This window comes from Trachurus trachurus, assembly GCF_905171665.1.
Source record: "Trachurus trachurus genome assembly, chromosome: 10".
NCBI lineage: Eukaryota > Metazoa > Chordata > Actinopteri > Carangiformes > Carangidae > Trachurus > Trachurus trachurus.
In genome coordinates, this window is record NC_139894.1 from 11685605 (window position 1) to 11757693 (window position 72089).

General features: G+C 40.4%; 1 protein-coding gene and 1 long non-coding RNA gene across 2 annotated transcripts; both read left to right on the forward strand.

Moving 5' to 3' along the window:
- Positions 1 to 17194: 17194 nt before the first annotated feature.
- Positions 17195 to 27715, forward strand: LOC310992705 (vesicular integral-membrane protein VIP36-like). The gene is made up of 8 exons (XM_083980853.1): positions 17195 to 17399; positions 19363 to 19481; positions 20351 to 20468; positions 21807 to 21889; positions 22926 to 23087; positions 23201 to 23315; positions 24267 to 24386; positions 25715 to 27715. Exons 1-8 carry the CDS (start codon positions 17264 to 17266, stop codon positions 25873 to 25875), a joined length of 1014 nt encoding a protein of 337 aa, XP_083836979.1. The 5' UTR covers positions 17195 to 17263; the 3' UTR covers positions 25876 to 27715.
- Positions 27716 to 46579: 18864 nt separating this feature from the next.
- On the forward strand, positions 46580 to 47647 carry LOC310992732. Its single transcript, XR_014595715.1, has 2 exons — positions 46580 to 46656; positions 47156 to 47647. It is a non-coding gene; the product is annotated as an uncharacterized lncRNA (long non-coding RNA).
- The last annotated feature ends 24442 nt before the right edge of the window (positions 47648 to 72089 follow it).

Below are 72089 nucleotides of genomic sequence, written 5' to 3' on the forward strand. Positions count from 1 at the left end.
AACTGTAAGAGCTGGAGAGGAGGGATGATTAGTGCAGCTGAGAGCACTCAGAGTGTGTGTGGACGTGTGCAGGTGGTGAGTGTGCATGGAGCTGAAGTAAAATTAAAATGAAGACTCCAACCGAGCTCTGAAACCACGTTGTTGATGAAGAATAGAAAAATTCTCATAGTCAGATCTGAATGAGACTGCAAGGCCGCAAACTTCAGTGACAACATGTAAGTGATCAGTTTTTATGAACTGGTGCTGCCTCTGAAAAACTCACATCAATAATCAAGTGTCTGCTGTTTTTCACTCTTAACTACTTCATTATTTTGTATTTTTTATATTTATTTATTTATTGAGAAGCAATTAGGCAAAAATAGTTATGTTATAATTTTTGCTTGGCTGCGAAGAAGATTGAATCAATCCACAGTGATGATGACAACACACACTCAAAATATGAAAATATTAGGAAAAACGATTAGTCACTGGGTCCATGCAGGTGGAGGAGAAATTGAAACGATGGTCCCTGCCTTATCATAGGTGGAGTTAAAGTAACATTGCGGAGTTTTTCGGCCTTAAAATAATGTTTCCAGACTCATTGCAATGGTAGAAAAATGGTTAATAGGATGAATGGTGCTGCCGCTGCAGCCTGAGCCGGGTCGCGTCGGCTGAAACTGCACTATGTAACTTCCCTGCACGGGTACAAAACACCGCCCCCCCTCCTCCCCCCTCCCCTCTGCGTCGAGGGAGGGACGTGGTGGGTAAAAGCGAAACTTACGGTTCCCCTCCGGTCGTCATCGCCGTCGCTTTAATTATGAAAAAAACTGAAATTTATTTTGAGTAAAACAAAAACAAAACACAATTCACTTCAAAAATCTGGATTAAAATCATGATCAAAACTAAACTGTAATCCAGTTATTTGGTTCTTAATTACTTTGAGACAATAAGAAGATTATTTAGCTCTGTGGTAAACTGCAGTGAACAGTGTTTGTGCTCAGGGGGAAAAATCTATTAAAAAACAACCAGATGCTATTTGAAGTTATAGATTTAAGACAATTAATAAAGAAACAGAGGCTGTATAATGTTTTGGCTGTTTGCAATGTGTTTGTTTCTTTATTTGTTACACTCTGATGCTCACTAAGATAAATGCTCAGCAGCAAAGTATTTTCTTCTGCGTTATATACTGACATCTTTGAAAAAGAGATTGTTAAATCTCAATGGATCCTTCCTGGATAAATAAAAAAATAATAATAATATGGTGTGTGTGTGTGTGTGTGTTACATCCTATTTCTTTATTCTACCAGATAAAATGCAGGTTTTCATATTTTCCACAAAGTGACCTACGACCTTCAGTGCTTCATCTGCTTTCAACACTCTGCACGTTGAACATATTCTTCTAAATACATAAAATGCATAAAATGAATTCCTCTCCAGTGCCTTTATTATCATTATTCAGCTGTAAACATGAAGAGTATTCAATCATAAAAGCAATGTAAAACATCTCCGCCGCCACATTAAAGCATTTCTTTCTTTCTTCCTTTTCTTTTAAACAACCTTTAAAAACAACGGCCTTCACACTCACACCAATTCTTATCTGCCATTGCCATAAAAGTGAAAGGATGACATGTGGGTTGTCATGGCGCTGTCTGGATGGATGATAGGAACATTACATTGGGGGTTGAGGAAGGTCACAGTGTTGTTGGAGACATGAGTGATGTTCTTCCCTGCTCACTCTAACCAGGACCTGTCCAACTTGTCCTGCAGAACCAGAACCAGAACCAGAACCATGGAGCAGCCAGAGGAACCGCTGGTGCCACGATCCAGACCTGAAGCTCTCAGGATGGAAGCGCCTGGTTATTGTACGACTATAGGTGTTTGTGCAGCCAGGTGGTAAATGTATTCATAGAAAAAATCTCCACTTAGTTGATTGAATGTTAATTTGTGTGTTATTTTCATGTGAAATTGTTTTGTTGCTTAAAATAAAGAAGGCTGAAAGGGTTTCACTTCCTGTTGACTTCACCAGCACAGAGGTTCCATCATGTGAAGATGTAAAGGTGGAAGACGGAACTTATTATATGCACAAGCAAAAATAATTTTAATGCCAAAGGAAAGAAAATTTATTGCACACATTGTTTTTGTTTTTTGTCACTGGGGCGACAGATTTAATCCTGGTTTAAAGAGTAATGCAGGATTTGTATCTTAAAGGATCCATCACCTGAAAATCACTTTTTTTCAGGTTATTGCATGTATAACTCGATCTTCTCTGTCACTGACAATAGCTGACATGTTTTCCGGGCAAAAAACTTCACTCTCGCCTCCTCCCCCCTAAATTCACCGGCAGTTGAAAAAAACGCGATTTTTGATTGGTCTTCTCGTTGACGTCACCGAGAAGCCGAGGATCAGGAGAGGGAGGGGGGACTATCCCCCCGCACGCCGTACGCAGCAGCCGGCAGCGGTAGTGGTAGTAGCTGTGAAACAGGCTAAAAGCTGTTTTATTTCCTGCTGTAGCGCTGTTATTACGTCACTTTATTAAGTTTTAATATTTTTTGATGCGAGAAAGTAACCGTCTCGATCCAAATAACGGCTGTTTAGAAGTTCGCTCTGATGTTTTTCGGAGAGAGTGAAACTCCACCTGTGGAGCAACGACCGGGACATCACAGAGGCAGCAGCCGGTCTGCTGACGTGCTCGGCCGGCCACAACTACGTCGACACCGCGGCGGACAACACGTTCGTTAATTAACTTACCCGCAGGCTTTTAGAGGTTTACCATCGGCTGGTTAACTTCTTTTTGGGATGTAAATGCTTGTCTCATTGATGAAATCTAACAATTGTGGCAGTTTGTTTGAATGAAAAGTGAAGCTTCCTGTGTGTACTGGACAGAGGAGTGGCGCTGCCTGGGGGCTCTGTATGTACAGAAATCACCACATTAACGTCAATAAATACATGTTTTACAATGAACCGATCAGCCTGCATTACATTTTATTTATTTATATATCCACCTTTTTCTGAACGTCAAAAACGTAAGCCGGTTTTGCTCTTCCGGTGGAATTTTATATTTACGTTTCCATGGTTTCAGTAGTCGCGGTAAATGCATGGAATTTTTTTTTTTTCAATGACAATCTGTAGAACAAGATCGCGTGTTTTTCTCGCGAGAGCAAAATTGGGTACACAAATACGGATAAATAAAGGTGAATGTTGCATATTATTTCTCAAAAATGTGCATTTAAGACCCTTTCAACACCTAAAACCAATATAAACACCAGGTGATGGATCCTTTAACTATGCTACATTTGTACCTTAATTAAACATCTTTGGAGTAATTGTGATAGTTTACTAAATGGCTTGACTTGTTCCAGGGAGAATGGAGGCTCAGAGTCTGTCTGAAATTTCCTGTGGTGTTTGCATCATTATGGAAACACTTTACACTCCAGGTTTATGGTTGTGAATTTATATTTTTATTTTATGTGTTTTTGTTAATAAATAAAAACTAAATGCTGTATTTTGCCATTGTCATTTATCATCATTTGTAAAACACATTTAATTGTGTCAGCGGATATTCAGCATTTTTAATATTTTGCTCACTCCATTCATACAGTATCAATAAGAAAAATTACAATATATATATATGTAATTTGTTATATTAAAGTAATTATGTATATTTTAGTGTAAGTATTATACAGCCATAAATACTGTATTAATTTTCTAAAAGTTTCTAAAACAGTTCCAAAAACTTTTTTGTGGAGGAAAAAAAAAGAATGATGAAGAACAAAAAGAGGATGAGACACGTTTAAGTCTCTCATTCAGAATCACACACGTCACATTTTAACCCTCGTACTTTTTAAACGTCTGCAGTTTCCAACACTGATTTTCAGTCTGAAGCCCAGAGACATAAAATCTACTGATTACTCTGGATTCATTATCCTCCTCCTCACATCACATCACATCGACCTTCTCGGCCTCCAGAACTCCACAGAACCAGAAGCTTCAGCTGTGAAGGTTTAATGAGCCGGACTCAGAACAAAACGAAAAGAGAGGAAACCACCCGCTGTAATCTCTCCATACTCGAAACCCGTGATCATTCATCCCTGTGGGAAAAAAAGAGAGCTGGAGGTGTCGGTAGGCTGTGTGGTCTGATTGCAGAAGCGGGATGTGAAATCTCTAATCACGACAAAGGCAATAGCTGTTAAATTAATCCGATGGATTAATTTCACCCATGGTGAGTCTGATCTCTGATACTGAAGTCAGATTTAATTAAAAAAACACAACTTGGAGAAGGAAAAAAGTTGTTTCAGGAAACAAGATGATGTATTAAGCTGAAAATCAAGGTGCATTGTGTGTGTATGTGTTGTCACTGCAGAGGACAGTGAGTCTGACAGATGTGAATCTTTTCGATGAATCCCCTGAAGACGCCGATTAAACTCCCAATAACGAAGTCAAGGTTACAGATGAGTCATGAGGTTCTGCTGAGTCAGGTAAAAACAGACACACTACAGGTGTCCCAGATCAACCAATCAGCTGCAAGGGAGAGTGATGAGTCAGCAAAATGATCAGAATCTGAAAGATAAATGATCTGAACCCACCCCCCAGATAAACTCATGTTGTTTGTATAATGTCTCAAATATGATAATTAAAGCAGAAGTAAGTGGAATTTTTGTGTTAATATAAGTCTTAAATAGTTATATCTTCCGACGGCAATCACTTACATAGAGTGTTTGGTCTGAAACACGGGTCTCTCAGTCACTCTGCTCTGCTCTGAGCCCAGGAGAAAACATTTCCTGTATCCTACAAGTTTTATCCAAAGAGGAGAGAGAACGGCATGAAGGGCTATATGTGCAGCCAAGGGATGCGCGTGAATGTGGTGACTTATAGGGACGAGGACCAATAGATCCATGACGAGGGCGGGGGCTGCTAACTCCATCGGCTGACAAGAAGTTATGGTGCGTTCAAGGCAGCCCGTAACTCGTGTTTGTCCGACCTGTGAAGTCGTACCAGTTCGATCTGGTACGACTTCACGGGTCAGAAGTTACGAGTGGCCGTTATAGTGCACTTTCACAGGTAAAACAGGTCGGAAAAACACGAGTTACGGGTTGCCTGGAACGCTACAAAGTTGTAAGTCGTGACTTGAAGCTGTTACTTACGGTTTCAAAAGCCTGCCTGGAACGCAGCATTAGCCAAAACGACCGGATCGCTTACTTCTGCTTTACTTTTTTTGGTTCACAAATTCCTGGCGACTCATCAATCAAGATGCGCCAGCTCAGATATTTTCAAATGCTGCATTTTATTTGAACTTGATTTATATTCGAGAAAGTGAAAGTAAAGAATACAGTTTTTTAAGATTGTGTGTGGTGTTTTTAATTATGATTTTAAAAAGAATAATAATAAGTTTTTAAAAAAAAAGTTTTTATCAGTACTTTTTTTTAGTCCCAGGTGCATCTCTGTGTTGTCTGCTGTGTTGTCTGCTGCTCCACTGTGTTGGAGATGTTTTATGCAGCTCCACCTCCACTGTGTCGTCCTCAAATCTTACTCTGACGGTGGAGCAGTCGGAGGCTGTGTGGTCGTGCTCTGAATGAATCCGTCCCCTGTGGATGCAACAAGACAAACTAGACACACACATCACAGACTGCAGATGATCTGAAGCTGTCGTGCTCCTGTGCACATGAAACAGGATCAAACATCTCTGCTCTTGTCTGTCTGAAGAGTCGTGTTGTGGTGTTTGTGTCCACAGCACTAGGGGACATAGAGCTTGATGATTTTGTCGATGACTTCTCTTCTCCTTCTCCTCCACCTCCTCCTCCTCCTCCTCCTCCTCCTCCTCAGCTCCGTCTTTGTCTCCACCCAGAGCTCCGTCCGTCTGTCCAGCTTTGATAACATTTCTTTGTCTTTTGGCCTCGGTGAGGGGATTCGAACCTCTGTCACCTTTACACACACACACACACTGAAGCGAAAGCCAGCTGCGTGCTGTGTAGCCAGGTCTCTGCTGCAGGGAGATAGTCCTCAGTGTTTATAGCTGTCGGCCTCTGATGGATGACGGCGAACATGTAAAGTGGAGCTTGAACCAGAAAAGGTCAAATACCAGGACGCCGTCGTAAACTGAGCTTCAACTGTCATGTATGTGTGTGTGTAGTGTGTGTGTGTGTGTGTGTGTGTGTCTGACTCATCTCATGGCCTTTGTTTTCTAGTGTCAGTGAGGATGCGTGTGTGTTCATTGTTGTTGTTTGCACACACAGTGGAGGACGTTTCCGTTTCAGATTCATTTTCTGTTTCATTTTTTCAGCTGCAATTTAATTCTGCTCATTCAGCAGGACGTGGAGATCTCACCGTCTGTCACATTCAAACCTGTCCCCCTGCAAACAACAGCAGGTGGGAACCAGAGAGGTTGTACATGACACAGCCTGTGTGTTGGAGTCTGGATGTTCAGGTCCAAACTTCCACTTACTGTATCATCTGCAAAATAAATATTGCACCCACACCTTTTCTATATTAAATAATTAAATACTGCAACTGACAATTAAATTATATAATAGAGACAAAGAAGTAGTATAAACTCCAATAATATTGCACCACTCAAACTTGTAATTAAAATAATAGAAATGTGCAATAATCAAGGTTATAATTATAAATGAGCAATTATTATTGCTCTTATTGTTCATATTTTATTATAATTAAATATCAACCTGTCATCAGCTAAACTGAATCCCCACTGAGCCCTGAGGCTGAGGACTGTTTTAACTGTGCAGGAGGTGAATTAATGAACAAAAACAATTCATGACGTTAATTTTTGAAAACATTGCTGCACTTTAACCCGTTGAGTCCCGAGGCCTCTGAAGCCTCAGAGGAAACCTGATGTTCACTAAGACCTTTATTTCTCAACTCTCAACTCAGACGGAAGCATGAAAAAAAACTAATTTGAGAGTGAAGCCTTTGACTGGTTTTGCTGTAGATATGATCTTAAAAATCTTTTCTTTAGTGCAGTTATTTTTGTCAGATGAAAACAACACGTCCATATTCAAAGACGTCCAGCGGCTGAGAAACGGATGAGTGACATTTACTGTCCTGAGACTGAAGGTATAAATACAAAGTTGAATGAATCAGCTTTAACCTTTAGAAAACAGAGACACTTCCTCTCTGTCTGTGGTGAGAGCATTTCCATTTATATAGAGATATCATCACCTGCCCTCATTATTAACTAAGACCCAGCTCCATGTTTCTTTTAACAGCTGCAGACACAAAGACAAAGAGCTCTGAAAACATTCGACATGAGGCCCGGAGCAGATCACAGGCGACTCCTCAGACTCTGAAGTCAAAAGTGATCCTCCCTCTTTCCTCTCCGACGTGTGAACCTTAAGTGTTCGACTGATGAGGCTTCACTCTGTGGAATCTGTCTCCGGCGTCTCGCCCTCTTCCTTATTAACCTGCTGCTTTGTGCACGTTCAACGTCAAAGGACGGCTCATCCTGTCTCCCTGCAGACGGGATAAACCCTCTAATCTTCCAGCTCCTTCTCTCCACCTCTCCTCTTACATTTACGAAGATTTGTGCCATGAAAACACCCCATGCAGATCCAATTTAAAGTAGGAACTCTTCACTTTTTCTTTTTTATTCTTTTATTTGCAAAAGTGGTGTAAAACATTTGAAGGGATAGTTCAACATTTTGGCAAATTGGCCCATTGCCATAATCCCTATAGTCATAGCAGTAGGTTTGTTACCTTTAATTGTTGGTGCAAGCTGTTATTAGAATGGTGGAGCAGAGCCGCGAGCTGCTCAGAGCTACGCTACGGAGGCTAATGGGATTTCTTGGTTTCCCTCATCAAAATCATCAAATACACAATCCAACAACTCCAAAACGCTCTAGTGGACAAGTTGTGACCTGCACATTCACCACGCTATGAGATAATAACAGAACGTTACGAGACAGAGTTGTTTTAGAAGTAAATACAGAGACTGCTTGCTGAAAAACTGTCCCTGAAGGCAATGCGCATCAGCAGTTTTGCATGAATTTACCTCTAAAACCACATAACGTTCTGTTATTATCTCATAGCATGATGAATGTGCAGGTCACAACTTGTCCACCAGAGCGTTTTGGAGTTGTTGTTTAAAGGTAACAAACCTACTGCTATGACTATAGGGATTATGGCAATGGGCCAATTTGCCAAAAAATGTTGAACTATCCCTTTAAAGGATGAATAAAACATGAGACATTTGCAGAAAAAGCAGAGTAATAAAAACAGCACATTAAAGCAAAGTAGAAAACTGTTTCAATTTTAATCAGCCTCATAATTGAAGTCATTTAAAGCAGAAGTGAGTGATCCGGTCGTTTTCGCTAATGCTGCGTTCCAGGCAGGCTTTTGAAATCGTAAATTACAGCTTCAAGTCACAACTTACGACTTTGTAGCGTTTCAGGCAACCCACTCGTGTTTCTCCGACCTGTTTTACCGGTGAAAGTCACTATAACGGCCACTCGTAACTTCCGACCGGTGAACTCGTACCAGATCGAACTGGTACCACTTCACGGTCGGAAAAATACGAGTTTCATTGAACGCACCATAACAGTCCTCGTCGCTACGTCACCACATTCACGGCGTTCCTTGGCTGCACACACAGCCCTGCATGCCGTTCTCTCTCCTCATTGGATAAAAACTGTAGGATACGATAAATGTTTTCTCCTCGGCTCAGAGCAGAGCAGAGGGACTGAGAGACCCGGGTTTCAGTCCAAACACTCTATGTAAGTGATTGCTGTCGGAAGATATAACTATTTAAGACTTATATTAACACAAATATATCACTCACTTCTGCTTTAAGAGTCAAATCTGCTGATACAGTTTTTTCGTTAATGGGGTTCTTTTTTTCAAAATCTTGTGAAAATATCTGAGTCTGTGGGCCCTAGTTTCTTGGCTCAGCGCAGGTGGCGCACGGTAACGCAGCTGGTTTAATGCAAGTTTCGACCAGCGCAGCCTAGCGCAAAGTCAGATTGGAAGATTGGCAGATCGCGCTGCGCTGAGATAGGCGTGGCCGCGCAGCAGGGGGAGGCGTCACAGATTCAGCTTGGTGCAGTGGAAGTTTTGTGCGAAAATGTCCCGCCGAGGTTGCGCTGAAAGCTCGCCACCTCAAACCAGGTCTACTCTCAGCGCAGGGCGAAGCGCAGCAGGTGCAGTGGAAGTTTGACTGACTGACCTGCAGTGCACACACGTCACCAAGACCTCACAGGCAGATCTCCACAGTTCCAGGCACATTTCAATGCAATAAATATCCACAATAACCACTATTTAATGCAACTAATGGAATCAACACGTGAATTTATATCTATATAGATTGTCCCGTCACATCTGACTTCAGATCAAAGCAGAGATCAAAGGCTGTCGGTGCGTAATGGAAACTCCACCTGAATTAACACAGCAGGGACGAACTGGCACTGAAAAGCAGCTGTGGATGTCCCAAGCAGGACTGAGGGTGGATGACTGCATGTCGCGGCCGTGTTGAGATACCACTCTGCCCTTGTGATGATCGCTTTATTTATTTATTTACTTATTAATTCATTAGCGCGAGTGACCGCATCACGCAGCCGTAATGAAAAACAAAACACAAATCTTCATCTCTCTTAGTCCACCACAACAGCCTCGGTATCAGATAGTCAGTATATAGCCTACTACAGTATACTCAGTGTGACAGTTGAGGTTCCTGTCACTATGCCTCCAATTGATCATGTGCCCTGGCTACTTGGCTGGCAAGCGCGCGTGACTCTTACCCGGGAGGTGTGGGTTCAATCCCCGCCCGGGCCCTCTTCACCTTGCCACATTCTGGCGTTGTTGGCAGGATCCATGTAGCACTAGGGGTGGGTCCATGGATTCCTAATGTGTGGCAGCCTGCGCGGAAGCACGAGGACGTGCTTGTGAAAAGAGGGGGAGAGATTGTGATTACACCTCTCATCTTGCTTACACAGGGTTTGAATAAATGTGAGTTTCTTTATTAGTTTATTAGTTGTTGTTTCTTACACTGGGCAGCCGTTCTCAGTATATCAGATCAAACCTGATTAAGGATATTAGTAAACTCATTATTGGTCACTCTGAGCTCGGACCTCCGGACCAAAACAGCTGTTTCCTCCTGGGAGAGGTTCGGCCTCTGGCGTCGCTGTCTCCTCCGTCCATGTCCAAGTATAAAATGACAAACTTGCAGCGCGCATCACCCGCCGTGCAGTTAAAGGTGAGGAGAGGAGCTCATTTGATTGGTGAAGATCTGACTCGGCTGTGACAAACCCACTCCACGCCTTTCTCTCCTCCTCCTGTCTCCCTCCCGCCCTGTCTCCTCCCTCTTCACCGTTTGCGCCGGTAGGAGGGACGAGGGGAGGGCTTGCGCTGGTCTAAGTCTGACTGCGCGGCCCACCAGACTTGCGAAATGGACCTGGGCCACACCCCGTTGACGTGGCGAAGCTGCGCTGAGGTTAGACTTCACCTGGTCAAAGAAACTAGGGCCCTGAGTCTTAAAAACAAAGTGTTTTCTTGGTTATTAAACAATGAGATGATGATTTGGCATCATGAATACACTAGTGTGGTAGAAGATGGTACAAGGTGTGCATTTTCAGGCGTGTCTTGCATCTTTAGTTCAGTTTACACTTGTGAAAGTGAGACCGAAATTGGGTCTCACTTATGAACATTATTGATCACTTGTTCAGACTCAGTATAATAACAGGCTTAATCACTCAGTTAAGAAAAGGTCATGACTTGGGTTTAAGTCCTTCCTTCTCAACACGCTGCTGCTGCTGCTGCTGCTGATGATGATGATGATGACCATTGCTGTCATTGTCACAACAATATTAACGTAGCCTAGTTATATCTCCTCACAGGTGTGAAGTCTCCGCCATTTCAGCCAATCAAATGCCATCAATCGCCTTGGATTCGCAGCCTGTGGGAGGTCACATTTGAGAAGTAAAAAAAAAAAAAAATGATTTGACTCTTTAAAAAGCTCCAAATACTAAACTGGGAGGACATATTGTTGTTATTGTTCTCAGTCATTATTATCAATCTGCTTGTCTGTGTCTGTTTTAATCATCAGTCTATTTTACAGGGTGGCATCATGTGAGTCATTTCCTAAAAAAGCCCAAACAGGGACAAGCTCTGCTAATTAGCCCCCTGACTGTGGAGCTGTATACACTGCATCAGTTAAACTCTATAATTAGACGTGACGGTGCCGACATTGTATTGTCCCTGATAAATAAACTCATAAATAAACAATAATGAGACTTCACTCCAAACATAATGAGAATATGTTCATTGGAGTATCAGGAGAGACAACTCTGTCCTCTTCTAAAGGGACGTGTCTCTTTTGTCTGAACACAAACCTGCCACTTGAACCCTCAGGTGTGTGGGGAGGACAGTGTTGTATGAACGTCACCTGGCTCCAGACATGAGGGACGCCGGCAGCAGCAGGAGGGAGGGAGGGAGGCTGCTTTATTGCCTCACCTTCGTCTGTCATCATCCTCTCATCACCTCAGTCAGATGCAATGACCTGGGAATGCTCCAGGGTGCTGCCGAAAATACCACAACCCCTTTTAACTTCACTTTTTGAGTCTTTGCTCCTTTTTTTCTGTATTTTTTTATTTATTTATTAGCATTTGTCATGTTACTTTTCACTTTGCTCCATTTCCTTCTTATTTTCCTTTGTGCTCTTATACTAATAGTGCTGTCTTTGATCCTTTCATCTCTGCTTTGTGATCCACTCCAGTTTTTCCTGCTCTTTACGTTTCCTGACGTTTTTCTGTGCAAATGTTCATCAAAGCTCTTTTGGCCGGTCGCTCCCTCTGCACCTGGAAACATCACAACATTGTTAGTGCTTTTCGATCAGTTCATTGATTTGCACGCCTAAATAAAAATACAACAGTGTTTCCTTCTAGGACTGAGAGGACAGCATCAACATTAACAGTATTAATGAAAGATAAGATAATCCTGTGTTCATCCAACAATGGAGGAAATTTACAGTGCTGCAGCAGACAACTGTTGATAAATAAAAAGAACAATTATTCCTAAGAAAGATGAGTCACAAATTTCTGCAAAATGTTACGACTGTCGGGTAAATGATAACGTCACTCGCTCCAGCCATTTTCTCTCGAATAATATGACTCTATACATTTCCAGGATTTAACAGGGAACAGCTGACAGCCTGCAGTAGTCATCGCCATCCATTGGTCTTCTCTTTAAACCTTTCACTCAGGGGAACTATACCACTGGTTTCTCAGGGGGTGGGTGTGGTAGTGACAGCGTGTCCTCTTCCCACATGTGGTATTTCGTGGCATCCACATTTTTTCATTTTTCCCAGTGAACTTGTCCCAGGGGGGTGAGGGTGGGGGACCCAGCTGTTGATAAATGACCCTAATATGTTGTTGAGGTTTTGTGACTTGGACAGTTTTACATCTGTGTAGATGGCATCAAACATGTGGATCGGATGGGGCCAGATGGTTTTGTGGTTCAGTGAGTTAGGGTGCTTCAACAGCGTGGCCATGTAGAGGGAGTTCAGGACAAACAGCAGGCGAAACACTAAACAGTTAGCGTGTATTTCATATAACCAATTTTCCCACAGCGGTTTCTGTAGAAATACGGGAGATGTGGGAGTGATTTCAAAGAGTGAAAGAACAAAGTATCACACGTGAATCAGAGAAAATCAAGAAGAGGACAAAACCAAGAACTCACAAGAAGCAGGAAAGGAGGGGAACAGCACAGGGAGGAAGACGAGCAAGATGAGGTGATAGACTGGAGGGGTGTATATATGTATACATTGACACTGGGGAGCCAGTGAGACAGGTACAACACATTAGGGCGGGGCAGGTGTTGCTGAAAGCAGAAAAAAACACTCAACCTTTTTGAAGTGAATTTGACTGACAGTATTGTTTAAGACACAACTTATTTTGTCTTTAGGCAACGTGACTCATTTAGTACTGCTTACCACAAAAACCAGACAAGATACACTGCCATTTATACAACTTAACCTACATCTTGTTGGTCATAACATGGGATCCAGACTGTGTGACATTTGCATCATAACTATTAAAGGGATATTCTGGTGCAAGTTTAACCCCTGGACTAACGCACCATGAGACCGAGGAGAGCCCCCCTTGGAGAGATCAAAGTTTGCCGACTGCAAACTTCTTTAATCGTAGCGATTTCAGCACAGACAGCCAGATAGCAAAACACTGCTGTCTATTTCTCCACCAGCCAACCGTGATCGAAAGAGCCACTCATAGCCACATAATGCTCAGTGCAGCACCAAACTTTGTACAAAAAAAAAGATGTCACTGCAGCTGTGGTCTTGACTGGTCTTGACAAGAAATCTGGAGTCCAGCTTCGAGACTGAGACCAAGACCTTGATAATGCGGTGCACAACGATATGTTGCAGAAATAACAGCAAAGTGTTTGCACTGTGCACTCAGCACCAGACACCAAAACGCTGCCCACTTACATGAGCACATGGTGTATCGCCTGTACATGTTATGTGTACAACACCAGTCATTTGTCTGATGTGTGCTGCTGTTGCATAACAATGAAATATTGATGGGAAATGATGTTTTGTAGCTCACAGTGAAGCTGTGGTGCTCTAATGCATAACGTGTCACTGAACTCCCACGTCTCTCTCATGTAGCAGATCTGTCCTCCACATCTGCTCCAGCCCAATAAAATCAGCAGAGTTCACTGTTAAATGCCTGGTTTATTGTTGTGTTTCTTTTTTTTTTTCCTGCAGACTGGTGAGTCATGGCGCTGGCAGAGGAGCAGCAATGACATTTATGTCGTGAATCAGGTGGAGAGAGCCAGACAGAAAAATCTAAAGTTGGACTTCTCACTTAATTGAATTGAGTCTCCTATGTGGAGACGGGGATGATGCAGATGTAGAAGGATTTGTTTCAGTTCCTGTTTGTCACATGTGTGTGTTTTGTACATATTTATTTATTCTGGATGCCTAGCTGTACAGCTTTGCTGGTGTGAATGTGCTGTGTGTGTGTGCTCCTCCTGCCTTGTTTACTTGTGTGTGTACAGGCATCTTGCTGCGTGCACATGACTGTCAGTTTGCTGGCACTGCAAGAACATGTCATGTGTGTCGAGTAAATCAGAGTAATTCAGCTGCCTGATTCACTTAACACACATCAGTCAGTAGGTTGTGTTGTCATCCATGAGAGGAGGAAAGGGAAGGGAAGGGAAGGGGACGCCGGCAGTGTGTGACAGTTACACAACCTTTGAGACGACTCGTTGGCATCTCTGAAAACAAGACTGGCTGATTCAGATCTGAATAAAAGGTTTTCTGTCTTCATTGTCAAAGGACTACTCCATTGATTAAGAGTGCAAGTAGCTCCAAACCATCTAATATAAAGCACATGCATCATGTTTCCATCAATCATGTGAGTGTTACAGGTCAGAAATAAACAGTGAAGATGTGAGACTGCTGGTTTCTTGTCCTCTGCCACATTTAATTAACATTGGGTTAATAAAGCATTTTGTAGATATACTGCTAAATGTCAACAACATATGCAGGTTTAGAAAATAACATAACTAAGCCAACAATGCCTTTTTGTAGGATAAACATTATGAGAACTGCATGACTGCATTTCTGGTTCCAAAGCCTACTAAAGTGTAGCAATGAGACTTCATGACAGGGGTGTGTCTGTGTGTGTTTTTTACATGTAGCCTACAATATTTTCCATTCACATTTTTTCCAATTTGTTGTATTAGGCTAACTCAATTTAACACTTTGTCTTTCAGCCAACATTTGTGTTTTGTTCTTCCTGAATTACTTTGAACTCATAAACTCCTGGGATGAGGTAAATGGGAGTTTAAAGGTGTACAGAAATGGCCGTTTGTCCTGTTTGTCGCGCCGAGTTGTCACGAGCTGCAACACGAGTTTACCCGAGTAAGGAAAACGAATTTGATTGGTCGTTATCGAGCGGGCGGGATATTCAAAGCTTGGGGCGAGCCCGAGCTCCGTGTGTGTGTGCGTGTCTCAGACGTTGAATGACGGATTACGGATCCAATATCAGTGGCTGGTGAATCGTGTACAGGCTGACGTATAATCCGTGCGCCTGCATTATCCAATGCGAAAAAAAAAATACACACTTTCATCCCGGATTTACTCAAAAATAGAATTTTGCACAAAGTTTGGCCTACAACGTCTGAAAGATGAGTTATTACATTAATTTTATCACCCAAAGTGGGCTCAAATTCAATTTTCTTTTCTGTACACCTTTAAGCACATGGGCGCTTTATCTTAATAAACAAATAAACAAATAAACACACATACCTGATGCTGACTGCTAGTCATACATTCTGGCTTGGATGTAGTCTACATACGTCTGTGGTCAACTCACATCATGATGACCGGATGTGTGATGTAGGCTATATCAACGGGAAGAAAACAGAGACATTTTTTAAATAGCAGAAACATGGGATCATTTCTGGACAGTACAAAGGAAACCAAATGACGTTTTCTCAAAAATCTGGACAAATTGTGTCTTGGGAGATTTTTTTCCTCAGGACAGCCAATGAAAAAAAGAACAATTCTGGGAAAAACGGGACGGGTGGCAACTCTAGTCAGGGCTGCATCATGCACATCATCACATAGGCCTAAATACAGTGTAAAAAAAAATCCATTATTACAAAAAAAAACAAAAAAAAAAAACAACCTGCACAAAGGATTAATTTTCTGTGTGAACATGAATGGCAAATGGATGCTGAGAGGACAAATGAGTAGAAGAAACACTGGTCAGATAATAGGCTAACCAACCATATCCAGCTGCTGAGACACAGCAGAGCACATCTGGAACCTGCTGGCCCTGATGTTGAGATTCCCACATGCAGCAAATGTTCCTGTTGCCGGTAAAAGGGAGGGAACGGCTGGTTTTCTAAAGCAGCTTTGTAATTTGAGACATTTTGTGAGAGCTTCAGACAGTTCTACACCTGCATTAAAGATCGACACAAACTCTCAGTAGCCTACCTCAGATGACACTTTAGTTTTTCTAAATTCTTGACCATTTGTGCATGATTTAGACCCCTGAATGTTGCCTGTGAATGCAGCACAGGCAACTTGTTTAGGGTGTTGTTGGCATTCAGCATTTGTTAATAGAGGATGATAAGGGTTAAATTTATATAAACTGTAGAATAGCGTTGATTGATATATTGTAACTAACTTAGTATATGGTATAGAGGGTAAAGATTTAGTTATGGAGATAGCTTATATATTTATATTTATATTAATGATGATATGTATGTAGTATGTATTTATTTTGGTTATATAGATATTTATATAGAATATATTTTTGTAATTATATACTTATATGGATAATGATGTAGTATATATTTAATTTTGTAATTATATATTTATATAGATATTTATTAAGGTTACACATGGTATATACTTATATAGGTCTATTATGTACTGTAGTTAGGATGTATAGTTGCAAACCAAAGAGCAGATAAAAGGGGTGGGAAATTAAAATAAGTATTGTACTTCTTCCCACTTCCTTTTTCGAACAATGTGCGGTGTTTTGTTATGTCTTAGCTCTTTATTTTAATATTTTGTTTGGTTTTTTCTCTTTTTTTCTATCTATTGTATGTACAATAGTTACATACAATTTCTTTTATTTTTATTTTTATACATGTTCGAAAATAAAATACATTAATTCATTCATTCATTCATTCATATTCACACATCAGTTTTTTTTTTTTTTTTACCTGAGATTTCCTGGGTCTTTATAGTATCTATTTTGTGTATAAAACAATATTTCTTATGCTATGAAACAATACTTTTTCACTGTGGTATTGTTATTATTTATAAGGCTATTTTAAATTGTCTTCATTCATTAACGCTCAAACTGGTAAGGCGCTCAGTCCTGTTTTCATTTTCTGCCTTCTGTCGCCATCCTGTGGAAAAAGCGCCCAAAAGCAGGTCCCTCCTGATTGGCTCAATTTGCGATGTGCTCGTCTCTGATTGGCCAGTTGAAATTCCGCCTTCCAGAAAAATCTCCCGTGTGGAAACGTTGACAACTCAACCTTTCCTCATTATAAAAATAAGTAAAATCGCTTCAAGTTTACAACATTTTTGTACGGCGTAAATTATTATATTTATACGCGTATTATTTTGCGAAACGCGCTGGAGAGAAATACGTCCCCCTAGTTTAGAAAATGTGGCGATGAACCTCGACGTGTTATGGTTTCCACCCGGAAGACAATAGAGGAGGGACAGGGCTCGATTTATGGAGTTTCGAAGAGGAAATTTGTTGTGAGAGTTTCTCTCCGAAGCAGTTTGGACCCCAAAATGAGGAGCTTCGTGACATTTCTGAGCTCGACAGTCGCCTTCCTGCTGCTCCAGCTCTGCCCGGTGAGTTGTGACATAACGGACGGAAACGCGGAGCATCTGAAGAGGGAGCACTCGCTGATGAAACCGTACCAAGGTGAGGAGCTGCAGCTAGCACGTTAGCTAACCTGGGCTCTGCTGTCTGTGCACTCTCCCACCTGTCGCTGCCTTTAGGAAAACAGTCAGCAACATTTTTTAATATCCCAGATTACTAATCTAATTGACCGTTGTGTTATTCGTCACCTAAATTATAAGAACCAGTGTGGTAACAGTCGACCACACGCGTGTTAAAATGTAATGTAATCGCTCAGGGATGTGATCAAAAAAAGTTGGGAACTCGGACATTTAATGAAAACACAGGTGTTTTAAAACATTTTCTAGATGTCAGTTTTATGATCCACCCAGGAAACTTGTCAGCTAATATATTGCACACATTATAGCTGCACAATCAACAACCTAATCCCAATCCTTAATAATAATAACAGCAACATATACGCAAAATAAATGTACAACTACTATAATAACAAATGTAGTCAGATTTAATCCATGTGTCCCATTTTAACAAACAGACTCTAACAAGCAGACTTAACAATCTGCTTGATGAAACCACATCCTCTGTCTCAAGAGAGAGCAAACAAAAGATTGAAACAATGTATTTCTCTACCATGAAGTAGATCTCACACTTGGGGACAAAATAGAATAATTTAGTGTATTCGCAGTGTGAACAAACAGAGTGGCACTATTACAGACTGAAGTGAATCATGTGGGAAGACGGCAAACAGCAAACAGCTGCCACCAACAGGATGGACTGAGTCACAGAGCCTGTTCTCCAACATTAAATAATTGCTCTGTGCTGTTCTTGTTATTTATTGAGCAAAAATGTTAGAGTCTCTGACAGAAGAGAGACAGTTTTGATTGCTTTATTTGTGAAATAACATATTTAATTGAATATGATTTTACATTTGGGTTGTTGGGTGGAGAAAACCAGGCATTTGAAAATGTGTTTATTCACCAATGTTTGTCATTTATTGGAGGAAGCACCAATAAAATTAATTGGGGGCAACTTTTAATCATACATTCTGCAGACATGTTTTATTAGTATTGTTATTTTGGATCACTTGGATTATTTAGCAGGTTTTTGTTTATGTCAATGTAGACTTATACATATTATGACAATATAACACAATTAAAAGAAGCTTCAAGAGTCTGCTAATAGATTTTCATTGACCAAAGTGATCAGAAAACACTGGATGTTTGTCACAAATTGTGCTAAATGTTTGGTGAAAGAAGCTCTGAACAAAAACCCTCTCTACATGAAGCTGATGTTCTTCCTGAAAGTTGTGGAGGAAGTTGAACAGAGTGTTGAACACAGGTGCCTGGAGCTGTTATAGTAAAGGTTAAGGAGGAGTGCACCGCTCACAGCAGGAACCTCATTAGCATATGAGTCATGTATTAAGGAAATGTGTTATTTGCCTTCAACCCGCCCTCAGGACCTGAAGTGTTTGTTTGAGCCTGTTCAAAAAAGTGCAGATGGAAGAAAAACACCAGATTGTTCCCTGTGTTCAGCCTCGCCTTCATGTGGGAATCACAAACACAGTATGACTAAATGATTTGTGTGTCAATGTCAACATTAGCCACAGAGGTATGCAAATCAGCTTTGTCACTGAAAGCCATCAATTATTTTGTAGAGATCGTCATAGATCATAGATCTACAGAAAGATTTACATCAGTCAACTAGACTGAGATGTGAGTAAATATCTGTCTAAAAAACAAGCAATAAACACCACATAGTTCTCATAAGCTCAGTATAGACCGTGTTTAAGAACAATAAAAGACTGTCGTAAGTAGAACACAAAAAGCTTCATATTTGTTCATATACAGCCACAAGAAATATAAAGTGAAGTGACCAAATGTTTACACAAGGAGAGACTGTGTGGAAAACTGAAAGTGGACCGTCTGGCTCAGATCTGGTCAACAGCAAAATAACAAGGTCAATGAAAAGTCTAATTTCTCTTCTCTCTGTCTCATTCTCTGTTGGTGTGGTGGTGTGTGTGTTGCAGGTGTTGGCAGCAGCCCGAGCAGCCAGTGGGACTTCTGGGGGAGCACGTTGGTGACCGGCTCGTATGTCCGACTCACTCCGGACGAGAGGAGCAAGCAGGGATCCATCTGGAACACTGTGGTGAGGATAGATTACGCACACAACCTGACTCAGACCCGTCACCACAGGCCTGACATATTTCATTCAGCTCCGTGTATCAAGCTCATGTTCTCCATCAGGGTCATAAATATAAAGCCATGCAAGACACACAGTCTTAGCTTTTGATGTTTGTCTTTGTCTGTGTAGGTGAGAATATATCACCTGTACGATATATAAATGCTCATTAAAGCCCCAGTATGTAACTTATTTGGCTTTTTATGAGCAAAAATCAAATATTGCTTTCATAAATACGTATTTCACAGAAGTCGAATCACACCCGCATACAAATGAAAGCTTTCCCGTACCTTAGAATGAGTTGTTACAAGTCGTTACAAATACATAAGTGGGCGACGCACGGAACCGAGGCGGCCACGTTGCTTCGCCATTTTTTTACGTTCAGTGGCAGCGTGACCGTAGGTAACCACGGAAACTCACCGGAGCTGTCGGCTCGGGGAGAAAGTTTTCGAGGAAGGACGGAGGCACTGATGTTGCATTCAGGTGCAGTCAGGCAGACGGCCGTCGGCAAACCAACCGGATGTCATTTTACTCGACGAGAGAAAGAAATAGTTTTTGCCTCGTGCTGGCGGACCACTTGTTTACATAGACGCTTGTTTATCCTGTTACATGCAGTGTCTGTTGTCTGTCTGACGTCTGCCCGATTTCACGTGAATGCACCACTTGATGGGGATAATTCCTACACATTATACCTTAAAGTCTCATTGAATATTAGTGGATAAAGATAAATGAGCAGATCATATACATACATATAGTACAAATTAAACAGCTTATGTAAAATCAGCACACGGACACTGCTGTAGAAAGTAAACAGTTCTCCTTTTCCTGCTCCACAGCCTTGTTACCTGAAGGACTGGGAGATGCACGTGCAGTTTAAAATTCATGGGTCGGGAAAAAAGAATCTCCACGGCGATGGCATCGCTCTCTGGTACACGAAGGACAGACTGCATCCAGGTACGGTAACGATGGTCTGTCTCCGTCGGCCCCGCGGCTTTTATGGAAGAAACTCTCACTGCAGCACGATCTCCCCTCATCGTATCTGGATCCTTTGTTTCCACTCTCTCCAACACACTTGTTTTATTTTTCACTTCCTGCAACTGCATCACAAGAAAAGCCTCCCTGTGCTGCACTGGGGGAGATCATGTGCATCATTCACAGCAGCAAAGCATCTCAAAACGCATGGAACAAAGTCCAGATCAGTCCACACCATGCATTAACTGAGAGTTACTGCTTAAGTACTAAATGCCAATTATTGTGACACTGAAATTTGTCTCTGCTATCACAGCTTTAATTTTGCTACTTGTTGTTTTTGTTGTTATTAATTCACAATATAAACTAATGCAGTTTTCAGATTCTCCTTGTTTATCGATTTGGAAGTAACACATTTCCTCTTATTTGCTCCTTTGTTAAGTGCTGAGAAAGAGATGTCGAATATTTGCAGTCACATCAGGGTCACACAGAAAGGCTGCGTATCTGTTACGAGCAGCTTGTAAAGGTTAAATAATAAATGAAGCACAGCAGACATGCAGGAATCGGGCTTCCCACGCGTCCTGGAAAACCTGGAAAATAGTTGACCATAAAGCTTGAGTTGTCCTGGAAAATTATTTATCAGCTACAAAAAAACATCAGCTCTATTTGACTTTTTCAGACCAAGGTGCCTATCGTTTAGTTTATTTAGTTTATAGCAGGACAGCGTGCAGTGACATTAATTATTCAAAGAAATAAAAAGATGGCTGCACCAAATTTAGCGAGAACGCTAACTTCCCATCTGTAGTCCATGACATAGAGACAGACATCATAAATAGACTAGAAGTGCAGGTTAAAATACACAATTCAGGGTACATTAATAACAGCAATCACCAGTATAAATTTGTTCTAATTTCTAAGCATGTAAGAGATTCTTTCATAAGTTAGAGCCATAGACAACTAATCCTGATTTCTGGGGGTGAGAGAGGATTAAACATAGAAACAATCATGTACAAAATAAGGTACAACTATGGAAAAGAAGGGATGTATTAGTGTATAGCATAACAACATGTCTGTCAGACTGTAGCAGCTGAATAAGGCCTGGAAGATGATTTCAAGTAGGAACGCTGGGAATGTAGATCTACCGTAGAAATGTGCTTTTGTCCCAGTCGACCTGTGAAGCTTGGAAACCTGTACACTCTCTCATCACGTCCACACCTGTTTGTGTCCGTCACCTCGGCCTCTTGTCTTCTCTTCGCCACCGACCACAGAGAAGTGTCTCGGGTTGTCTGCTCCTGTCTCACCTCATCTCTGCCTCCATCCTAGGCCCTGTGTTTGGAAACCAAGATCACTTTGTGGGCCTGGTTCTTTTTTTGGATACCTTCCGCAATGACCTCCATGGGATGGATGTAAGTGTGAAGTGTGTGTGTTGCGCGTGTGTCGCTCGAGGTGATTGACCGGCTTGTTTTCTTCGCAGGGCCTGTGTTTTCCAACAATGCTCTCTTCCACGGGCTGGCCGTTTTTATAGATACTTACTCTAACGATGACACCACGGACGTGAGTGGAGGCTCAGGTTTTCCTCGTCAGCAGCATGTCGTCATCTCTACTCCTTCACCTTTAAAAAAAAAAAATCGGCATGTTGTCAGATGTTGGAGCATGTTCACCTCAGTGTTTATTTTGCCATGATTTTTGTAACCTCGTTGTGCAGCAGCAAAAAAAAAAAAAAGATGTAATCACACAACCCACTGAGCATGACGCTCCTCTGGCAGGCACCGTGCTTCATGTCGTAATGTAAATTTTTGTTAATTTAAAATGAACTTGTGAGAGAAGCTACTTTCACATTGCAGCTGAAGCATGTAAGAAACTATAATAACAGTCACAGCATCCTCATGTACACATAGCCTACTAGATAGTGAAAAGGGCTCAGCAAGAACACAGCAGTCGATGGGTGCTCGGCTTGAAAAAGCATAAGGCCAGCACTCTCAAAATGTCCTTTTGGTGTTTTAATGAATCAGATGGTGAGGTACAAACATTTCAACGGCAATAGTCTTCCTCAGTGTGCCAGTGTACTTTGAAAACCTGCGCTCATGGTTAAACAAGCGAGAAAGAACAAACAGGTTTCAGCTGAAAACCGTCATCAGTGATCTCAGATATTCGTTTTGTTTGTCTGTTTTGTGGGGAAAGAAGATTGATCATTTAGTTTATATTGTATTGATGCTCCAAGATATCAGCCATGAGCACCAGTTTAGAGCTGATCTTAATGTGTGTGGCTGCAGTATGAAGGTAGCTGGACATGACTGGAAACACACTGTGGGCTTCTTATATTTTATTGTTTTATTTACTGTCATCATTTATCCATAATCTCTATCCAAGAATGTACTGGATGTGTGATCTGTGATGCGTTTTTTGAGAGTCAACACTGAGTTCTGTCCCGTCCATCTCCAGCGTTCCTTCCCCTACATTTCAGCCATGGTGAACAACGGCTCGGTGAGCTACGACCACGGCAAAGACGGGCGGTCGTCGGAGCTGGGCGGGTGCTCGGCTGAGATCAGGAACAGAGAGCACGACACCTACCTCGCCATCCGCTACTCAAAAGGACGACTCACTGTGCGTACAGAGCCTCCATCAGGTTTTCTCAGGGATGCTTCACTGCTTCTGTAAATCCAGACATGATTTATTACAGGATAATACTACAAACCCTCTATATCCTCATCCTGCAGGTGATGGTTGACGTTGACGACAAGAACGAGTGGAAGGAGTGCATCGACATCGGAGGTGTTCGTCTTCCCACTGGATATTTCTTTGGAGCTTCAGCAGCTACAGGAGATCTGTCCGGTAGGTCCGCATGAAAACCAAAAGTCAGTATTTAAAGGGACAACGAGGAGTTTCGGCAGAACGAAAAGTTCTGCGACAATAAAAAAGTCTCATATTAATGTGGATGAATCTACGTTACCCACACTTGTTAATGGGCCCATTTTCGATAAATATATTGTTTTGTTATTATTAGTGGTGGCGGAAATGCTGGGCGAGCCGACCAGCGTTTCCTTACTTTCGGTTTCATGGACGCTGCCCGGCGAGTCATGAGAATAACGCCGCCGAATCGCCGTTTATGGTCGGAACTACGACGGTATCTGATCGTCTTCGAACCTCTGACTTTAATTCTTGATGAATGAAAACATGAGTCTGTCTTGGGCTGGTCAAAGAAATTCACGGTGCGCGCGGAGGCTCATAAATGTAGTGTGAAAAACGCTTCGCTTTTCCAAAACTCCTCGTTGTCCCTTTAATGATGACTTTTAAAAGTTTAAGGGATAGTTCACCCAAAATTCAAATTTCACTCATTATCTACTCACCCTCATGTCGACTAAGGGCTGGGAGAAGTTTCAGAGTCCTCCGTGCCTTCTCGGAGTTACGGGGGGGTCCGGTTGCGAACTGAGCTCACTTTTCTTCGTCCAAAAAGACACACCAAAAAACATCCAAATACCTCCATAGTGCTTGTCTGTAATGTCCCTCTTGTATTGAAGCCCAAACATGAGAAATTGTTCCGAAAAAAATTAAATAAGTCTGTTTGTAGTGGAATCTCCCAGTGTTGCTCTGCCGGAATCTCGCACGATTTGTGGAGCCGTGAACTGGGTGTCAATGCAAATCGCACGAGATTTGCACTGACACAGGCAAAGCAGTGAACTGAGACACTGGGAGCTTCCGCTACAAACAAGCTTAAATTTTGGGTGAACTATCCCTTTAATATTATATCACAGATTTGATGACAATTTGAATATTGTTTTCTAGATAACCATGACATCATCTCCATGAAGCTCTACCAGCTAATGGTGGAACACACCCCAGAGGAGGAGAACCTGGACTGGACCAAGATCGAGCCCAGTGTCAGCCTCCTCAAGTCCCCCAAAGGTAAAAGAGCTGAGTAAGGAAACCTGAGTTAGAATCTGGTTTCTGATAAATCTATGTATAAAAAATGTTTCTTCCAAAACACATCAAATTACAACAAAAAAAATCAGATTTTCAGTCCAGGTTTCAGGACAGCGTGGGCATTTCAATTAGATGCAAATAAAAACAATGATGTGCTCAAAATAACAAAACCCTCAGGTTGTAGGTTGGTAACACAACCATGCTGCACACTGTAAAGTTAACAGAGGAATATCACAACCATTAACTATAAATTAGTCGAGGACAAACTAGTCTCCAACAACCAGAAAGTAGCTTCACAAAGTTCAACCCAGGACAAAAAAAATAGGAGTTTGTTTGTGCTGAAGACTGACAGATGATCAACAGCCTGAATATCAACAGAGTCACTTAGCAACTCTAAAAATGATGAAACGGGCCCTGAATCATGAGCTGGTGCAGCAGGCGGAGGGAGAGTTAATGATGCATCAAACTGTTAAAGTTGCGTGTACAGTGCAACAACTCCAACACGCACATTTGTATGGAACAGATATGTTTGTGCTGTTGCCTCTGTCCTAAATTATGGAGGTTTCTTATATTAATCTTACTATTAATAATCTTACTCTGTCCAACCTTTCACCTCCTGACAACATTAGACTGTGGATCTGGAGCTAAATGAGCTTAAAACTCTGAACTGAACCAGGAAATAAAGATAATTATGAAAATATAAAATGTTTATTAAACTACTTATTCATGTTTCTGTAAAGGAGTACACGCAACATATCTCAGTCAATCTAAGGATTTATCTTGAAAATCATTTGAAAACATGTAGTACATTAAATCAATAAAAAAAAAACAACAACTTAAAAGCAGGATGATCAGTTTATAGAAATCAGAATTATGAGTAGTTGTGCCTTTTATCCTGAAGCTTTTTGACTTTATGTTTGCTTGTTTCTTGGTGGTAATATATAAAAAGTATATGTGTGTAAATGAACCTGTTTTGTAGGCGTAATGAACAGTGCTTCAGCCAACACACTTTCAGTCTTGAATGCCAAAAAATTAATTGGCTATGCATCAAAAATGAACCTAGAACTTATTTACTTATTTGTTTTATTGCTGTATTTATGTTGAATTATCATTTCTATTGTCCAAATGTTGAGCTGTGTTGGATAAAAACCAAAATCAATCAAAACACATCAAATCAATTCTGTAATTCCATTATTTTCAAGTTTTTATTAATGTTGTGTGTCAGTTTCACCAAGAGATAAAAACAGGAGACAAATGATTTTGAACAATCACCCACACGACAACTCTCGACTTTCTTCTCCCTACCACAGACAACATCGATGATCCGACCGGAAACTTCCGCGGGACGCCGCTCACGGGCTGGAAGGTCTTCCTGCTTCTGCTGTGCGCTCTGCTGGGCATCGTCGTGTGCGCCGTGGTGGGGGCCGTCGTTTTCCAGAAGAGACAAGAGAGGAACAAGAGGTTTTACTGAGGAGGCAGAGAGAGAGAGAGAGGTGTTTCTGTCGCGGGATGAACTGTTTTCAAAATGACAGATTGAGCACATTCAATGTGAAGTTTTTTTCTAAAGATTGTACAAATGTTTATATCTTTGAAGCACTGCTTTGGGGGGGGTGAATTTTTGGTTAACTTGTGATGTTGGTAAGACGGTGCAGAACTAGTGGCGACCATCATGAGTGAACCTGATAAATGCTGTTTTATTTTTATTTTTTTGTTTCTTTGTTGGTTATCCGTGTCTTTGTGTTGATTCGTTGCAGGGTTATAATAAGTTTACTGTCACAAACTTTTTGCACTCTTGAGTTTTTCAGATTCTTTAATGTTGTGCTCTCACCTGGTCATGCATCAGCTTTTACTCAGCCTCAGGTGTGATGTCACAAAATGGTGAACTATGTCCGCAAATGGTAATTAAGACTTTCATTTGTCGTCATCCAGGGTTGTTTATCTGATTATTTACTTTGAGGAGGAAAAGTAAATCCAGGCACTAAACTAAACACAACAGAACAAAAAGAATCTAATATATTTCACAGTGATGATGATCTGTGGCTGATGTTGCGTCCTACTCTGCTAAAATACAAAATAAACTGTCTCGCTTAGAGTGACATTTAGAGAAAAACAGTGTTGCTAATTTTTAAGAATTAGCATTTTAAAGTAATTCAGAGTTAATTGAAATTGTGCACAACATGCTCTACATAACATGTACAGTGGAAATTCATGAGGAGTGCGGAAGAGGTATTTTGTCATTAAGCAAAAGTACTGAGAGCTCAGTGATCATAATGTTTCTCTCTTTTATCTTGATTCAGATGTGCAAGATAAGTATCGAGCATCAAAGTTCACCAGTCAGTACGATGACGTCTGCCTCCTTGAATTGATTACATGTTTTGTTTTTTGTTTTTTACAGTAAGTGGCGCTCTAATTGTCTGCACAGATATGCTAACTATCTCTGCTTTTATGTGAATTAATAATGTTAAACAGCTTGGTTTCTCATTAGGTTCTTGGTTAAATCATTGGGGTGACACATGTAAATTGTTTTTTTAAAGATAAAAGTGGTTACCAGCTAATTTTCTGTTACCTGAACTACCGATTGATTGGCTCACTGGACAGAAAATGTGGCACTACCACAATGTTGAATCACTGCTGTGTTGTATCAGATATGAGCAGCAAATCATCATTGGCCTGAAAATGTTAAGAGTGTTGCTTTAATCATCATCTCTGTTAGAAACATCAACATTTGGCTTCATGTTATTATGTGTATTTAAAGTCCAGCTGTTGTGAGTGACATCATGTGAAACTCAGAGCTTCGCCACAGCATAATGAAAGACATTTACTATAACTACAATTATCAGAGTCATTAACAGCCGTGGCAAGTGTGATTAATAAATGTTAACAGTGTTAATCGTGAGGCTCTGTCAGACCAACAGAAGATGAGCTGTGAACCTTGAAAGTCCATGGATGGATTGTTCAACACTGGCAATCCTTGTCTTTCATTTCTTTCATGTCATGTTTCTTCATTGATTTTCTCTCAGCTTTTATTTCAATAATCATAATCTGTTTGATTCTCTCTCTACATTGTTAAAGATTTAACAAAAAGAAGAATAAGGTAGAAGTGATATTAGAGAGTTGATGACATGTTTCTTCTTTAATAACTGCTGAAACTCAGATTGTCTTTTTTAAATCTCTCATCTCGAGTCAGCATTTTTATCATTGCTCCTATGTTCTTGAAGCCTGTCTGTGTTTGCCTCTGCCACATCAGTTAGGTTTGTGATGAGACTTAAAGCCTCTCATCAGAAATAATGTATTAAAATGAAAAAGAAGGAGTTTGGCTTTGAGTTTGTTTGTTTTTTTAAGGGGGGGGGGGTTACTCGCCAACATGAGAAACATGTCTCAGTGCTTGAAATACTGGATTGTATAACCTTAGAACTCATACTATTTAATTTTGACAAGAAAATTATGAAGCCACCATAGATGTAATTGTCCCATCCTCACAAACCAAGTACACTGGAGATTACTATGGAGAACTTGCTTCATTATCAAAATCATTGGTACCATACATGATTTCAATACATACTTATGGGAGTTTGATATTGGCATTTGGGTAGTTAAGATCATTATATTATGAGAAGTTATAGCCTATTTGTCTTCACTTACGGCCAGATCTTCATCTCATTTAATCATCTAATGAACAGGCTTTCCTTTTGAGGGAGTTTATGATTTGATCATCACCTGTTTACTGAAACCGGAAGTGCCATATTTGGAGAAGAGGGAGATTTTTTTCTTTTTATCAAAATTTAAATGTTTTAATCAAATGAAAAAAAAAAAAAAACTTGTGTGTGCTTTAAAATTTTGACCAATGACTGAAAAATAGAAAAATACTATGAACAGTTTGCTGGTTGTGTGATGAAGGATCGGTCATGGCCAATGGTCAGCGTTTGGCCCTCTGACGTGTCTCGGACTTCCAGAATTGTAGGCTATTTGTCATTAAATGTGTCTTGTAATCTCATATGGGATGGGCCACAGTGCTGGCATGACACGAAAATAAAAAAAATCATTCATTCATTCATACAGCGCAGCGACTGTATATCACTGGGCTACATTTTCATGATGCTTTGTTAGATACTACAATATAAATAGTCCACTCCACCATTTAGGATATTCCCAATTGGACAGCACTACAAAAGGTGAACTCCATAAAAAACTGTAGAGAAGTGAGTGATTACGGACCAAAACGGACTCTTCTTCTGAAACAGCAAAGGTTTGTCAAAAGGTTTGTGCACCGGCTGTGAACACTACCTGATGACAGCAGGAAAAAATTCGCGCCAAAACATTTTAAAAGAGTAATGGCAAAGGACAGGCTGCTTTGTCAGTTGTAGGCAATTAATGTAAAAGCGCTCGTGGATGTTCCGGGGATGTTTCCAGCCGATAAGAAGACGCGGTCGTCAATCTATAAAATTATTAATTATTTTACTGTAAAGGTAAGAACAAGAAGAAGTAACAATGCGGTAAAAAGTGAAGCCAATCATTGGATACAGACAGTTAACCTCATTTGACATTAACAGACTGAGAGCTAGCTTAGTGTCAAGTGTTGCTACAGGCTTACTAAAGTGTTTTTTTTCTTCTCTTTTTTCTTTTGCATTTAGCTACATAGGGTTGCTGCAACAATCAGACAAGATTATGACAATCACAGCAACAGTTGGCCTCAACATCAGGAGGAGCAAGAGTTTCCAACGTGAGTCCACTCCATACACTTTCTGTCTCTTGTTTACTGATATTTGTTGTGCTTGTGAGCTGCTGTGTGTTGCAACTACAGCACTGCATCTGCTGCTTAGGCTCTGTGTTTAAGCTGTTGTGTTCTCGGTCGCTGTGTGGTTGTTTACTGTCTTGTAGTGTGTGATTTGTTAATAAGGCTGTGCACTTTATGTTGCTGTTGGTCATTATTAGGCTAGGCTACTGCTGTCCAGTGTTGTGCTGCTGTGGTAAATAGCCATTAATGGTTGTGTTGTGTAGCTATGTTGACAAGAAAGAGTGTCTAAGGCTTGGTATGTCCACTTTATTCTTTTCTTGGTTATGTGGAACAAACCTCCTCCTTCTGTCTTTCTGTCTTCTCAAGAAATAGTTTGAAGCAGAAAATTTGCACTTGGAATCATTCACTGTGGTTGTGGATAATTCATATTGAAAACCTATGTGAGACTAGAGCACAAAAGTTTAAACTTTAACAGACTCGTCTTTTCAGTTTTACAAATCAAATGTTTAATCCTGATTTACTTATAGCAGTATGATTACAACATTTTCTAAACCTCCCTTATATCAGTACTGTTGTTGATTGTTATGCATTAAGCTTGAAGCATGAACTCTGTCTCAGTAGTATACTGTAGAGCCACTGATGAGCATATTGGAAAAGTGAAAACATCTTGACATTAAAGGACAATTCAGGGCAAATTCAACATGGGGCTCTAGTTGACTAATATTTTAGGTCTAAATTAAGGATTCTGAAGATTTTCTTTTTAATTGCTCCTGTTTTGTAGCAATGAATGGAGCGGACAGCATTTCCGCTATTGAGGCTGTTTACATCCCTCAAAACCGCTTTTTGTTTTCCACAGACAAAGTCAGATGGCTATTCAAACATACACCAAGGGGTTTGTTTACTTTAATCACAAGATGGCAGCAGTGTACAAATAAGGAGGACAGCTATGATTTGATATTTCACTTGCTGATCATTTAATTTCGTTTATTATTATTCAAGGTTTCAGTTTTTGTGCATTTGTCCTAAAGAATCCTGAACTTTATGAATTGAAATTGAATCAGGAGAATAGGTGTTATATTGGTACATACTGTAGGTGTGAACACAGTGGGAGATGGTTTTACTGTAATTCAAAGTCAAAGTGTCTTTATTTGTCTCTCTTGGACCGGGGGGGGGGGGGGGGGGTCTGCTCTGCTGCAGCACGTCAACCACACATTCCACTACACACACATAGTACTCATATAATCAATCAATTCATCATTGCGCTTGCTTCTCTTTCCACTCCTCTTGGCAGCAACAAAGCTTGTTGCAAAACAATGTCTCAGCATTTTTGCATGTTGTTTCAATTCGACAGAGATCAATTTAGGGATCAGTATGCATTTCTTTTTTCTTTTAATATATTTTGGGGGCTTTTTGCCTTTAATGCACAGTACAGTTGAGAGTCTCGAGACAGACAGGAAATGGGAGGCAGAGAGAGGGGGAATGACATGCAGCAATGGGTCGGTTGGGGCGAGGACTATAGCCTCTGTATGGGGCGCCTGCTCTACCAGCTGAGCTAAACGACGCCCCAAGTGTGTATTTCTATAATGATAAAACATCATTAATGTTCCAAAATGGAAAGTGGGACTGGTCATTTTAAAGACCATGGGTCTTAAAATTAGTGTAATCACTAATCTATCAGACGATTTAGCCCATGTCTTTGTGCAAAATTCTATTTTCAAGTAAATCTGGGGTGAAAGTGTGAATTATGCGTCACCTTGCTCACAATTCATCAGCCAATGATATCAGGATCCGTCATCCATCAGTCAAATGGCTACCGTTGTTGCAATATTCGTCTGAGAAAAAACGTGAAGCTTTGACAGCAGTTTTTGCAGGAGTAAGTGGTTTTGAGTTGTAGTGAGCAGTTTCATGCGTTTTGAGAGAGTTATTATCTAGTGTGCAGTTGCAAGAGAGTGAGTGAGGGACACTGTGTCCCGCCCCAAACACTGAACATCCCGCCTGCTCGATAACGTGTAAGCTTTTGCAGAAAGGAGGCGGGACAAACAGGACAAAAAGCCATTCCTGAACATCTTCAACATTGCACTTTCAGTGTCATTCATCTCTAGAATGAAAAAAGGCAATGAAAGGGCCTGTTCTGACTTGTTTGATAAATGTTACAATTTTCACTTCATAAAAAGTTATGCATGTTTTTACTCACGTGTAACAGAGCTGTGTAAAGGCTATTTACACAAGGTGCTTGAAACCACAAGCAAAGCCACCTGCAGCTGCTAAGATGTACTGTAGGTGGTTACCATCTAACCCAGTGTGAGAGTGTATGTGACTTGACCTCAATCTAACATATCAGAGGTTACTAAAAGCAAAGAGCTGCAGGATATCTTAGCAGTCAAACTGTGGTTTAACCACTGGTTTATCAAGGGAACCTGATAGCCCAGTGGTTAAGGTGGATACCATATGGGCAGGACTGCCTCAGAGAATGATCTGATGCATGCATGTGCTGTATCTTATGCATGCAGAGTATGGCACAAGTAATTTGATGTTTTAATCAACTTCAACAATTCTTATACTGTACCTTGGGATAGATGGCATCTATGGATTAAGTTGAACACTCTACATTATAAACTATTAGTCTAAAATGAATGTGAAAAGAATCTCAACACTTGGCAGCACATAAATTACACAATATTTGATTAACTATGCCTTGAACAAAGCATTGAAATCATTTAATTTGAATGGTAGATACACGATAGAATAAATTCCTTGGGAATTAAACTGACTGAGAGAGCAGAAGTGGTGTAGAAGCATTAATGTATGGAGACAAATGAGTCTAAAGTTGAGCTGTGGGTCACAGGTTGTGGTCCTGTATGAGGGTGGTGGAGGTGGGGAGTCAATTTAAGTGGGGAGGGTCACGTGCTATAAAAGAGCCACCAATTGACAGATGCTGCCTTGCCGCTAAGGAGAGCCTGCAATATTGGTAAGTATACTTTTATGACCGGTCTTATGGCTTAGATGAGTTCAATTCACTGTTACAGTAAATGGCAAAATAACAAGCATATCATTTGTGTGTCATTTTCTTTGCAGAAAGAACTTTCACAAAAGAATAATAATAATAAAAAAAAAAGCTTACAAGTTTCTACATCCAGCAGGTTTGCATCTATTTCTATAAGTTTTAATATGAATGTGAAAAAGCTACTCACTGAGAGCTTCTAGTTTGTTGTTGTGGTTTTTTGCTTTTTGTCTTTGCGGTGTTCATTGTTGGGTGCAGATGTGCACACCAGCAATTGGCTGTGTCTGTTAACTCATATAATTTATTCTTGGTTAAATCTGATCACAATGGTGTGGCTGATTGATCAGTGCCGTAGTAACATTCAACATTATGAAAGGAATTTTTACCAGCCAGCTTTGCTTTCCCAAATGTGTGAATCAGTAAGCTAAATACAGTATGAACATCACTGCCATCAGTTAGTTATTAGCACTTTTAATGGCCTTAAAGTTTCTGTTTCTGCCTTTTCTTCACCAGAAAATCATGAAAATCCTGTTCACCTGTTTTTCGCTGGTGCTGCTTTCTGCCAGTGTGCAACTGCAGAATGCAAATATCAAGCCTCGATATAAGAAGTTTGTGAAACAGCCTATCGATAGGATGTATAAGATATGTCTGTCAATGCGTGTGATGATGTGATGCAAGCCAGACATCTCCAGACTCAAACAACACATGCAAGAAGATACACCTTTGTTTGAGCCAACATCAGCACAGTCAAATCCATCTGTAATAGTAAACTCAAAATAATAATTATAATCAAATGTGAACAAGGCTATCCTGTGCACTATGGTGGAGACATTGAGCATTGTGACAACTGATAATTAAACAGCTGATGTATACTCAAGTTGTCTGTTAAATGTGTGTGTTTGACAATTTTCATTTGTCTCGTGCAGTCATTCATTTATTACAGCAACAACCCATCCAGCCCTGTTAGAGGGAATTGAGAAATAATCAAATATTTAATATATCCTAGGTGGTAGTTGATGGAATAATACTTTTGATACAAAACCGGTTTCCGTGTGAACTCAGGTCAGACATGAATAGAAACATTGAACTTGCCTTCATTTTGTACACAAGAGCACTGTTAATATAGTATCCATTTGCTATTTTTTAAAACATTTTTAAAATGTAATGCACTTTGTCATTTATTTTGTCAGTGTTGCAAATCTGTGAAAGTTTTGTGTAACACAAGAGCCCAAGAAACATGCACAGCTACATGCAGCAACTACCCTGAAACAAAGGTTGTGGCTGGCAATGTCTGACGTCCTGACCAAACAGTATATTCCACAGGATGTTGGAGGTTAGAGGTTAAGAAAAAAAGTACCTTGTGGTTGCAAATGGTGATGCATGAAGCTACCCTGCAGTTGCCCAAAAGAAACACTGTATGGAGTCTTAGGAACACATACAAAAAATAAGTCTAAAATTGTACATGATTTAGCATCAGCAATAAATTCTGACATTTTTTCCCCCCAAACCTGCCATCATCTGAAACTGTTATAGCACCAGGATGAATCTTTTGGATGCCCCTCTTCTCCTACTTCACTGGGGAGAAATGTGACACCTGACCTGCTGCTTGTACACCACAACTGTTGAATCCTTAGGTGATTTGCACTCATTCACATGCTTGCAAATAACTAGCTAACCCAAATGCAGCAGCAGCTATGTTGACAGATGAAGGCTGTGGCCCACTACAGTAGTTACTGTAGGTGTGTGTGTAGGGGGGGCCGGGGTGTGGTTTATGGTTTGTATGGTAGAATCATTGTTGAGGACAAAGGTGCCATCTGGTGGTCGTATCCTCAAGAAAGGTTACATTCAAATACTGGAGGTAGCTTGTACAAGACAAACTGGTTCTCAGTGATGCTTGGATATGTTGTGGCATTTTAGCAATAAGTGTCAGGACAACATTACCCTCACCACACCACCACTGAAGTTGACTTTTTTTGTAGGTTGTTTGGTTGCTTTTTAGACTTTAGCTGTCCAGATTGGATAATCTTGTGTCCTCTGATGTGGTCTTCTGCTGTGGTAGGCTGTCCACATGAACGTCCAAGTGTTGCACATTATAATTTTCAGCTCTCCTCAGTTATAAACAGTGTTTATAAGTTACTGTAGCCTTTGTGTCAGCTCCAACCAGCCTGACTATTCTCTGAAATCTCCCATCAATAAGGTGTTGCCATGCTCAGAAATTATGCATGCCTTAAGTTTTTTTTTTGTTGTTGCCTATTGCAGTATGCTGAGTAGACTGTACACCAGCTTGGTAGGACTCAAGCAGGGCACAGTGTTGGTTCAATGAAATCCCGTCCTAACAGGTAAACTCATTCTGTCGAAAACCTGATAATATAAAGTGGACGCTGTGAAGGTAACAGTTGAGCAAACTTTTAAAATCAAATTTAAAATTGACTGCATATAAGAAAAATGTATTGAAAAGAATAACTGAGATCATACTTGCCTCCAGAGGGTCCGTGTACTTCGCGGCCATTCGATTTTTCCTTTAAACAGAACTGTCAAAAAACGAAAGTAAGCTGGTAATTTGGTTTTCCGTTTCAAACAAAAAACAAAAAAACAAAAATTCTGGCTGGTTTTTTCGTTTTTTGGTTTTTGCTTTTAAAACCAAAAAACGAGGAGACCAAAATCAAATAACGGCCAATTTTTAATTTTGATTGTTACAAAATCTCTCTTTTCGTTTTTGATAATAATATTAACGCTGATGACAGACCGGAAGTGTCTGGACTTCAAAATAAAAGCCCAGTGCATTGACTTATAGCCAAGAAAGAAAAAAAAAACTTTTTTCCCCCTTGTAAATGTTGTGTTTTGAGCAGGTTTTGAGCATATGCATACATTTTCGCAGCTGTTTGCCGCTGATACGTGTGTGTGTTTGTTTATAAATATATAGGCCTATATATATTACGATCTGCTGCAGTAAGGCCACCGCTGGGGGCTGGGTGCATGATAGACCAACTCCTACTCCCGACTCATTTCGACCCTGAGATCTCCAACCCCGGGCGTATTTGGCAGGTGGCAGCGGATCCAGTCCCAGACCTCGGTTACAGTCAGGGAACTAGTGGAATCACCTCCGCTGCTGTGCGTAATAGTCGCGCGTAATGACAGCTCCTCGCCGGATGAATCTACACAGTTTTCCCACTATATTTTTTGTATTAAACGCCCATCCCAAATAAACGCCGGGTCAAACATTGTTTTTCTGGTTGCCAAAAAATATTCTATGCAAATATAGCGGGTGTCTCTAGACATTAAAGTCGGCCGAGGACCGACGGGACGCCTCTGGGCTGGTTGCTCCTGCCCGGTCTGTCCACTCCTCTCAGCCGCACTTCAGCACCTGTCCTGGGCTGCACCCATAGACTGCACCGTGTCGGCTCGGCTCGGCTCGGCTCGCTCCTCGTTTTAAATGACTCCTTTTAAAAGTAGCGTAAACAGCCTACTGTTCTCTGATTACTCATGCGCGTATTTAGTTAGGCTATACGTTGCATTATTATTAGTTATAGACCTACTTCATTCAATCAACAACAACAACAAAAAAATGACGGTGGTGCGAGCCAACACAGGTGCTGAAGTGAGGGAGAGGGGTGGAGAGACTGGGCGTCCGCAGGGTTTTTGCAACTTGCAGCGGATCAAGAAGGGCGGAGGACCGACGGGGGTCTCAGTCTCCTGGTACCTGTGCGGGCCAGGACGGCGGAGGTCAGCGAGACAGAGAACGAGTCCGCCCTGGCCGTATTTACAGTAATGCCTCGAGAAACGCGCGTATCATTCCACCGCCGCCTGCCGCCACAGAGTGAAGCGTCTTTCCCCAGAAGGAGGTCCAGGTTGAACACTATTAATAAACGCAGGTCCCAAATAAACGCAGGTCCCTAATAAACGCCGGTTGATTTGAGCGATTTAAGCAAATAAACGCCCGGGCCCTTATTTGGTGGCCTTACTGCAGCAGATCTATATATATATATTTATAAACAAACACACACACGTATCAGCGGCAAACAGCTGCGAAAATGTATGCATATGCTCAAAACCTGCTCAAAACACAACATTTACAAGGGGGAAAAAAGTTTTTTTTTTTCTTTCTTGGCTATAAGTCAATGCACTGGGCTTTTATTTTGAAGTCCAGACACTTCCGGTCTGTCATCAGCGTTAATATTATTATCAAAAACGAAAAGAGAGATTTTGTAACAATCAAAATTAAAAATTGGCCGTTATTTGATTTTGGTCTCCTCGTTTTTTGGTTTTAAAAGCAAAAACCAAAAAACGAAAAAAACAGCCTGAATTTTTGTTTTTTTGTTTTTTGTTTGAAACGGAAAACCAAATTACCAGCTTACTTTCGTTTTTTGACAGTTCTGTTTAAAGGAAAAATCGAATGGCCGCGAAGTACACGGACCCCAGAGACTCCAATGATTTATCACAAAAACACAACCCTTTGCACCTGGAATCATCCACTGTGGATGATTCCAGGTGCAAACGTGATACAGAGAAACATGATAGAGATTTGATGTGTGAGAAATCTTTACAGTTTTACAAATGTATGTTGATCCTGATTTACTTATAGCAATATGATTACTAAAAGGTTACATACATACATTTTATTGCCTCTGTTTTCCCGTGATAACAAGATAATTCCTCAGTTTTCTCATGATAACGAGATATTTTTCCTCAGTTTTCCCGAGATAATTAATTTGAGAGATAATGAATGTGATAGGCCTGAGATTTCCATCACATGTGACATGTCATGCTGACTGACGTCTGCTCACCAATGTAGGTAACGTTAAGCCTAGTTCTCTCACTAACAAGCCATCAATTGAGCTGACAAACAGCTGTTGTAACATTAATTCATTCCTTGCACAAAACACAAAACTAAACACAAACAGAGAACTAGGCTTAACGTTACCTACATTGATGTTCAAGGAGATGTCGGTCAGCATGACATGTCACATGTGATGGAAATCTCAGGCCTATCACATTTTATTCATTATCTCTTAAATTAATTATCATGAGAAAACGGGGGAATTATCTCGTTATCACGGGAAAACGGAGGAAATAAAATGTATGTATGACCCTTCTTTGGGGCTTCCGTAGATTACAACATTTACAAAACCTCCCTTATCAGTACTGTTGTTGATTTTTATGCATTAAGCTTAAATCATGAATGTCTGCTTCTAACCAGAAGATGGCAGCAGTGTACAAACAAGGAGGACTGTTGCAAACAGATTTGATTTGATGCATGCTTTCACTTGCTGACCATTTAATTCCAGCTATATTATTCACTTTTTGTGCTCTTTAATCATTTTTTTAATTCATAGTAACAATCTTGTTCAATTGCTGAATCTACCAAACTTTAATTTGAATTAATATGAATTTTGAGAACCACTTCATGCAACATGATTATTTGATATAAATTGATCCAAAAGAATCCTGGACTTTATCAATTGAAATTGAATCAGGAGACCAGGTGTTATATTGGTACATAGGTAGTGAAGTAAACACAGTGGGAGTACTCTAATTCATTCTTTCCACTCCTCGACAACAGCAAAGCTTGTTGCAAAAGAATGTTTCAACATTTTTGCATATTGTTTCATTTCGACAGAGATCAATTCAGGGATCATTATGTGTTAGGCTATGTGTTCCAAAATATAAAGTGGAACTGCTCATTTTAACAGAACACTGAACACTGAATTTTCAGTGTCATTCATCTCTTGAATAAAAAAAAAGCCAATGAAAGGGCCTGTTTTGCATGAGCATATTGTTTCAGAGATGTTAAATTTTTTCACTTCACAAAAGTTGTGCATGTTTTTTTTTTAACCTGAGTGGGACTGCTTAAACGCTATTTGCACAAAAAGCAAACAGCTGCAGGAGATCTTTGGTTTAAGCACTGGTTTATCAAGGGGAGCTTATAGCCGAGTGGTTAATACCATACAGGCAGGACTGCTTCAGAGAATGATCTGAGCAGCAAGTCCTGAGTTCAACACTCTGCACTGCAGTCCACACTCTTTGCTGCATTGCCCTTCTCTTTGTCCCTGCATTTCCTGTCTCTCTACGCTGTCCTGTCAAATAAGATATGGAGGTATTAGTTGGACTTTTACTGAATTACCTGCATGTGTCAGGAAAGATAAAGCTATAATGTAATAATAATAATACATTTAATTTAGAGTCGCCTTTGTTGACACCCAAGGTCACCTTACAGAGTATAAAATCATAAACACCATGGGCCCTAATTTCTTGGCGCAACTCACGGGGGCGCAGCGAAGCGAGCCCTGACGCAGCTGGCGCAGTGGCATTTTCCTCCAGTGCAACAAGGTGCGCAGCGGATTCGGTAAATTGGCAGACTGCTGTGCGCTGAGATGGGAGTGGTGGCGCAGCAGGGGGAGGTGTCGACAGATTCGCCGTGGCGCAGTGACAATTTGTTGCCGATAGACCGCGCGGAGAGTGCGCCGAAAGCTCGCCAGCTCCAACCTGGTCTAATGTCAGCGCAAGGCGAAGCGCAGCCAGCGCAGTGGCAATTTGACTGCCCAGCGCACGTCACCAAGACCTCACAGGCAGATTTCCACACTTCCAGGCACATTTAAATGCAATTAATAATAATAATAATAATCATCATCATCACAATAACCCCTATTTATTGTATCTGAATCAGCACATACACCTATATCTATATAGATTGTCCCGTCACACTGATGACCATCAAAGGCTTGCGTAATGGAAACTCAGCCTGACTGAATTAACACAGATGAAACCAGGGAGGGACTGAGACAGCCGTGGATGTCCCAAGAGCAGGTGTTGACACTACACACTGTGCCGTTGCAGATGATCAACTATTTATTTATTTATTTACTTATTGATTTATTAGGGGCCAGCGCCGCATCGTCACGCGACCATAACAAATACAACTGAAAACAAATAAACTATCATCTCTCACAGCAAACCACAATCAGCCTCGGCACCATAGTGAGCAGATATTAACATCTCCCATCTCAGGTAAATTCTAAAGAAAAAAGAAAAAGAGAGACGCTCCGCGATGCCTCGTTACGCACAGCTGTGTTTATGTTGTGATCTGTGCACACGTGTTTAAATATAGGTTACTAAATATGAGTGTCTTTATTAATGGAAAAGGGGTGTGTGTGTTTTGTTTTTTGTTTTTTTTTACTGGGCAACAGCTCTCAATCTGTCAGAGCAAACATCATAACCTCCTCCCTCCCAGACTACTTTTGCACCATCAGCCCGTGAGGTCTGTTCGCGTGACCGGACACTGCCAGCTTGGACTCACACCCCTTTTCCATTAATAAAGACATATTTAGTAACCTATATTTAAACACGTGTGCACAAACAGCTGTGCGTAATGGATGCATCGCGGAGCGTCTCTCTTTTTCTTTTTTCTTTAGAATTTACCTGAGAGGGGAGATGTTAATATCTGCTCACTATGAGCACTATGCCAGGCTGATTGTGGTTTGCTGTGAGATATGATAGTTTATTTGTTTTCAGTTTTATTTGTTATGGTCGCGTGACGATGCGGCTCAATAAATCAATAAGTAAATACATAAATATAGCAGATAATCGTGTAGTGTCAACACAGCAGTAATCCATCCTCATCTTTCATCTGTGCAGCCTTTGATCTGTCATCAGTGTGACGGGACAATCGATATAGATGTGCTGAATGTCTATGCTGTAATCTGTATGTGCTGATTCAAATCTTCTCTTCCACGGTGAAATCAAACGTCCGCCTTGCGCGCGCGGCGGATTTAAAGGCGAGGAGAGGAGCTCATTTGATTGGTGAAGATCTGACTCGGCTGTGTCAAACCCACTCCACGCCTTCTCTCCTCCCTCTATGCCATTTGCGCCGGTGGGAGGGAAGTAGGCGGGATGCGCTCCGCTGCGTCTCGAAGCAAAATCGCAATCTGCTCCTGGCCACTCCCCGTTGGCGAAGCGAAGGCGAGGCGCAGGCCTGATCCGCTCCGCCTGCACCTAGTTCACGAAAATAGAGCCCCAAGTATCTTATGCATGCAAAATGTGGCACAAGTAATTTGGTGTTTTAATCAACTACAACATTTGTTATACTGTATCTCGGGATAAATTGCACTGTACATTAAATTATTAGTCTAAAATTTAAGTAAAAAATAATCTCAACACCTGGCAGCACATAACTTACATAATATTTGATTAACTATGCCTTGAACAAATCATTGAAATTATTTAATTTGAATGGTAGATACACGATAGACAAAGTACTGTACCTTGGGAATTAAACTGGCTGAAAGGCAGCATTAATATATGGGGACAAAATGAGTCCATAAGGAGTCTATAATGTTAAGCTGTGGGTCACAGGTTGTCGTCCTGTGTGGGTGTGGTGGTGGTGGTGGTGGTGGTGGGGAGGGGGGGTGGGGGGAGTCAGGCACATGCTATAAAAGACAATTTACAGACAATTCACTGCCATAAGGAGACCCTGCAATATTGGTAAGTATACCGTTATGACCTGTCTTATGGGTTAGATGAATTGTGAATGGCAAAATAACAAATACAGTACATGCCGTGTGTGTGTATTATTTTTTTTTTTGCAGAAAGAACTTATAAGTAAAGAATCAAAAAAGAAGCTTTCAAGTTTCTACATCCAGGAGGTTTGCATATATTTCTTTATGTTTTAAAATTACTTTGAAACAGCTAATCTGAGCTTTTATTTTGTGGTTGTGACAGCAACTGGCTGTCTTTTAACTATCATTTAATTTATTCTTGCTCAAATCTGACAGTGGTGTTTGGTACCACTGGTTGATAGTGCCATAGTAACATTCAACATTATGAAAGGTATTTTTTACCAGCCAGCTTTGTTTTCCCAAATGTGTGAATCAGTAAGCAGAATACAGTATGAACATCACTGCCATCAATGAGTTATCAGCACTTTTAATGGCCTTAAATGTTCTGTTTCTGCCTTCCTTCACCAGGACATCATGAGATTCCAGTTCGTCTTTTTGCTGCTGGTGCTGCTTTCAGCCAGTGTGCAACTGCAGAATGCAAATATCAAGCCTCGATATGAGAAGTTTGTGAAACAGCATATCTATGAGAGTATGTCTGTCAATGCGTGGTGTGATGAAGTGATGCAAGCCAGAAACATCTCCAGACTCCCAAAGAACAAGTGCAAGAAAACAAATACATTTGTTCTAGCCGATAACAACACAGTCAAATCCATCTGTGAGGGGAAAGGAGAGCCTTATGATGATGACAAAACCAAAAGCTACGAGCGTTTTCACCTTGTTGTTTGCCGTTGGGAGCAGCAAATTCCTGAACAATGTCACTACACTGGTCATAAAATACACAAAAAGATCATAATCAAATGTGAACAAGGCTATCCTGTGCACTATGATGGAGACATTGAGCATTGTGACAACTGATAATTAAACAGCTGATGTATTCTTAAGTTGCCTGTTGAATAAACTGTGGTTGACAATTTACACTTGTGTCTCGTGCAGTCATTCATTTTTTTTTATTTTTTACAATATTTCTACAACCCATCAAGCCCTGTTAGAGGGATCTAAGAAATAGTCAAATGTTTAGTAAGGTGGCAGTTGATAGAATAATTATTTTGATACAAAACCAGTTTGTGTAAACTCAAGTCAGACATGAATATAAAAATTCCCCTTGTCTTCATTTTGTACATGAGAACACTGTTAATATAGTATCCATTTGTTATTTTTAAAACATTTTCAAAATGTAAATTCACTTTGAAGAGTCCAAGAATCATGCACAACCACATGCAGCAGCTACCCTGAAACAAAGGTTGTGGCTGGCCATTTCTCACTTACTAATATTCCACAGGATGTTGAGGTTTGAGGTTCAAAAAAAAAAAAACTTGTTACAGATAGTGATGCATGAAGCTACCTTGCAGGTGCCCAAAATAAACACTGTATAGTGTCTTAAAAACATAAAACAAATCCTCCTGGAATACTATGGTACATGTTGCCCCACCCAAACCAGTCGGCATCTGAAACTCTCAGCACCAGGATGAATCTTTTGGATGCCCCTCTTCTCCTACTTCACTGGGGAGAAATGTGACGCCTGACCTGCTGCTTGTACAGCTGTCAGATCTTATTTTGTACATGAGAACACTGTTAATTTAGTATTTATTTGTTATTTTTAAAACATTTTAAAATGTAAAATCATTTTGTCATTTATTTCCTCCGTTTATCTGTGAACATTTTGTGTATTACAAGAGTGGAAGAAACATGCACAACTACATGCAGCAGCTACCCTGAAACAAAGGTTGTGGCCATTTCTCACCTCTTGTGACCAGTATATTCCACAGGACGTTGGAGGTTAGATGTTTAAAAAAAAAAGTACCTTATGGTTACAAAGGTGATGCACAAAGCTAGCCCCGTAAACCAACCTCTCACGGAAATGCATTTCATTTCATTTCGACGGAGAGTCTGGCCTCATTCCCCCTGTAAGCGTTTGGGGTGGGCGGGAGTAGTAGCGTTGACAGACAACCCCATTCAGCCAATCAGCAAGTTGGTGGAGTGACGGGGCTTTGCACCAGTCGGTCCCTGACACGTGCTGTGTCAATCACAGCGGCGACGCTGATTAGCTTGGCCTTCTGATGGTTTCAGGCCGAACGCTTACAGCTGGAATGAGGCCAGACTCTCCGTCGAAATGAAATAAAAAATTTCACCGGTTGAACACAACAACTCAAAATTGATCACACTTGTGGCTGATGATGTGAGGGAACACATATAAGCCAGTTCAGGATGTCAGGCCACAGGAAGTCCTATGGCCTGACCCAGTACAGAGAAATGATGCTGTGGCTGAGTTATGCACTTCTCATTTGTATATTTTTGTACTTCATTGTTCCGTAGGCTTACTGTTTACAAGTGCTAAATGCACAAGATTTCGGTTTGTTTTTGTACTGTACAAGTGCTTCGTGTAAATGCACAGGATTTCTGTTTTTTGTACTTATTTCACGTTTTTACCATGTACAAGTGCTAAATGCACAGGTTTTTTGTTTTGCAACATGCATTTAGCCTAGTGAACAATAAACATGTATTTCTACAGCTTCATGTCCTGAGCATTGTGTTTTCTATTTGTCTATGTACTGTTTAGTGACTGCTCAGTAGTGTTTTTAATTTTGATTGACTCAGTCAGGGCACGATTTAACAACATAGTTCAGTTTTGGGCACAGATTAAACTGTTTTGAGGTGAAAGTTTGGTTTTGCAAGAAGAGTCTGAGGTTTTGTGAATGTAGCTTGAAAATTGGGGTTTGTGTTCACAGTTTAGAGAAAAGGAGAGCAGCTTCCAAAAAATGTGTCTTCGCAATCGAGAAAAACTATTTATTTGCTATTTTCAAAATGTAAAATCACTTTGTCATTTATTTATTCCGTTTATGAACGTTTTGTGTATTACAAGAGTCCAAGAAACATGCACAACTACATGCAGCAGCTACCCTGAAACAAAGGTTGTGGCCATTTTTCACCTCCTGTGACCAGTATATTCCACAGGATGTTGGAGGTTAGATGTTCAAAAAGAAAAGTAACTCATGGTTACAAACAGTGACGCATGAAGCTACCTTGCACACAAAAGAAACACTGTATAAAGTCACAGGAACACATAAAACAAAATCTCCTGGAATACAGTGTCGTTAGGGCCCGCCACAGTCTCTCACAGAAAAAAAAAAAAAAAACATTTTTTTTTTTTTTTCAATTTTTTTTTTTTTTCTCACGTGTGTCTAGGCGGCAGTTTGAGAGGCTGACTGGCGGAGATGAGAGCTGGTGAAACACTAGCATGGTTATTTAAAACACCATCTCTGATCTCTGCCTGCACATACAGACAGGGGCGCACGCTAAATGCGCTATATAGCGCTAATTGCTCAGCTGCGGCGCCATATCCCCCCCCCCCCCCCCCCCCCCCCCCCCCCCCCCCCCGTCGCGCCATGGTCTCCTGAAATCCTGTGGGAACACTGCTATGGTACATGTTGCTTTAACATCAGCAGTAAATCCTGCCCCCCCCCTCAAACCTGCCATCATCTGAAAATGTTATAGCACCAGGATGAATCTTTTGGATGCCCCTCTTCTCCTACTTCATTGGGGAGAAATGTGACATCTGACCTGCTGCTTGTCCACCACAGCTGTCAGATCTTTTATTTCTTGTGTTCTGTTTGAATATTAGAACATTCACATTAGGCTACTTGATCTATTGGAATTATTATTTGTTTTTTATGGAAACATGGCAAATGGAAGCAAATTAAGAGCTTTTTATACTAAAGGTACTGTATATTTATAGTTTCGTATTACAATGTTGAAATATATTGAATATGTGTCTCTCTAAAGGTGATTTGCATTCATTCACATCCTTGCAAACAACCAGCAAACCCACATGCAACAGCAGCTGTGTTAGCGCTAAGGCTTCTATGTCATGGTAGATCTGGGAGGTATTCTCAAGTGTGTGTGTGTGTCTGTGTGTCTGTGTGTGCGTGCATGCGTGCTTAGTTTATGGTTTGTACGGTAGAATCATTGTTGTGTACTACGGCACCATCTGGTGGCTGTATCCTCAAGAAAGGTTGCATCAAATACTAGAGGTAGCTTGTACAGGATAAATTGTGGCCATAAATGGTTAATCATTGTTCTCAGTGATACTAATATGTTGTGGCATTTAGCAATGAGTGTCAAGAGGACAACATTACCCTCACCACTACACCATCACCACTGATGGTGGACTCTTTTAGCAGGTTGGTTGTTTGGTTTTTAGCCTTCAGCTGTCCAGGTATAATAAGCGTGTGTCCTCTGATGTGGTCATCTGCTGTGGTAGGCTGTCCGCTTAAGCGTTCGCACACACAGTTGTAAACTGTGGTTATACGTTACCGTAGCTTTTGTGTCAGCTTCAACCAGCCTGACTATTCTCTGAACTCTTCCATCAGTAAGGTCTTTCCATGTTCAGAAAATATGAATGCCTAAAGTTGTTTTTTTTTTTTTTGCCGATTGCAGTATGCTAAGTAAATTCTGTCTACCAGCTCTGTAGGACTTAAAGGAATAGTTCACTCAAAATTCAAATTGCACTCATTATCTACTCACCCTCATGTCGACTAAGGGCTGGGAGAAGTTTCAGAGTTATCCATAATACCTCCATGCTGCTCGTATGTAATGTCCGTCTTGTATTGAAGCCCCGAAATGCGAAATTGTTCCGAAAAAAATTTAATAAGTCCATATTTCAAGCTTGTTTGTAGCGGAAGCTCCTCTCCCTTGTCCGTCCAATTGATGGAGGATGATGTTAATTTATTTTGATTGAAAATTTAATATATCTTTAAGTTTGTTCACTTTTCTTTTTTAAATCAACAGCTGTGCAGAGGGGGCCCAATTTGATTTTTATGGCGCCCCTGAGCACATGTGCCAGTGTACACAAAATACTGATTTATTGTTGTTTTCTTTCAAATAGGAGTAAAATCTACACAAATAAAACCCTCTAAAATGGTTCAACCAGTGTAAAAATAAAGCCAGCTGGGTCAACGTCCGTTAAAAAGTCTCTATATTTCTAAAAGAAAAGTCTTAGTGAGAGACTGCCAGACCAGGCCAATAGCGGCGCATGGGGTTCAGGAGAGAGGACGACTACTGCAGCTTCAGGTGCCCAAAAGCCCTCGGTATACTTGCTGTAAACTACGCGAGCGCATCATGGCTGCCACGCGTAATCTGCGTCCGTTTGATGCGTCGGCTGCAACCGAACGCACATATCGACACGAGGTGACGCGACGCAGGATAAGCATGGCAGCTCGTGTACGCGTAGTTTACAGCAAGTACATCTCGGCCCTTAGCTGCTTCAGCATCCCGGAGCCCACCTAGAAGACACAAACAAACTGCCAGTACGGAGTCCAACCAACCACAATACCCTAGCATAGGGATGTGCACACCAGAGCGTTACTAAAAGCCCAAAGGGATACTGAAACACCAGGCAGAGCTTTTAGGCCCTGCCAATGCCAGTGTGATGCGTCGTAACGCTCTGGATTTTCTGTCTCCGTCTCGTACTCGGCCTCCTTCACCCTTCATCTTCCTCTCTCTGCCTGAGTTTCCAGTCTCCTCTAGCTGCTGTTTCTCCCTGTTTCACTCTTCCTCCACACATTTATCTGGTTTACTTTTCTGGCTGAGACCCTCTTCCTCCGCCGTTGGTTGGTCCCATTGCTTCTGTTGGGACAAGGGCAGAACCTCCCAGGTGGTGCATTCACGGGCAGTAGAACTTTTTTTAAAAGAGAATGCAATAAAACTAAAAACACATTAGATGAATGAAATTAACAATAAAATGAACCATGAATAAAAACATGCAACAATAAAACATGCAACAATAAAACGTTAAAAGTATATGACAATAAAACCAGTCCTACTACTGTGTGACACTTTGCCCAACTTAACTATTTCACAATGTGCTGTGTTGTTGGGCCAAAAAGTCAAAGTTCAGTCTGGATTCTATAAATGTTTCTGCAGATTACAGAAACTTGCCAATGGACATTGCCACTGTTCGTGATACAGGTAAATATGGTTATTACATAGCAAGATATATGTTTATGGTAAATTTGGTCACCTAGTTATTTTTTTTGAAATAATTTAATGAAAACTAAGTTCATACATCATTCTTAGCATACAGTATCAGTGTTTTTGAAAACCTCAGAATTTGTACATGGCTCTTAAAATTCTGGAGAGAATATTTACAGTATTTATATCTTTTGTTATCCTACAAATATTGAGATTTAAAAGAAAGAGAAAAAATATGTTTTTTGGGATGACTGTGTAGAATTCACTTGTTTTTGAAAATGGCATGATATCAATGTTAAGTTCAATTAAGATTCAACATTTCTATTCAGAATTCAATTTAGAATTGAATTATTAACAAATATTGATGGCAGATGGATCACAATATGAACAATATTCAGGTGCATTGTATTGTATACTGAAAATAATAAAAAATGATAAGTTCACTGTTGCCATTTATTTTATAACATAAGAATTTTCCCCACATTGTCTTCACCAGGAAACCATGAGGATCACATTTGTGTGTTTGCTGCTACTTTCCTCTACTGTGTTGTCTGTGGATGTTGCTGAACGTTACAGAAAGTTTAGAGAGCACCACATCGCTGGGCAGATGAGTGCAAACAGGTGTGATGAGGAGATAGGGCGTCGACGCATCTCCAAAACTGACAGCAATGAGTGTAAGGAGGCCAATACCTTCATAAGAGCTAACGCCAACACAGTGAAATCCATCTGTGTGCGTGGAGGAGAGCCATATGGTCAGTTGACTAGAAGCCTCCAACCATTTGACATTGTTGTCTGTACACTGAGAAACCAGCAGGCCAGGCAACCTCACTGTCAGTACCGTGGTCAAGCTCGCACCAGAAGAATTGCAATCTCATGTCAACAAGGTCTTCCTGTGCACTTTGACAGAGACATTGTGCACTTTGAGAATTGATTAATCAGGAGCTGTGTACTTCATTGTCAAGTCAAATAAAGCTCCTGTCATATCTCACAGTTGTCTTTTTTTTTAATACAGGTATGCAGGTGTGACCGTGTAGTGAACATCAGAAATAGCATAACCTAATAACTTTTCTTCTAATTGAGTGTTAAAGTTACTCCAATTTATGTTTTCACATTAAACGTATGGGCACCGTGTAGTGCATTAGGTTGAGCAGAGGCTATTGTCCTTGTTGCAGTCAGCATGGGTTTGAATCTTGCATTGGGTGTTCCTGTTTCTAACACATCAACTTTGAGGAGAAAATGTTCACTAATGTTTGCCTAATATATCCCACCTACTAACAGGTGCCATGAAGTGTTATTCGGTGTTATTTACTTGACTTGTCAGTTGATAATGTTGTTTGATCTGTGTATACCAAGAGTAATTTGGTGGTTAATGTTACAATCTTGCTATCGCATATTTTTAAGCTGTACCGTGTTTCTTTTGTGAACCCTTACATGATCCATCACCTACGTTATTTGCTGCTAGTCTGTGGCCAGTCTCCCTGCCTCTGTACTTCTTAACTTGTAACAAATCACCCTGTTTTGCAGTGTATAGGCCTACAAGTCAATAATTCTATCTGTTCTGATCAGGTTTCAATTGGGGTCAACTTTATTTTTTCCTTTATTTATTTATTTTTTTTACCTCAAATTGTTGCGCAATCCCCCTCATTTTGTTGTGCGGTGATTTCACAATTAGTTCAGTTTCAGTTTTTGGTAAAGCCTTGATCTCCATGGACTGTAAACATTCCCCTATGATAAACAGGATTTGGATCAATTCGTATGTACCTGCTGCCCTTTCTTATTTGTGAAACTAGCAGCATTTTATCAAACATATTTAATCATTCCTACAAGCAGCAAAGTAAATAAGACTTTGACTTTCTTGACTGTTTGAAACTGTTTAGTTTGAGTGAACCTGCCCCTCTCATTCTCACTGAAACAACGAACCATCTGCCAGATGATGGCAGCAGAGTACAGACAATTTGTGTCCATACAGGCAATACAATAAAGTACATATACAAACACAGGCCTACATCTCCAAAAAAAACAACAACAAAAAAAAATGTCTCAAATTGATATTTATTCAACATAAGCACATATGTCTGGGTATGTATTTTGTCACCGGTAGCTCTGTACAAGACTCATATTGTTTGTTTTACATTGAACCCATCTTATGTGAATAATTTTGACTTTTTATTATTCATTAAAAAATATGATTCTCTTTGCTCTTGGCCTTTGACAATTAGCACCTTTATGAAGACGATAGCATCTGCATTCTGCACATAAATGCCAAAGCACTACTTGTTGTGATGCCAGTCAGAGCTCGCCTACACATATTCAGGTAGACCTGAGGAGCTGATCGTCTGCACCGTCATTTATTATTGGTCATTTCTTTACAGGGGACATTATGAGAGGAAGTCTCCGTAGTTCATTTCTTTCAATCACATTTTCTTTACGATGGCAAAACCAAAATGCTCATGCTGAGTGGAAAGACCAGGTTAACTCTTTGACTGCCAGCCATTCTCACAGCAGCTTCCTCCAGCTTGCCAGGCATTTTCCAGCTTTTTGACTGATTTGCGTAGACCCACCATATATTATGTACTGTTACTATATACACATTCAACCCATCAAAGGAAAGATGAGGGTCTCTACTTTCCAGCAAAAAAACCTGTTTGTTTCTATCTTGTTCCAGTCTTGTGAAATTGGTGGTTGAATATAAGTTACTTTAGCCCAAAATGCCATTCTGGCACCAAAATCTTGAGAAAAAGAGGTTTTTGTGTCGGCTGTCATTTTCAGGTGAACCAGTACAATTGGCTCCTTTATATTTTGCCTTAGTGATGCCTCAGCATCTGTACAGTTGTTCTCTTGTAAACAACAACTAAATCAACACTGACAAATGACTTTTGATGACAAAAAACAAAACATTTAGCTACTGACACACACTACTGCAGCCTTTTTTCTTTCTTTTCTTTGAGTTACAACTTTTTCTTTCCTTTTTTTTAGTGTATGTGCGTACGTGACGTGTGTGTGTGTGTGTGTGTGTGTGTGTGTGTGTGTGTGTGTGCGTGCGTGCGTGCGTGCGTGCGTGCGTGCGTGCGTGCGTGCGTGCGTGCGTGCGTGCGTGTGTGTGTGTGTGTGTGCGCGTGTGCGCGGATCAGTTCGACAGGTTTTTGTAGCCGAAACACGGCACTTTAGATCAGATCCAGCTTCCTCTGGTCAGCAGGCAGCGGTCTCACTCACTCTCTCTGTCTCACACACACATCTACACACAGCCTACAGCTCTGGCTGACGCCCCCTGAACAGCCACAGACAGTCTCTGTACGCTCACAACAGACACTCCCACCATCTTTAGCTCTCCTCGTCACGTTCGCCGGCGCCGTCCGCTCCGCTCCTCATCCACACTAGATCGCGGGATTTTCAAGCTGCTATCCGAGTGATTTCTCGCAAAATCTGGCGACTTTCCAAACGCCCTTGACGACTAACGACGAGCGATCAACGGGGTTGTTGTTACTAACGTTTGTGCTTTGTATCACGGAGCTGCGCGGAGCTTCGACGAGCTGCCGAGCCGCCATGAGCCCCGCCGCCGCCCCCGAAGCTCTCACCGGCGGCCAGAGTGTCACGGAGCGGCGCCGCTGCAGTCAGACACCCGCACCGCTCCGTGAGGGGGGAGAAACACGCTATATTTTTTATATCTCTCAATCCAAATGCGTTTTTCTGCACTTTATTTTGATGATACAAGTCTGATCTTCACAGAGGAGTAGGGCAAGACATTCAACATGGCGTTGCCATTAAAAAAACGCTAAGACGAGTTATCTCGTCTTTGGCAGACTACGCTTGGATTCGCTAAGACGAGATAACTCGTCTTTGGCAGTGAAAGAGTTAAAATCACTTTCACATTGGGGGTGCACTTAACAGTCAGTATGAAAAGAGACCAGTCACATTGTTCTGACATTGTTCCCTCCCTTTTCATTGTCCCTCCCATTTGATATATTTACATTATGATTAATCATCTTGGGGTACAATCTAAGTTAACTGCTGTCAACTGCTGGATCAACACAAAATGCTGGTCATTCTTTGCGTGGCATTTCTGTTCACAGTTGGACGTAAGTATGAAATTTAGCTTCTTACTATACCTTATCATTTATATTATTATAATCATCATTATAATCACCTTTTTATGGTAAATATATTTTTTAAGAACTGTTCTGCGTTTTATTTTTTTTCCAGGATGCAGAGATGACCAGAACATCTCAACAAAAACTGTTAATGTTGGAGAAGGTGCGACTCTAACATGTAGCCGTAATCAGAAAGACTCAGGAACCTTATATTGGATCAGAGTTATCGCTGGAAACCTGCCTGAGGTCTTAGGAGCCACTTACACTTTTGATAGTTCCTATGTTAATAAGACTCCTCGAATAACAACAAAACAAGAGCCTGGAACATTTGTTCTTTGTATTACCAAAACAGAGCTGAGTGATACTGCATTTTACTACTGTGAAAAACATGTTGAGCTTCACACAACATTTCTGAATGTTACTTTTCTGAGAGTACAAGGTAAATGGGGCAGTATTATGGTATTCACTTTTTTATACACAATGTTCAATTACCAGAATTTTTTCTTGTGCAAATTAGCAGCATCATATTTAATTTATATTAATGAATATGAAGTTATGTACTTGCTCCACAATTGTCTTGGAATGCATTTAAGATTTTATGAAAAATGTTGTGAAAATTTGTTTTTCTCCTCATTTCCAAGGACAAGAACAAGATATCACAACTGTTATTCAAGTTCCTCTGTCTGATCCAGTTCATCCAAGCGACTCTATAATTCTGCAGTGTTCAGTCCTCTCTGACCATCACAAAAAAACATGTCTAGGAGATCACAGTGTGTACTGGTTCAGAGCTGGATCAGATGACTCTCATCCCAGTGTCATCTACACTCATGTAAACAGTGGTGATGAATGTGAGAAGAGTCCTGAGGCTTACTCTCCACAGAAATGTGTCTATAAGCTCTCCAAGAACATCAGCTCCTCTGATGTAGGGACTTATTACTGTGCTGTGGCCACATGTGGGGAGATATTGTTCGGAGATGGAACAAAAGTGGAGATTGAAGGTAAATGTATCAGTATTATCTTCATGTAGTTATCCAGAGCTATGTCCCCTTATGCAGCTTTAAGGTTGCAAAAATCCTAATTTCGCACAGATTTATGTTTATATTTTGAAAGTAACTGGTTAATTGTAGTGTGGGGTTAGGGTTATACATTTTCCATCATCTTAGGGGTTAAGTTTGGTATAAGATTTATTATAATTTTATAATATTATAAATATGTATTATATATCATATTATGATGGTATTCCTTTATTGTTCATTAAGTGTTGGTGTTTGTGCCTCTTTTAATCTTTCTACAGAAAACACGTGGTCATGTGGTAATTCCCCGAGTGCAAATACAGTTTTCCTCCTGTTTTCTGCTGCTTTGGCTCTAAGTTTTATTGTCATGACCATATTGATTTACATAATCAAGAAAAACAAGTACAGTTTTTTCACTGGTAAGATAACCTACTTTTAATCAATTTGTATTTGATTTTATAGCATGAGATAATCTGTTCTCTGTAATCCTTACATTGGTTTTGTTGTCCATGATTCTTTATGTCATAAATTAGAATCTTCTGCTGACATGAATACAAATTCTGTAAGGACCATGGCTGATCAACAAGGTCACATGGTAAGTAATTGCGGTCATTGCATTTTTTAATTTGTGGCATATTTATGTGCTATCTAATATTTTTCCACATATTTTTACAGACTGATGGTGATTCATTGATTTATTCTGTGCCAAATTTTACAAGGAAAGACGTCCGGAATTTGAGGAGTGGTGCAAAAAAAGTTGAGGAAGAAAGCATTTACTCTGATGTCAGAGTTTTAGGGTAGAAATAGGACCATACACACTGGAGATTTAAATTGATGTTAATTTGATGCTTGTATGACACGCCATTTAGCGAGATTGGAAGCTTTATGTCATGTTGTGTTTTCCTTGAGTGACTCACAGAGTCAGATTGGATGTTTTTATCATTTCATTTCTGTAAATTTTTTGAACAGTTCAAGTCAATGTACATACTGTATATAGACCAGTGGTTCCCAAACTTTTTTGTCTTGCGTACCCCCTGAGCCGTTTTGCCATACCACAAGTAGGCTACCCCCTCCCTCACACATGTTGATGATTCTCCAAAAGTGGTTGTAACTTAACACAACTGATTAAGAAACAAAAATCATTTAAATTTCTCTCTTCAATTTGTACAAAGACATTTTACACATATTCTCCTGCATTTTAGTTGTTTCTGGCTGTTGTGGTGTTTGTTGTGGTAAAATGTGTCTTCACATACCCCTAGGGGTACGCGTACCCCACTTTGGGAACCATTGACATAGACTATCTAGATAGAAATAGTTTTTTTTTTCTTTTGCAATCTAAATCAATTTGTAACAGTTTCTTTCGTTTGTGCTATATTTTGTCTATGTCTTACACAAAAAGTTTAGATTCAAGCATTCAACGTCACACAAGGGAAGGAAACATTCTTGTACAAATACCAGATAAATGAGATTAAATAATCAAGTCATGTAAACTAACAGTCTCAAGTGTTGTTGGTTGTCTGTATTTTTCTTATTGAAGAAAGAATCACAATTAAAACATGTTGATCAAGTTTACTGACAATTGGTACAACAATTTTGAGAAAATATTTGAATATCCCATTTGAATATCACAAACACTTAACCACCATTTAAAACTTCATTTCAATTATCTGCCTCTGTGGATTCTGGTGGGGCTGCTACTGGCTATTTTCATCATCTGTTGATCTGTACACTAATCTACAAATCAATCAACTAATTATTGCAGAGACGTTTTTATCACTTTTTACTTGAGCTTCTCTTGGCATACAACCAGAACAGGATATGACAAGACAATGACGTTATTATCCATTTAAATATACACAGAAATAAAATAGTCTGTCCAATAGAGAGGGTATGCGTTTACGTCACGTTGCCCTCGGCAACGCCCCATTCGATCGGACTGAGTGGCAAAACAAGCGTCACTCAACATGCTGGCGGATAGCGGTGGACTCATAAATTGGATAAAATATCTTATATCAAAACAAATTGATGTCAAAAGGAATCGACAACCAGCTCCCCAAAACCGTCTGCTCCACGGACACTTCCTGTAACACACAGTGTGACCGCGGTACCGGCAGAGTGACTGACAGGCTCAGTGTTATTGTGCAGAGGGACGAGATTACAGCTGTTACTGTCGTCCTGACAGTGACTCCCGACACTAAAACACGAGCTGCTTTTATTCTGAAAAACTCTGACCAGTCAAACTGTAGGATGTGTTAGAGGACTAATTTATCTGTCTAAACATCATAACTATGACACCTGAAACTGTAAACACAGCTGATCGATCGAAAAAAATGACCGCTCCAGTGAATTTACTTTCCGTCATTGAGAACAGGTTCTTGAATGTAACTCGGTCAAAGTGAGACGTATCCTCAAGATTTTTAGCAGCTCTGTTAGGTCCTGCATGCTTTACATGCTGGCAAAGCTAGACATGTCAGACTTGTGTGGGCTCGGAGAAAATCGCTTCGTTACTTGCTCGTTTTTAAACTTTGGCGGCTCTGCCACTCGTCTTTTTGCCACTCAGTGGACGTTCCACAGTGACTTCCGAGGACCGTGACGTCATGTGCATACCCTCTATACACTACATTATCCTTTAAACAAAAACAATGGGTAGTTTTGTGGAGCCAACAGTCAAAAATCCAAAAGAGACAGCACAGCATTTTATCTGGTTCATCTCGCCTGCTAAAAACACTGTCCTTCCAATGCTGGTAGAGAGAAAACAGCCATTCTTGTACAGTTTGGAGAGGACAGTGGCCCAGAGGACTGTAAGTTAATCGATGATGTGATTAGTTTGTTGAACATAACAGGGTTTTCCCTGGGTTTTTTTGAGACCAAGGTGGCAAAGGCCCAGGAGGGGGGCAATTGATGAGCAGCAATTTTCCTGAGAACCGAAATTTCCATCATTTTAACAAGCTGAACATTGCTTATACAGGGCTCTACACCAACATTTGTTGGTTTACTTTAGGAGCACAATTAAAAATGTTTAAGTAGCACATTATTTAACCCTGAAATAATGCTGAGGGCCCAATGTGACCCATTTGTACATTGGAGAACAGTAAAATCACCGACATTTTCCCTTCGACTTTAAATTGGCTTCTATTGTGACCCAGAATGGGTCATACATGGAAATATTTCAACTTTTTTTTTTTAATCAACAGACACAAGCAGTAACTTGTTCTAGGTATATTATGACCAACACAATATTTGGTGAATTGGTCTTTCCCGCAACTACACTATTATTATGATATTAACTCTGATATGAACTATATCTTATTATTTTACTACCTAAATCACAGTAGTATACTGATTTGTTGAACTCGTCCAGACCACAGTCACACAAGCAGCTCTATGTTGTCCCTGTGTGATGTTCAGGGACAGGTCAGGACAGTCGGTGGACAGACAGAGAGCTTTAAGGTTGAAGTTTATATTAATTAAGGGTGCACTGTGAGACTGTGACCCGACCACATGTTTTTTTTAATAAATAGCGCCGCGGTATCGACCCGGCTGAAACACGGGAGGACACGGCGCTGTATTTATCAAAGCTTGGTCGCGTGTTTAGACACCGGGTCAGTTCCGTGTGAAACTGAAGAGACACAACCCAAGACGGGACACCGGAGGGAGAAGCAGGTCGGATGTGCACGAAAAAACAAGCACGTCGCACCGAATGCGCGCCACTTTGGGTTGTGAGCGCACATGACGTGTGTCTACATTGAAAGTAATGCGCGCAAAAGACGCTACATCTGAATGGCCCGTCTGTACACACGCTTTTTAATCAAGGCAGCCTGTTTAACACCAAGGTGGCCTGCCTTGGTGTTAAACAGGCAGGGACAACCCTGCATAACTAACATATACCAGATCATTAACTAAACAAGCCTAATGTGAAACTATATTAGAGTTATGGTTGGTACTTTCCTTAGTTCTCAGAAAATGAAAGTCACTTTAAAGGGCTCATGTCCTACTTTAAACATGCAGCCATTTCCGTATTTATTGTTAAGTAAAAAGTAATAAAACACATTCTGTTTATAAGTGAACCAGCAGTCCATTCCTTTTGAGTCTCTCAACAACTATTTGATGGATTAGATGCAGATATTTTTTTCTTCCCATTTTGCTCAAGGACTGAAAACGGTCACTAGCAGGGCTGTAGACTCTGTGTGGTTGTGAAACTCAACTTAAACAGTTATTTAAAAAGGAAAGTAAGCTGAATGACAGATGTGAAACTTACCAAAAGGCTGATCATAATCATAAGCTAATGGACAATAAGGACATTAAGGTATCTGTACAATCATTTGCAATGGCCCTCCCCTATTCGAACAAAACCACATAACCTAAAAAGTCATCATCTTGCATAAGAAGTGTGGCAGGAAATGTGTTTTTGAAACCTAACTCGGCTGAACCAAGTGGACGCATCAGACTGTTACCATTCTTCACACTTCGAGACACCCTTACAAAATCAGTCAACATGAATCTTTTATGGTTTACTCTGCTTCTTCTCCATCAAGGATGTAAGTGTTTATGACCACCCCATTTATTCTATGAATGTTTTACAGTGGTTTGGATTTGGACTAATTTGTTATGTGTAGTAAGGTAATATAGTCATCTTTGCATTACCTGTTAGTATGTGATATTCTCATTTATAAGAGTAAATTATTTGTTTTCTCATTCTTATGTAATACCAACTTTATATTTTTCTCTGTTTTATAATTCAGATGCATTGATCTTGGTAACACCGGTCCAGCTCGGTGAATCTGCAACCTTTACATGTATTTTCCCTGAATTAGAAGATAGCAATATACGAGTCAAGTGGTACAAACAGAGTGTGGGGGATACCCTTTCATTAATGACTTCATTAATGAAAGGTACCTCATATCCTACATTTGAAGAAGGGTATCCTCCCTCACGATTTCATGTTAACCATACCACCACCTCAAGTAATCTGACCATTCTAAGCACAGTCCAAGAAGATGAGGCACTGTATCACTGTGCAGTCACTACCTGGAATAAGGATCTGTGGAATGGCATTTACTTGTCTGTAAAAGGTAATTTTTCTGAGAAGAATTGCAAATATCAAATTTATCAGTCTTACTGTACAATTTCAACATCCATTCTGAATTTTTGACATGTACATCCTCCCAATTTCCTAATCTGCTCAATAAATGACATGCTACAGACAATTTGTAACTGTTTCCACACTCTTGTATTTTACAGAACACACAAAAAGGATATCAGTTGTTCAATGGCCAAGAGTGTCAGTTCATCCAGGAGACAAAATAAATCTTAACTGTTCAGTCGTCTCTCATTTAGAGAAGAACTCGTGTCCAGGTGATTACAGTGTGCACTGGTTTGGAGTTGGTTCAGATAAATCTTTTCCAAATGTTATTTATGGTGGCGGAATTGGACCTGATGAATGTGACAAGAAACTTGATGCACATTCTTCGTCAAAGAGCTGTGTGTATCGCTACTCTAAGAATGTCAGCTCCTCTGATGCTGGAACTTACTACTGTGCTGTGGCCTCATGTGGAGAGATTTTATTTGGAAATGGAACAAGAGTGGAGATCCAAGGTAAATGTATCAGTATTCTGTTCAGATAGTTAACCAAATGTATGCCCCATTATGTAGCCTTGAGGTTGCAAAAATATTTATATTTTTTTCGTGTTTCATACGTATTTTATTAATTCCATCCATAGACTTTGTTCACCATTTTCTGAAACTGACTTATTGGCAATTCTGTGCATCTAAGTACATAATCGGGAAATTTGCATGTTTAAATATACCCATGGACATCATTTCTAAAGTAATTTTTAAGTAAAGTAAAACTCCCCTCTTGGAAATTACATTAACATTTGCTTTCACGAATGATAATAAAACCTTGACTTAACTGGTTTAAACCTTGTTTCAGGTACCAACTGGGAGTCCTTCAGTGTTTTACAGAATGCAAATCTGCTTCTGCTGTGTGCTGTCCTGGCAGTAACTCTGATTGTTGTAGCCTTCCTCATTTGCGCCATCAGCAATAGCAAGTGTGATTATTGCAGTGGTAAAAGAACTTGATTTCCTACCTTACACATTAATAAGCTAATTTAATTGAAGTTGTAACATAATTGTGGCGTTGAAGCTGATTTTTTTTTCTTCAACTAAGTATTGTTGTTGTTTTTTTCTATTGCAGCTGCCGTTTGTCTTAAAGAAAATACTGCAAAAAGAAATTTTAAGGTAACAACATAGCCCAAAAAAATTCATTATAGAGTTTAGTATTGCCATGTCATGTCATTTGTAATCCATTTCCAGGGAGATAAGAACAAGTGGATTTACTCAGCTGTCGTCTTTACCACAATGAAACATGGGAGTGATGGACAAGGAGATGCAACAGAGGGCAAAGAGAGGATGTACGCTGCTATCAAGGCTTTTGGGTTGGAATAGTGAGTTAAATGTTCAACTGTTAAAACCATTTTGTATCATATGTCTTAGTTGATGTTATTCTGTTAAAGGTTGCTGATATATGTGGCTGTGATGTATTTATACGGAGTACACCTCCTCAGAAAACTGCAATTTGTGGTGCTGTTCAACATATTACTTCATGCAAAGAAGCGTCTCTATTGTTCAGACTATCCTTACCCATGTGAGGGAGTGGAAAAACACCTACTGTACTGTATCAACATAATTCAGTGCAGTACAACAATTATTTACAATTTTGTGAAACAGCTAAGCGTATCTGGGTGAAGCTCTACCCTATGCTACAGTCACATTAATGCTTGGTTGTCTATTTCTGTGTGGAATTACAAATGCTTTGTTCATTAACAATTTCAACATCCAAAATAACATCTTGGCATTTCAATTTAGATTTTTGCTCCTGCTTTCATTGTGTCCAATGTTTCATGTTATATTAAAAGTGGTGTTTTATTGTAAATGTGATGGGGTGAACAATTATCTGTAAAATTGCCATGTGATTTCAGCTCAAGCTGGAATGCTCTTGTTTTCATTTTTAACAGTAACAGATAAAGTTATGGTGCTGGTGATGGAAAAGATGACAGGAGACAGAACTGCACTCAAAATGAAAGAATGAAAAAAAAAACCTGTATATATGCCTCTTGCATTCACACATCTGTCTTTGTTTAGAGACCACAAGGCAGGAAGCCCCTATATTTAGTGTAAATGTAGGTATACCACTGGTGTTGATTCATATCACCTTTTACCACACCAACTCTTCTTTCTGGTCTTAAGTTAGACTAATAATAAATAAATAAAAGATTGCATGCAACAGAACATAATAATTGCTCATTTACTGTATTTTACAACTGTTCAAACTGGTACATGACAATCATAGAAACACTGACATTCCTCATGTTATAGGTGTAAGGAGCAGCATAGCCTGTAGTGGGCACTAAAGGGACTTAAGTTTTTGTATGATGTCAATGATGTCATGGCAAAAAAAATGACTATGGGGATTTTTATTTCTGATTGTATCTATCCACAAGAGGCAAACACCTAATGTATTTCTTCATTTTATTTTTCTTAATTGCACCATATATCTGTTCTTACACACAATTAACATTTTGCATGTGGGTTTTATACAAACAGCTCTTCCACAGCAATCACAGATATGTGGAAACAGAATTTTTAGCCCAAAGACAACGACACAGGTAAAAACATGTACTGTTTACAGAGAATAAATCATTCTCAATCTCATTCATTTATAAATCTAAAATAAAAATGTGAACCTAAATCACTGCAGTTGTAAAATATATGTTGAACGTTATACACAAAAAAAGCACTGCAGTACTCTGTATTATCAGCCATGCAAACAAGTCTACCGAGGAGACTTTTGGGTCTTCCATGTGCTCTGAGGTTTAGTTCAATGTGCGATTATCTGCTTTCACTGAAGAGTACACACACTCCTCTGGTGACTTGTTCTTCTTTCCTCTTCTTTCTCTCCTTTTGGAGAAGTCCAATGCTACATAGTTAATTGCATCAGCACCACCATCCTACAAATTATAATTGTCGATTAATTCCTCATGTCTCCAAGATTAGGCGATAACCAGTTACCTCACTATTGTTGGTGGCATTGACACCGTAACACTTTTGCTATCCTGAGCACATCCTAACAGAAGTTGGGAGTGAGTAAGATAACGTATTCCTTTTGACACATTAGTTAGGTATTGTTGAATCAAAAATGTATCATAAAACTCTTGACAACCATTATGTTTTACTGTAAAGTAAGTATTTGTTATTAAAATATTTTTTGATTACATTTACCAGATCAGTTGATAGATCCAGTCCTGTGTCACGTCCAGGACTATGAGAAGCACTCATTGACCCTGTTAATGAAATCAAACCTTTAAACTGAGCACACTATATTATATTTTCAGCTTCACAGTAACGCATCATTCCTGTAGTAAAAAAACCTCTCCAGTGTCCTCCACTAATAGATTCATACCAACGTGACAGATATTCAAAGTCCCTTCATCATGGCCAAACATAATCAGTTACTATCTACAAATGAACAATTTAGTTGTTCATGGGCATAAACACAACATTAAGGTAAACTTGCGCTACATTAGATGTTAAACTAATGCCTTAATTCAAACGTATTAACTGATATGACAAGTAATTAACGTTTTTAGAGTTGGATCCTTAATATATAATCTATGTAAAATCAAATAACTTACCTTTGTGATGTTCACAAGCTGTCCTTCGATTTAAGCAGAAAATAAGAATAGCAATCACAGTCACACAACAGACCAACAGTCCTCCAAGTATGATGTTTACACGGTCCAGTTTGGGGACTGGAATGAGAAGGAAAACACTTAACACATATTTTGTGTTGTCTTTACTTGCATTGAATTCTGTCAGAATAAATGTGTTGATGAGATTGCCATGAAAAATACAATTTAAATAGAAAGATTAACATTGTTTAAACATTAAGTATATCATAACACTCCACCATCCCTAACTTCAAGATGCAGCCTAAAAGGGTCTTATTTTTTGAGGTAGTATTAAAGGTTTGAAGAATTAAAGTCATACTTGTTTCCACGTTAGTTCCTTGACCAAACAGGATCACTCCACATGTGACCACAGCACAGTAGTAAGTCCCAGCGTCAGAGGAGTCCTGTATAGTTTTGGATAAACTGTAGACACAGCTCCCTTCTTCTTGTTCATTGCTTCTGTTGCTGTGAGTGTAAATGATTCCTGGATGAAGTCCTCCTGATCCAGCTCTGAACCAGTGCACATGGTGTTCACCTGGACACTGGGCTCTTGTTTCTTTGTTCTTGTTGAGAAGTGAACACCGAAGACTCATAGAGGCTCCTGGCTGAACTGATGCTGTCTCTGGACTTTGTTTCACATATACAGATTTCTGGTCTTTATGATCTGCATGAATTAATAAAAAAGACATCCAAGGGAATTGATCATTAAATTATTTGAATGACAAATTTGGTGATGAATATCAGGTACATAGACATGGAAAGAAGCAGATTTTACCATTCACAGCCAGGAACATGCCAGTAGAGTTCTGTTGATATGTTGATCCAGTTAGACAGATGTACGTTGCCTCATCCTCTTTAGTTACATTTCTGATGGTAAGAAAGTACTGAGACTTGCCCTGTGCGACAATGAAGCGCAAATTCATAAATTGACCACTCAGTGTCGGATTGAAATAACTTCCCATAGCAACAGTTTGAAGCATATATCCAGGAGTCTGCTTAAACCAGGTAATGAATTGGATCCTTTCTGAGAATGAACATGTCAAATTAACATTGTCACCAACTTCAGCCACAGTCACTGGGATCTGTTGAGGGACCTCGTCAGTTTTAATCTGCACTGAAGGAAAGAGACGGTAAAACCTTAGTGATGACACAAAATGAAAACAACAAAGAAACTTCTAAAATGTCTGTCTTTAGATATATATTGACTGTTATACTTTAACTATATTTAACTAGTCAAATGATTTAAAAGTCACACTTACACACTGCGCTGATAAGAATCAAAGCAACCAGCCGTCCCATCATTGTGGTAAAGCACCTGTGTCTTTCTCTACTGAAGTCGTCCTATCTAAATGAAGGTTTTGTCAAGCGGTCTTCGAGTCTACAAAGTGGAAATTGTCCTGATTGGCTGAAAGGCTGAAAATGAACTGTCCCCCAAATGTAACAAAGCCATGATCCATTTTGAAATAACATATCTATACTCATATACTGTCAGACAAATTGAAATTTTTAAAGCAAGTTTCTCTGATCAAAGTTAAGAGGCCATTTTTGATCCTCACATTTTAGTGTGATGTTATTGGTACTGTTGTTTAATTGCATGGACAACACACAGAACAAAATAACTTGTACTAGTATGTATGTGTGTGTGTGTGTGTGTGATATGCATGTATAGTGGTATTCAGCAGTCAGGGCAACCAAGGGAAGCAGGGCTTGATATGATATGTGTGTATGTAGTGGTATGCAGCAGTCAGGACTTATGACATGATTGTTAGTTAGTTAGTCTATGCTCTATTGTAGTGTATTATCCACCTGTACTTTTGCTCAGCGGTGATCCCTTCTTTTCATCAACACATCAATATACAATATTGTATTGTATGTGTTTTTGTATTGTCTCCCCATAATGGACCTGAGTCCGTAATAAAAGATTATCTATACCACACTATCAAAACACAAAAAGCCACTGAGTGCAGACCTGAGGGAATTTAAAAATGCCAGGCGCTGCCCCTAAATTACCCAGCATGCCTCAATCATTCTCATTTGCATAAAGATGCTGCTCTGGTCTATACAGCAGAACTATAGAGCACTGCTGGCGCAGCTTCTAGCACCGACTCTTTCACTCGCCATTCTCACAAATGTTTCCACAACTGACTAGCTGATACACTGCTCTGCTTCTTCTTCTTGTTTACTGGTGGTGCCATCCAGCTTAAAGCAGAAGTAAGTGATATATTTGTGTTAATATAAGTCTTAAATAGTTATATCTTCCGACAGCAATCACTTACATAGAGTGTTTGGACCGAAACACGGGTCTGTCAGTCACTCTGCTCTGCTCTGAGCCGAGGAGAAAACATTTATCGTATCCTACAGTTTTTATCCAATGAGGAGAGAGAACGGCATGCAGGGCTGTGTGTGCAGCCAAGGGACGTCGTGAATGTGGTGACGTAGGGACGAGGACTGTTATGGTGCGTTCAAGGAAACTCGTAACTCGTGACCTGTGAAGTCATACCAGTTCGATCTGGTACGAGTTCATGGGTCGGAAGTTACGAGTGGCCGTTATAGTGACTTTCACAGGTAAAACAGGTCGGAAAAACACGAGTGGGTTGCCTGGAACGCTACAAAGTCGTAAGTTGTGACTTGAAGCTGTAATTTACGGTTTCAAAAGCCTGCCTGGAACGCAGCATTAGCCAAAACGACCGGATCGCTTACTTCTGCTTTAAGGCACAGTACTGCCACCTTCTGCTCTCGAGTGTACTCGCTTCACTTCGTTAGTAAATGAGAAAAAGGAGCACCGCATGCCGCATGCCTATGAACCGAACGGGACACACACGAACCGAACCGAGACAGTCGAACCGTTTGGTTCAGACGGTTTTCATAAACCGTCCCATCCCTACTGTATTGTGGATTTCTTAAACAGGTGAATCACACAGTGAGTTTGTGATTTCTGGCTGGGGTAGTCCTCTGCCCTGCTTGCTTATCTGTGAATGTTACTGCACGCCACTGCTGAGAACAAGAAGTGTCACAAGAGTATAAGAGTAAGGTGTTGTAACTGTTTGAGTGATGAGCTGCAGCTGAGAGGGGTGAATACCTAGATTCTTATTACTGTGTCTCTCAACTTTCAGAAATGCAGCACAAAATTGCTGGCAGTACACATTATAGCCTACAGTTTGCAACAGTTATTCAGTCATGTTTGCTGCAATTGTCACTATATTCTGATAGTAGTACATTAAATGGGTAATTTAGGAAAAAAATCTAACTCCTCTGGCTCCACCTACAGCCTGTAAATGTGTTCACAAAAATCCAACACTCCCAGAGCTGTTCCACCAGTTAGGTAGAGGGGGCAGGAGGAGCTGCCTGTCAATGACCAATCACAGCTTGTACACACGCTGCAGACAGGTACCCCACACTGCTGCTGAAGAGCATCACTATCAGCTTGTAAAACGCAATGGTGGAGCAGCCGAAAGATATAAAACTGAAGGTGCCACCATTGACAACAACTGCCTACACAGCGAAAACGAGTAAGAAGAAGAGTGTTGTTACAATTAGCTAACTTGGTCCGTGTGCTCCCCGCTGAGAGAGATGCTAGATGGTTTTGGAGTCTCTGGTTGCTATAGATAGGGTATGTCTGCTTCCTATGTTGTGTGTGTGCGCTCTGGCTACCTCTTGTGTATGTGTGTGTATGTGTTATAATTTTGGAATTTCTGACTAAGCCCCAGAATTTCGTAGACTTACCAACTGTAGCTTTAACTGTCGTTCTACTCCTAAATTTAGTTAAAGCAGAAGTAAGTGATATATTTGTGTTAATATAAGTCTTAAATAGTTATATCTTCCGACAGCAATCACTTACATAGAGTGTTTGGTCTGAAACACGGGTCTGTCAGTCACTCTGCTCTGCTCTGAGCCGAGGAGAAAACATTTATCGTATCCTACAGTTTTTATCCAATGAGGAGAGAGAACGGCATGCAGGGCTGTGTGTGCAGCCAAGGAACGCCGTGAATGTGGCGACGTAGGGACGAGGACTGTTATGGTGCGTTCAAGGAAACTCGTATTTTTCTGACCGTGAAGTGGTACCAGTTCGATCTGGTACGAGTTCACCGGTTGGAAGTTACGAGTGGCCGTTATAGTGACTTTCACCGGTAAAACAGGTCGGAAAAACACGAGTGGGTTGCCTGGAACGCTACAAAGTCGTAAGTTGTGACTTGAAGCTGTAATTTACGATTTCAAAAGCCTGCCTGGAACGCAGCATTAGCGAAAACGACCGGACCACTTACTTCTGCTTTAATCTTACCTTCCACACTTTCTGCAAGACATTAGGGTTGTTTATAGCCGTATACAGCTGTGCATTTCCCATACTGTCAAACTACTTTTCTAATGAGACTAACAAACCCTCCTGCAGATAATCAAGCAAATTAAAATATAGAAAAACTTTTGAAGGTGATATCAGTGAAAAATGAGAACTGTTGATTTGTTGTAAAATCTAGCTCTGTCAAATCAGAATGTATGCATATTTATAATAATAAAGACAGGGGTCAATATGGTGATAAGTTATAAAACATAATTTTAACGTAAGATTAAGTCGACATAAACATCCCCTTTCTTTATTTCAACAAAACAGCATTAGCAAACAAAAGTTAAGACTGGTAACATGCTTTTCTGAAAATACTGGTGTCTACAATGAGTCCTCACAAACCCACTGCCACCCCATTGGCATCAGATCAACTAAACAGCTTTCTTTTCACTAAGATCCAATACAATGTATTGTACAGATTATAGCTATTACAATGGCCCTGTCCCCTAAAAAAACACGTTTTTTCTACATAGCTTACAATAGCCTACAAATGGTACATTACATACAAAGCACTGCACTACTCAGATAAATGTATTGTAAGCCAAGCAAAGAAGTCTATGAGGGGTGCAACGGATCAATAAAGTCACTGATCGATTCGGATCACGGTTTACAGTAAGAGTCACGCATTGGATCATTTTTGAATCAGTGAAAATGGGGTGCCCCTAAATCACACTACACGCACAACTTTTTTTTTCATCAACCGATCTGCGGATCAACACTGATCCTTTGCACCACTAAAGGGGCTTGGGGTTCTCCGATCCATGAGCTCTGCCTCTGAAGAGGCTTAGTTCAATGTGCGATAGTCTGCTTTCACAGAAGAGTACACACACTCAGAGTACACAGACTTGCTCTTCTTTCCTCTTCTCTCTCTTCCTTTGGAGAAGTCCGATGCTACATAGTTAACTGATTTTACACCACCAGCCTACAAATGATGATTGTGCATTAGTAACTCATATTTTAGAGCTGTGAAATCAAGACCAGTAACATCACAATCAAGAATGGAATTAATACTGTAATACTTTGCTATCCTGAGCACATTTTAACAAATGTTAGGGATTTAAATGAAGACCCATTTCGTTCTGACAAATTAATTTAGTTGTTACTGTAATTTTGGTGATGAAATATGTTTGAATTAATTTACCAGATCAGTTGATAGATCCACTCCTCTGTCACGTCCAGGATTATGAGAAGCACTCATTGACCCTGTTCATGAAATCAAAGTTTTAAACTGTGTGCACACTATTATACTGTACATTTTCACCTTCACAGTAACACATCACTCAAACAAAACAGTAACTGAAACATAAGCTGCATTTGCAACATTTGATGTTAGACTAATGCTTGAATTCAAATTTGATATTCATTGAGGTAAAAAAGTAATTAACATTTTCTGTGTTGGAACCAGAATACTATACTGAACAAATCCTGTAATAGATATTTAAAGATTATTTAATTATGGCCAGAACTAACAAATTTCTATCTACAAATGTAATTGTTCCTGGGCATAAACAAATCACTACGGGAAACATAAGCTACATTTGCTACATTACTGCCTGAAGTCAAACTTATTTATCAATGATATGACAAATAATTAACCGTTTTAGAGTTAGATCCTAAATATAATACATAATATACACACATATACATATTACATCCATGTAAATTTAATGAACTTACCTTTGCAGTCTTCACAAGCTCTCCTTTGATTTAAGCAGAAAATAAGAACAGCCAAACAACAGGCCAACAGTCCTCCAAGGATGATGTTTACAGGGTCTAGTTTGGGTCCTGGAATTAGAAGGAAAACACTTTACACCTAATTTGTGTTGCCTTTACTTGCACTGACTCCTCTCAGAAAAAGAAAAACACAGGCCAATAATTGCCATGAAGAATCCATTTTACAGATTAACTCACTTTCATTCACTTTATCATCACACTCTGCCATCCCTGAGTTCAAGATGCAACCTGAGAAGGTTTTAAATCTTGACAAAAATATGCAGAGTAGTTCATTTTCAGAATAAAGTTCTGCAGGACAAGTTTGAAATATAAAACTTAGATAGATTTATAGTTTTAAAACAAAAGTGATTTATCATTCAGGATTTTCCATGGCAAACATTTAAATTTGATGTACTGTAGCAGGATTAGGGGAACTGTGACTAGTACAGTACATGACATTATCAGACAACTAAATTGAATTTAATCTGACCAGTGTTAACATTTAAGATGTATTTAAGATTTGAAGAATTAAAACCATACTTGTTTCCACTTTAGTTCCTTGACCGAACAGGATCACTCCACATGTGACCACAGCACAGTAGTAAGTCCCATCATCAGAGGAATCCTGTATAGTTTTGGATAAACTGTAGACACAGCTCCCTTCTTCTTGTCCATCGCTTCTGTTGCTGTGAGTGTAAATGAATCCTGGATGAAGTCCTCCTGATCCAGCTCTGAACCAGTGCACATGGTGTTCACCTGGACACTGGGCCCTTGTTTCTTTGTTCTTGTTGAGAAGTGAACACCGGAGAGTCATAGAGGCTCCTGGCTGAACTGATGCTGTCTCTGGACTTTGTTTCACATAGACAGATTTCTGGTCATTATGATCTACATGAATCAATAAAAAAGACATCCAAGGGAATTGATAGTTAAATTATTTGAATGACAAATTTGGTGATGAATACCACGTACTACATAGACATGAAAAGAAGCAGATTTTACCATTCACAGCCAGGAACATGCCAGTAGAGTTCTGTTGATATGTTGATCCAGTTAGACAGATGTACGTTGCTTCATCCTCTTTAGTTACGTTTCTGATGGTAAGAAAGTACTGAGACTTCCCCGGTGTGACAATGAAACGCAAATTCATGAATTGTTCACTCAGTGTCAGCTTGAAATAACTTCCCATAGCAACAGTTTGAAGCATATATCCAGGAGTCTGCTTAAACCAGGTAATGAATTGGCTCCTTTCTGAGAATGAACATGTCAAATTAACATTGTCACCAACTTCAGCCACAGTCATGGGGATCTGCTGAGGGATCTCGTCAGTTTTAATCTCCACTGAAGGAAAGAGACGGTAAAAAATTAGTGATGACACAAGATGAAAACAACAAAGACACTTCTAAAATGTTTGCCTTTAGAGATATATTGACTGTTAGTAAGTGAGTAAGTAAGTACTTTATTTGTATAGCACCCTTCTCAGTACGAATACACAGAGTGCTTCACATCGTAGATAAAACCATCATACACTACACTACTACTGTTATATTTTAACTGTATTTAACTATTCAAATTATTTAAAAGTCACACTTACACACTGTGCTGAGAAGAATCAAAGCAACCAGCCATCCCATCATTGTGGTAAAGCACCTGTGTCTTTCTCTACTGAAGTCTTCCTATCTAAATGAAGGTTTTATCAAGCGATCTTCAGAGTCTACAAAGTGGAAATTGTCCTGATTGGCTGAAAGGCTGAAAATGAACTGTCCCCCAAATGTAGCAAAGCCATGATCCATTTACAAATAATATCCTCATATACTGTCAGACAAATTGAAAATTTCAAAGCCATTTTTAAAGCAAGTTTCTCTGATCAAGTACAGAGATCATCTTTGAGTTTTGCTGTCTTCGAACCTCACTTTTTAGTGTAATGTTAATGGAAATGTTTTCTGTTGTTGCTTTTTTTAGCAAAGTATCAAACTCAGAGGAATGCTTTTTTGTCTTTTACCAAGCTGTTTAATATGCTATCATAAAGCAACACTTGTGAATCTGTCTGTTTTTGTGAACCAAACATTTAAATGAATATTGTAAAGTTCTGTGGATGCTCATAGATGTATCTGTGTTGGTTTGAAGTGAGGTTGGCGTGGTCAACAGAAGTCTTACAGACTGGAGGCCATGGATTAGATCCCTAACATTGGTACAGCTGTGCCTTGGGTGCAGAGGGACTACTTCTACTAAAGTCTTGGTAACTTTTGACCCCTTCCCAAGGAGAAGAGGAAGAGGTTCTTCTTGACAATCCCCTCTGCTCAAAAATCCCTTTTACACCCCATTTTTAAGGCTGTGGATGAGTTACATGTCAGTTGAGTTCAATTGTGGGAAGGGAACTGTGGGGAAACTAGGAAGAGCAAAACGTTTTATGTTTCTTTATCGTTATTTCAGGAAGGCTTGAAAAAGACACTTTCATAGGACACAGACCAGGGTATGTTAGTGTCTCTCTTTCAAAGAACTTTGTAAAGGCATAAAACCAAAGGACTGTGCATACACTGAATTGACAGATGTGGTGTGTGTGTGTGTGTGGGTGGTGGTGGTGGTGGTGGTGGGGGGCATTTCTCTACCCTTAACTGAACACCAAGGCTGTTTCCTCAGAAGAGACTTGACAATTGGCTTCAACAGGATATGCAGTGGGGTTTGACATGTAAGATAATACGCAGACGCTCCAACCAATGGGCTCAACTAACCCAAAAATGTGTTATTTATTCACAACACAACTTTCTTTTACATTCAAGTGTGCAAGCCAAGCAGTCAAGTCAATTTTCAGCATCATAGAAAACAGGAATCTGCACTTACAAGGTGCGAATCATGCATGTTTGTTGTTCTGGATCTACACAGCTTTTTGTGATAGACACTTGAACAGATCTTAAAGTGACATTAATTGATTTGCTGTCATGCCTAAAGTGCCATGAGAAGTAAACACACCACCTTCATGTCTGTGTGCTATATACTGTATGATGTTAAAAGCACAGAGGCAAATAGCGTAGCTGAGCCAATGCCAAGAATAAGGAAACGTCATAGAGAGTTTTTAAGTTTAGTTTAAGTTTATTTGTCCCCATGGGGAAATTTGTTTTCACAGGCTGCACAATGAGAGACAATACATCACAAGACAGACAATGGTATACACAACATACAACATCCACAGCACCAGTGACAACATACAGTACATGACGACACAGTGAAACAGCAGACAGACAGATTCAATATTGGACAGACTGATCAGCGGGGCCTGCTGTTCAGGGCCGCTATAGCTGCAGGGATCAGGCTTTTTCCCAGGCGAGCCCTCCTGAATTTGAGGGTTCTGTATCTTCGTCCTGAGGGTAGTGGGGTGATGTATTTGTGCAGTGGGTGAGTGGTGTCTTGAACTATGGAGTTTGCAAGGCGGTTGATGGATTTTTCATTTAGTTCTGTGAGGTTGGGTGTGGGGAGACCAATGATTTTAGCAGCTGTGTTTGTGATGCGTGTGAGTTTGGTCCGATTTGTGACAGAAAGCATGGTGAAGAAGCATGTGGAGCAGTACAGAAGGATGGGTTGAATAATGCTTTGATAGAGTAGTAACAGGAGGTGAGGTGCAACGTATAGTCCTTTAAGTTTGCGGATGGCTGACAGTCTTTGTTGGCTTCTTTTTTGAATGTCCGTGGTGTGCTGATCAAAGGTGAGTTTGTTGTCCATAGTTATTCCCAGGTATTTGAATGTGTCCACTGTCTCGACTGTTTGGGTGTTTATGGTGGTGGGGTGCTGGGGTGAGGGGGGGCTGAACAGTAATTCCTTTGTTTTATTGACATTGATTTGGAGATGATTGTCTGCGCACCATTTGGTGAAATGGGTGACTGTGTTGTGATAGTCCAGAGTGGATTGGTTGTCTGAGAGAAGTGCAAGGATGGCTGTGTCGTCAGAGTATTTGAGATATGATGTGGTGGGTGAAATGCTAAGACAGTCATTGGTGTAAAGGGTGTACAGGAAAGGGCTCAACACACATCCCTGTGGGACCCCGGTGTTGATGGTGAGTACAGGGGATGTGGTTGAGCCTACCCTTACTGCTTGCAGTCTGTCGGTCAGGAAGTTGTGGGTGAGGTGGATCAGATGGGGGGGGATGTTGAAGTGGTGTAGCTTCCGGATCAGCAGGTGTTTCTGTAGGGAGTCGAAGGCGGAGCTGAAGTCCACGAAAAGGATCCTGGCGAAGTTGCCTGGGGAGTCCAGGTGCTGGAGGAGGAGGTGCAGCAGGCAGGCCACAGCGTCCTCTGTGCCTCTTTTTGCCTTGTAGGCAAATTGGAGGGAGTCCAGATGTGGGGTGACAAGTGGGAGAATGATGTTCAGCAGCAGTCTCTCCAGGCATTTCATGATGATGGATGTTAAGGCTATGGGGCGGTAGTGGTTAGGTTCTGTGGGTCTGGGTTTCTTTGGTACTGGGATTATGGTGGCGGTTTTCCATAGTATGGGTATTGTGGCAGTCCGGTAAGATTGGCAGAAAAGTGAGTGCAGTATTGGAGAGAGCTCCATGGCACAGGTCTTAAGCACCCTGGCTGAGATGCCATCAGGCCCTGGAGCTTTGCCGGGCTTGCAACGGCTCAGCTGGCGCCGTACCTCCTCCTCTGTGAAAGGGGCCGGTTCTTCAGGGTCTGGTGGTGGGAGGGCTCTCAGCAAGACCTGACACTCGGATGAGAAGTCCTGGTTGTCGTGACGGATGAAGAATGTGTTCAGCTCTTTGGTGAAGGTTTCTGGATCACTGTTGTAACTGTTTTAGTGGTGAGCTGCAGCTGAGAGGGGAGACTTCCTGGACTCTTATCACCGTATGGTCTCACAACCTGCAGAAATGCAGCACAAGGCCACTGTAGTTAATTTTGGAAAATGTTTTTAAAGGTCAAGACTGCTAGGATAGCTATTAACTGTATTCATACACCTAAGTAAAATGAACCTTACCTTCAGCACTCTCACTCTCTGCAAGACATTAGACTTGATCCCGACTTGCTCTGACGTCATGCACGCGCCTGCAACGATAACCTCACGAGATCAAGGCGGCCGCAGTTTTTAGAGCCAGGCGCCGCAGTTGCTCTCCACCGACTGCAACCAACTGCAGCCTCAGGGCATGATGGGAAACGCGCCGGATCATGAGCTGATTGGCTCTTAGTTAGGACTGTTGTTGTTGTTGTATAATGCTAGATTATATGAATCTCATGTTGTACTGCTAAAAAAATATTCACACAGAGTCAAACTTCTGTTCTGAGAACTATATTAGTTATTTATTGAACACTTGCAGTACAGCATAAGAAATATATTTCGGTGACTTCCTGTTTGTATTGACGGCGGCTGGAAACTGTCCGACTTGACTGCAGCTTTCTGTCACCGCCCGCTGCTGCTGCCGCCTGCTCTCACCAACCTTCCAGACGAGGCGCAGTTCATCTCGAACGCACCTGTTAGGTTGTGCTGTCAGTGTTAACGCGTTAATTTTGGCGATGAATTTTAAAATTTAAAATTTTTAACGCGTTAAGAAAAATTAATGCAATTA

Excerpts from the sequence above, each read along its gene's own strand:
- LOC310992705 (XM_083980853.1), top strand. The coding sequence starts at position 17,264 with ATGAGGAGCTTCGTGACATTTCTGAGCTCGACAGTCGCCTTCCTGCTG. Across the intron at positions 23,088-23,200 it reads ACTCAAAAGGACGACTCACT|GTGATGGTTGACGTTGACGA; the intron begins GTGCGTACAGAG and ends CTCATCCTGCAG. Across the intron at positions 23,316-24,266 it reads AGCTACAGGAGATCTGTCCG|ATAACCATGACATCATCTCC; the intron begins GTAGGTCCGCAT and ends ATTGTTTTCTAG.